This window comes from Pinus tabuliformis, chromosome Q (genome assembly GCF_031772625.1).
Source record: "Pinus tabuliformis cultivar Carrire ecotype Pingquan chromosome Q, CPIR1, whole genome shotgun sequence".
Lineage (NCBI taxonomy): Eukaryota > Viridiplantae > Streptophyta > Pinopsida > Pinales > Pinaceae > Pinus > Pinus tabuliformis.
In genome coordinates, this window is record NC_142296.1 from 249,796,008 (window position 1) to 249,868,096 (window position 72,089).

Here is a 72,089-nt window from a genome sequence, read left to right on the forward strand (position 1 = left end):
GATAACCTTGACCTTATCATATCATAATATACCATATTTTTTTTGAAAAATATTAAATTATAAATTATTTAAAAAAATAATATAGAAATTAATAGAAACTTGACTTATGTTATATTCATTTCAATATTACATATTTCTATAAATTACAAATTATTTAAACTTACCCATTTAAGAGAACAATATATAGATTAATAAAAATCTGACGTATATTGCATGTATTTCAACCTTACATATTTTTATGCTGCACTTATCTTAGAATAACATTTATTTTCATTTTTACGGTGGAATGATGAATTCGTTAATTTATTTGTATGTTGCCATTGTTTCAATAGGGAAAACTCAGTTTTAAATGGTGCATTGATTTCAAACCTGATTTGAAAATTAACCTTATCACAAAATTATTTTTAAACTAAGGATTTTGATTTCATCATGTGATAATGGAAAACAATTTTTTTTTAATATTAAATTATATATCGAAGAGAGGAGAGTGGAGGCTGCGGAGACGACTAGTTAGAGTAATGGTTTCAAGCTTCTCCAAGCGTTGAACTCCATGGAGGGGCGGAAAGGGGGGAGCTCCACTCCCTCCTACAGTCAGGCAGTAACTCGCTGAGGTAAGAAACCGATAGAAAATGCCAAAGGTCCTTCAGGAGAAGGGAAAAGGAATATTGAAGAGGAACAGGATTTGACCAATACAAGGGAGGACAATAGAACAATAGAAAATGAGGAACAAGAAAAGAAACAGGAAGCAGAAAACAAAACACAAAACGGTCCATGTAAACCTAAGGCTGACGTCACACCTAGAGTAGTTTTAAATTATCATGCTCTGCAGGCGCACAGGGACCACATGCGGACCTATGCTATCATTTGTAAATTCATGGTATTATGACCCACAAAAAAGGCACTACAAGCGTGGATTAAATACCACTGGAAACCGAAAGGAGGCATAGACCTACATCTTGGGTCAAAGGGTTTCTTCATTGTGGTCTTTACAATCATCGAGGACAAAGACAAGGTGTTTGAAGGAGGGCCCTACTTCTATGCAGCTACAGACCTCTACATGCGGCCTTGGATGATGAATTTTGTCCCAGAGCAAAAGACTTTCACTTTAGTCCCAGTCTAGGTAAGACTCTATTCCCTACCTCTAGATTACTGGAAAACTAAATCTTTATCTCCCATAGGAAATAAATTAGGGCATTTTGTCAAAGCATCTGAGGCCACCAGAAGGGGAAAATTCACTTCCTTCGCATGAATATGTTTGGAGACGGATCTCTCTAGAGCTCTACCGGATGAGGTCATCTTGGAAGTTTTTGACGAAGAATGGGTGCAAACAGTACATTATGAACATATTCCTTTTAGATTTCGTAGGTTCCATGAGCATGGGCACCTATTTAGAGACTGCCCTCTTAGTAAAATAGGAAAGAAAATTAAAGCTACCACAGTGAAAGACACTGAAGACTTTCAAAAAGTGGGATATAGAGGAAAGGGGGGCAAAAGGGGGCCAAAGAAACATCAAACAGAACGGTAATAGGCCAGTATGAATAGGTTTCAAGTACTAGAAGAAGAGGAAGAGACAACAAAGGTAGATCAGGTAATGCAAGGCAACCCAGGGCAGAAGGAGAAGGAAGAAAATAGTGGGCAAACACAGGATATTAATAAAAAGAAAGAGATTATGTTGAGCGATGGGGAACTGGAAATGGACCAAGAAATGACCCAGAGTGAGATGGAAATGGAGGATCATGAGCTACAGGATAATCTTGATAGAGAACACCTAGATCTGGAAGGGTTCTTGAAACAAGGGACCATGGGAGGGGTAGACTCACTACCTCAAGAAGAGTTTAATAGAGTTCAGTAGTTGTTCCTATGGAGAACTCAGGATAATGGGCTGGAAAGGCAAAGAAACAATGAAAGGCAGGGCAATGAAGGTGTGAGATCTATGAAAACCACACCAGGATTAGCTCCTAGAAATCCAAGAAGGAAAAGAGGCAGAAAAAAGCAGAATGAGTTATTGATGGAATGTGGAAAGCTAATGGTAGATTCAGGTAAGATGAAATATATAACCAGCTACTCCTTTACAAATCTTTCATAATGAAGTTCACATCTTGGAATATCAGAGGTCTAGGTAGCATAAGAAAACAAAGGATACTTAGTAATAGAATGAAACATGAAGCTTCAGATATGATATTTATCTAGGAAACTAAATGTTCCATTAAAAAAATAAAAGGAATACAGAGTAAATGGCTCAATAAATATGAGTTTCTAGAAGTTAAAGTAGATAAAACAGCAAGAGGTATACTTACTCTTTGGAACCGCCAAAAGATTGGCATAATAGATGTTGAGGCAACTAGGAATTATTTATCAGTGGTTATTCAGCCTATGGGAGATAGGGAGATTTATTTAATTACAAACGTTTATAGCCCCCAATGACCCGATGATAAACTCAGGCTTCTAGATTCTCTTGTGGAACTAAGAGATAGACACACAGGAGTACCATGGATTATGGGTGGGGACTTCAACATGATCAAATCATTGTTGGAAAAAAAGGGTGGGACCATAACTTTAAGCAAAGACTCTATAGCATTTCATAATTTTTTAGACAACATGAAGCTAATCGACACTGATATGAGTAATGGCCTCTTTACATGGAACAATAAGAGAGGAGGAGAGTCTCAAGTAGCCACTAAGTTAGAAAAATTCATAATCTCAGAGGACCTTATGCTCATAGACAGGGAAATGACAATGAAAATTCCCCCCTTTGGAGGCTCGGACCATTGGCCTGTACAACTTAATGTTTAGGGCATTGGCACCCCTAAGAACAAACCTTTTAGATTTGAGAATATCTGGCTCACCCACCCAAATTTTATCAGCAACATTGCAAAATGGTGGACAGAAGATCTGCATATTCAGGGTACGAGAATGTTTCTTCTACACAAAAGACTAAAACACATCAAGCTCAGACTCAAAGATTGGAATAAGAATGAATTTAGTAATATTTTTGAAGCGAAAAAAGTTGTTGAAGGTAAAATGTAGGAACTCAATCAAGCCCTGATCGTGGATGGATTTGATAGAGTTAGAAATGATCAAGTCACCAAACACCATCAAGACTGGGAGAACTTATGTAAACAAGAGGAGATATTTTGGAGACAAAAATCGAAAGTTCAATGGTTAAAAGAAGGGGAGAGAAACACTAGGTTTTTCCACAGATCCACCATGATGAACAGGTCTCATAACAGGATCTCATCGATTAAGGACTCTGGAGGACAACTACTCAATACCCATTAGGATATAGAAGCTGTGTTGGTTCAGCACTTTCGAAGTGTCACAGAGGAGACCATCTTAGACAGAGCTCATTATATCAGGGACTTAACAAAGCACATACCTAAACTAGTAACAAGAGAGGATAATTTCAATCTCAATAGGCAGGTGACTGAAGAGGAGGTTAGTGAGGTCATAAAAGAAATGCAGAATGGTAAAGTGCCAAGCCCTGATGGTTTCAATGTTGATTTCTTTAAATCTTGCTAGAACATTGTCAAGCAAGACATTCTCAATGTTGTGGAGGACTCTCGGATGAATAGAACCATTTTGAAGGTGCTTAATACATCCTTCATCTCTTTGATCCCCAAACATGACAATGCTCAGACTCCAGACATATTTAGACCGATAGCTTTGTGCAATGTGGTGTACAAGATAATATCCAAAGTTATTTCCAACAGACTCAAACCCCTTCTTCCCACTAGTTTCTGTGGAGCAAACAGGATATGTGGAGGGTAGACAAATTCTCAATAACATCATTCAAGCGCATGAGGTGGTTCATTCATTGTTAAGCAATAGGAAGGTGGGAATGATTATGCAATTGGACCTTGCCAAAGCTTATGACAAGTTGAATTGGACCTATATCAGCAAGGTCCTTCTAGCCTTTAGATATGACCATAACTAGGTAAGATGGGTTATGGCCCTGGTGACTTCATCTAGCTTTTCAATTCTGGTTAATGGTTCTCCATCCAAGAATTTTACTCCTACAAGGGGCCTCAGGCAGGGAGATTCGCTCTCTCCCTTTCTCCTTATCCTCATGATGGAAGGACTTGGTCGAACAATCAAGCATGCTAAAGAAGTGGCTAACATCAAGGGTCTCCAACTCTCCGAGACTGGACAGGCTTTGACCCATCAACAACTTGTTGATGACACCATGTTGCAAGGTATCCTCACGGTCAAAGAAGCACTAGCTTATAAACAAATCCTGAGTGACTTTACCATGGCTACGGGTACAGAGGTGAATCTCTCCAAATCTAAGATTTTCTTCTTTAACACTAATATTCCTATTCAGAGGAATATCTCGAGAAATCTAGGCTTTCAAAGAGATATCCTTCCTTCCAAATACTTGGGAGTTCCTCTAACTGATAAATATTTTCATAAGAGTATTTGGGAGCCGGTGATTAACAAGATGCAGGACAAAACCTAGAAATGGACTATCAGATCTTTGAACTTGGCAAGCCAGCTAGTGCTTACAAAGGTTGTACTTTAAGCAATCCCTGTCTTCATGCTTTTAGCCTACTAGCTCCAAAAGGAGTCTTGCAACAATTTAGAACCATTCAAAGAGACTTTCTTTAGGGTAAGGGGGACGAGAGAAAGAAATGGGCCTTGGTAGCTTGGGATAATATTTTCAAACCTAAAAACCATGGAGTTCTTGGACTAGATGATCTGGAAGTTCTAAGCAAAATTTTAGGCGCAAAATTATGGTGGCGTTGGGTAAAAGATCCAAAGGCTCAGTGGGCTCATATTTGGAAAGAAAAATACTCCAACAATTGGCAAGACAATGATCACATAAGGATGGTTGGAATCATAAAAGGATCCTACATTTAGAATAAAGCTTGCGAGAATAGAGGCTTAGTGTAAAAAAATAGCTTTTGGGAAATCAGAGAGGGAGATCTTGCTTTGTTTTGGGAGGATAAATGGTAACAAGAACCTACACTGCTAAGAGAGGACTTTGTGGACCTCAAGAATGAAACTAATACCAAAGGTTTACTTAGGGTAAAATATTTTTGGGACCAAACCAATAGTGAAGGAAAATGGTGAACCTGGAAGAATATGGGATACAGGGATGATAGCCCCTTCAAAGTAAAAGCTGATGCACTTCTAACAATGTTGGACCAAAGGAAAATTCTGGTATCAGAGGGGCATGACCAACTTAGATGGGGCAACAATAATGAAGGTACCTTCAATCTTAAGGAGGCAAAGAGCATAATCTTGGAGCTTGTTTCTAATGAACCTGACAAGGTTTGGCAAAACCTATGGAGGCATCAAGGATGGATGAAAATCAAACTTTTCATGTGGCTAGTACATCATAAGAAAATTCTGACATGGGAAAACATTTGGAAGAGGGGTGTTCTAGGACCATCTAGATGCCAGCTTTGTGAGTCTCAAGAGGAAACGATGGAGCACCTACTCAATAACTGCATTTTCACCTCCAGGTTGTGGGATTCTTTGGCCACAATTTTTCAGACAGACAAATAGGGACAAAGGAAGCATTATCAATACCCTTAATAACTGGAGAGGAAACTTCTATGATTATGAAATTCTTTGCACAGCTTGGGCTTTAAATCTAAGCTTCATCATATGGAATGTCTGGAAAGAAAGGAACTACAGAATCTTCAAAAATAAAAGAAGTTCCTCCCAAAGCATTATGGCGCAGATCTTAAGGCAGCTTGAGGAGATGGTGGGAACTTTAGTGCGAACTTCCCCAAAAAATCCACCTTCAGAAGAAGAAATGCAGATACTTCTTCAGCTCGGTATGTAGGGGCTTATACCACAGGGCATGGATAGGAAGGTGAAGAAACTAGTCAATAAGCCAGACTGCTAGCATCCTCCCCCTCAGGGTTTTTTGAAATGCAACATCGATGGGGCCTCAAAAGGCAAACCGGGTATTGCTAGTTATGCAGGGGTGTTGAGGGATGAAAATGGTTGCATCCTTTTTATTTTTCATTTCCATTTGGGAAGAGCTACAAACAATATGGAGGAACTAATGGCACTAGAGCAATGTTTGGATATCATGAAGCAAGACAATCTTTAGAATATAATAATTGAAGCAGATTCTAAGTTAATCATCAACTCAATCAAAAGAATCTATTGTGGTGCGAAGCCAGCAAAGGTATAAAGACACTGGAGGCTGCTTCAAGTCTTCCAAAGGATACAGTTTCACCTTTGGTGCTTGCGAACCATGAGTTTCACTCATGTGTGAAGGAAGGCAAACAAATTGGTGGACATTCTAGCCAATCAAGGGGTGCTCTGCACCAAAAGTAGTGTAAAGTTGAGATGGCAAGAGATGCCTCAGGATAGATTGAGGGAGCATTGTCTCAATCAGGTGGATGAGGATAGAACGGTATATCGAAATAGAGTTGGGCAACAGTCGCAGAGACGGGGTCTAGTTGATTCGGATTCAATATGAAGTGGTATTTCAGAAGTGAGGTTACAATTGGGATGCAGGTCTTTGTCTGCTTCCTCAACCCAGGTAAGCACAAACACAGGAGTCTAAGGTGGAGGTTTTTTGGTAGACAACGGTTCTTGGATGATCAGACAAAGGACATCAAGAATTGTAAGAAGATTTTCATCTTCCTTTGGTTCAAGCGCTGGAGGAGTAGGGGTGGTGTGATACCCGGCTTTCTCAACAGACTCAAAACCCCTGCTTTACTTCCCGTGGTGTCAATACCGCCCTAAGGTGGTTTCCAGTATATCACATGCCCTTAAAGCAAGGAGCGATTTCTCGGAGTTGGAAGCGATTCCACTCACCACGCAACACGTGGCCAAGGGTAGGGAGAGAATACCATCATCATCGCGTGGTAATTCTCAGAGCTTTTAGATCATGCGATATGATCCTTCACCGTTGGATTAGGTGAGGAAAATCAACGGTCAGGGAACATCGTGCATGGTGGTGGGTCCAGGTTTTGAAGTGCGTATAGCTGTGCGGTGGGTCACTAGGGGTTCGGGATGGCCACTCATGCATTGTTTATTTCGGATTTGAATTATTTTGGGTCTGTTGTTTGGGTATTTAGGACCTAGTTAGCATCTTTAATATTTTGGTGAGGTTTATACCTAGGGCTAATAGGTATAGACTGTGGGTGTTTGTATTTTATGTAATTTTATCCTTTTGACATTTTGAATAAGAAGGGACGACTCTTACAGTAGAAAAAAAATAATAATATTAAATTATATATTATGTATCTTTGAATTTAATTTAATTCTTCCATGAAACTTGGTAAAAATATCTGCAGCATTGTCACAAGTATTAAAATATTCAATATGGATTTCCTCTCACTAAACCTTCTCCCTAACAAAGTGAAACTGTGTATCAATATGCTTTGTGTTTTTATGAAACACTAGATTGTTTGCAAGTTTGATTGAGCTCTGGTTGTCACATTTGATAATTGTTGCATCTTTTTGTTCTTCTCCGACATCCCAGAGAAGTCTTCACAACCAAACTGCCTCACATGTTTCTACACACATTCCTTAATACTCTACTTCTGCTAAAAACAAGGATACAATGTTATGCTTCTTGCTTCTCCATGCAATGAACCTGGCCCAATGTTGAATGCATAACTTGTTATGGATCATCTGTCATCCAGATTTTCGGCCCAATCTAAATCTGAAAAACTTGTCAATCTAACATCAAATGAATCAGTATATTTAATACCAAAGTCTAAGGTTCCTTGAAGATACCACAAGACACCTTTCGCTGCAACCCAATGACTCTAAAGAGGCTTTGACACTAATTGGCTCAATACAATGACTACAAAATCCAAATTTGGCCTAGTTGTAGTCAAGTAAACTAAACTCCCAACCAGTTGTCTATACAATGTTGCATCGAACTCCTTAGGACCATCATTATTACGAAGTTTGGTATTCTTCTGTAAAGGCATTGAGGCAACTTTTCATTGATCCATTCTAAACTTTTTCAATAATCTCTTGACATACTTTCCTTGAGATAGAAAAGTCTGACCATAATCCCTCCAGACTTTAAGACCCAAACAATAGTGTAACTCTCCAATGTCTTTCATCTCAAAAACCTGTGACGTCTTCTCTTTGATTTCTGTAATGAGTTCATCAACATTTCCTGTAATGATAAGATCATCTACATATAAAGAAATCAAAACAATTTGTTTATTTTTCATCAAACACGGTATACATATTAGGGTCATTCTAATTGTGTTTAATTTAGCTACAGGGGTGAAGGTTTCCTCATAGTCCATGCCTTCTTTCTATGAGCACCCCTTTGTAACCAACCTAGCTTTATATTTATCTATGCTCCCATCTGCTTTAAATTTAGGCTTGTATAACCATTTGCAACTAATGGATTGTTTGCCTTCAGGTAGTTCAACTAGATCCCAGGTTTTTTTTTTTAAGTATTGACTCATAGTCCTTTTCCATGGCTGCCCTACATTCACTATATTGACTTACTTCTTTATAATTCTAGGGTTCAACAACATTTAGCATACTAGTTATAAGAGCATGATCCCTATATCTTGTTGGAAACTGAATTTTCCTACCTAATCTCCTAAGTGGTGGACTGGATTCAAATCTATTTTGATCATCCCTTGGTGGAACTGGCCTATTAACTGCATTTGTACCATCCATTTTTTCCTTTTTCTGTTGTTGTTGCTCATGGTTGTCCCTTGTTTCATCACTTCCATCTTCCACCAGAAAAGGCATGTGTCATTCTTCATTGCCTCTATCATGGTTTCGATCATCAACCTGCTCATGGAATACTACATCTCTACTTGAAAACACTTTGAGTAGAGGGACTAAACAATTTATAAGCTTTAAACTCTGTGCAGTACCCAACAAAAATGCATTTAATGGTCTTTGAATCCAGTTTCTTCCTATCCTCTTTTGGAACATGAGAAAAGTCTTTGGAGCCAAAAAAAATTATTTGATTAAATGTAGGCTTAAAACCTAATAAAGAATCGAATATACTGCAGTATTTATTCCTTCTTCCCAAAAACTATAAACAGGTTCTTACCTTTTAACATGCTTCGTGCACACTTCACAAGGGAAATTTTCTTCTTCTCTGCGACCCCATTCTATGGAGGAGTGTGGGGTGCTATGAACTGCTAAACTATCCCATGGTTCTCGCAATATTTGATGGAACCACCCTTCTTGTATTCTTCCCCTTGATCTGAGCGAAGAATTTTGATGAATTTCCCTGTCTGTTTTTCAATCATGCTTCTGAACTCTTTAAAATTCAAAAGTATGACTCTTCTTTTTGAGAAAATATACACAAGTAAATATCATGCAATCATCAAAAAATGATAAGAGATAATAGGCACCTCCTAATGACCTCGTCTGCATCAGCCCACATAAATCAGTTTGAACAAGATCTAGTATATATCTTTTCTTTCTATCTAAATTTACAAAAAAACTCATCTTTGTGTATATTCCTAAGAGCATATGCTTCACAATCAACATGAACATTCTTTAAAATAGGAAGACCATTGACCATACCTCGTTTTTGAAATAGTAGCAGGTCATTGAAATTGATATGACCAAATATTTTATGCCATAAGTCTTCTACAGTTATAACTGATGAAGTCAAGGCTTGGTGTGGTGCACTACTTGCATTCAGCTTATACATTTATCCCACTCAAATACCGATGCAATTGGCTTCATACAATCTAGCAAATATTTAATAACACAATAAGACTTAAAAAAATCTACCTTAAGATTTTGATATGTTTTTTTGCTAATGAAAGAGTCGGACCTTCAATTTCATTAATCGTCAACAAAAGAACATAAAATACAAGAGTTTCCGCATGGTCGTTGACCATGAAGAGAACACATCAAAACCTGAAAACTGGGATAAAAGAATAAGGCTTCCTTCCTACAACCAAACCATACAATTCTCTTAAGAAAGATGAGCGAGCAAGGAAACAGATCCAAAGAAACAACAGAGTTAAAATAATACGGATTCATTTCCTCCCATCTTCAAAACCCACTGCACAAAGGCTAGAGTAAAAAAGACCAAAGTAACCTGGGATATCCCTTTCCCACTAAAACCTTCCCGTCAAAACCTCACAATCCTTTGATCTCATCTAATGAAACTGTCCGTCCGATCCAACGGCACGGAACCAATTCACTTTGACAAGCAGTCTGCCAATTACCAAAGGGACCCACAGACTTACACGACTAATCCCAATCATTGAGTTGGCATGGATGATCCAACGGTTGAAATGAATATTGCAACCACCTACCTATGCACACTTTATCGTGTGATGAGGGTGGTATTCCACCCGCCTCCACCACCACGTGGCGCACGTTGTATGGTATCGCATCCAAACAGCCAAAGCCACTTACTACTTTTGCGTGCCGCAATCACGAGAAACAGCTTGGGACGTGGTATAGAGACAGCCCAGAAAACGTCGGGCTTCGCGACAACCAATGGACTCCGGCTTACAACCTGTTCCAGTTTCTGTCCTCCTTGACCCGTTCATAGTATTTAGGATGCGGAAGCCACCATCTACACTGTTGAAACTTCCAATGTAAGAATCCCCTGAAATGTCTTTAATCCATCCTCCCCACCCCGAGCGTCGAATCACCCAAATTAACCATACTAAAATGTGCGAAGAGGGTGGTTTTCCAATCCTTCCTCCTCCATGTGTGGGAAGATGTATGGGCTCGCTCCAAATCCTCTAAAACCACTTTCCCTTTCCATGCAATGTGATCAACAAAAAACCTTTTACGAAGTGGTTTTTCTCTCCATGACCCACAAACACCCTGATTCCAACTACCAATGAAAACCCCATCAAGATTGCTTGTCTTTCTAGCCTGAACTTGCATTCCCTGGAGATCAATGCTAACACTCTTACCTCTTCTCAGGTATCTATCACCCTTCGATGATCGACTCTTCTTCAAGGACCTGTAAGCTAGATTCTGAAAACACATGCAAAGGCTTCAACATTAAGGGCTTGCTTCCAGGACTCTATGTCTGAAGACTCTAATGTCTTCCTCCTGTTGTTCACTGCATATAGTTTTTAAACTACTTTGTCTCAACTCCTGCCATCTTATCATAACATTGACATCTGTATTGCTAACCCCCTGATTGGCTAACAGGTCAGCCAGCTTGTTGGCCTTTCTGCGAACATGTTGGAAGGTGACCGTGCGCAAGTTTTGTAGGTGATTCTGAATTCTCTGGAAAACCCTAATTAACTTCCAGTGCTTGGAGACTTTCTCCGGCGCTGATCCATTACTAATTATTTTCACTAAGTTAATGACTATCTCTGAATCTGCTTCCACAATCACATTGCAACAGTTCTCCTGGCTTAGAAACTCAAGGCATTGCTCCAAAGCCATGAGTTGAGCCAAACTATTGGTGGTTGTGCTGAGATGACAATGGAAAATGAAGATGATACTTCCTTTATCGTCCCTGAGTTCTCCCCCATACCCGGCCAACGCCGAATTTCCTTTAGCCGCCCCATGAATATTAAATTTTAGGTATCGAGCTGGGGGAGGCTGCCAGAAATCCTGTTCTCTGTCCCTTACTATAACCTTTCTGTTAAGACCCTAAAGAGAAATATCCTACAGCCCTAATTGTATGAGAATGTTTCTTTCCTGATCCGAGGGAGGATTAATATGGTGGCTGCAAACAGTGGAGCCTACAGTCTCCTTAAGTTGTTTCAGAATCTTCTCCAACAGTACGTGTGGGGGATTCTTCTCCTCCTTAAATATTCTTTTATTCCTCTCCTTCCATACATTCCATATGATAAAGCTTGGTGTAAGGGTCCAAGCTGAGTTGAGAATTTCATGTTCTAAGAAATTTCCCCTCCAGCTGATGAGGGTTTTGAAGATGCTTCCTCTGTCCCTGTCAGTTTGTTGAAAAATTTTAGCAAATATGTCCCATAACCAGGAGGTGAAATAGCAGTAATTAAGAAGATGTTCCATCGTTTCTTCCTGCTTTCCACACAGAGGGCATCTGGAAGGCCCTAGAACACCTCTCTTCCTAATGTTATCCCAAGTCAGTATTTTCCTGTGATAAACCAACCACATGAAGAGTTTGATTTTCATCCACCCCTGATGCCTCCAAAGTTTTTGCCAGATTTTATCCAGAGCCTGGGATTTAGCTCTAGTAGAATACCTTTGGCTTCTTTGAGATTAAAGGTGCCCTCTTGATTCTTGCCCCATCTTAGTTGGTCTTGCCCTTCAGAAACTAAGATTTTCCTCTGTTCCACCATTTTTTTTAGCTCCTCTGCTTTAATGTTCAAGAGTCTATTATTTCTGCACTCCATATTCTTCCAGATTCTCCATTTCCCCATTGGCTGGGTGTTATCCCAGAAGTCCATGACTTTAATTAAGCCTTGTGAGTCTGTCTCCTGTTTAAGCTCAAGGAAGTTCTCGTTTAACAGAATTGGTTCCTGTTGCCATTTATCTTCCCAAAAGAGAGCTTGATTCCCTTCTCTGATTTCCCAGAAACTATTTTCTTGAACTAATCTTCTATTTTCCCAGGCCTTGTTCCAAATATGTGAGCCCTTAATGTTCCCTGACATTCTAATAAGATCATTAGTTTACCAGGCTGTGGCATATTTTTCTTTCCAAATGCTAGCCCATGGAGTCTCTGGGCTATGAACCCAGCGCCACCAAAGTTTGGCCCCTAAAGCCTCGTTGAGTATTTCCTGGTCATCCAAGCGAAGTCCTCCATGGTGGTTGAAGGGAAAGTACCCCTAGAGTCCTTTGGGCTAAGACTCTACCAGACCGAAAATTGCTTATACAAAGAAACACACACACACAACCATCTTTTTTACTTTTAAGCAAATTCTAATGTTTAGGGTACATACCTAAGGTCCTACGTTCGAGAAGACCGTTAGGGTGCAAACCCTTCTTGGAGTTCCCTTCTTCTTTCTTTGACCTGCAAGACAAACAAATCAAAGAACACAACAGTACATGTATAGAAGTTTATATATAAATCATCTTTATGCTATAAAGTTAGTTATAAAAAATCTTTAAGTAACCACTTTCATAAGAATTCAACACAAGAATCTCATAAGCATAAAGAAAGATTATTCGGGAACAAAGACGTGTTTCTTTATATATAAAGGCAAATAAAGTACATATATCGGAAAGATATCACCTGAACACCTTCAGCAGGCTCCAAGCAAGCTTCCTCCGGATTCGTTCCAGCCTCCAGCCTCCAACAAGAGCTCCTTCCAAGTCTTACTCAATGATGATGTCAAGGATGAATGATCACCAATACACATGGAAACAAGGGTTTCCTATGCAAAATGGGGGAAGTGCAGAATGCACCAAGGACTTCAGACCTGGTCTAAGGGAAAAATCTCAGCATAATAATCTTGCTCTCCTTTCTCTCTCCTTGGCCTTCCCTTTGATGTCTTTTTATACCCTCTCCAAAGTAGTTTTTTAGTTAGGAGTTGGTTGGGAACAGTTGGGCCACGGGCACTAACAGGTGATCCAGCAGGTAAACCCGCGATCACCGCCCGAAAAAGAGGAAATTATATTTTTTTAAGTGTTTTAATAGATACACGCGGGTTGGGTATGACAGACCCGCGTATACACGCGTTTAACACAGGGCAAAGTCGCGTATAGGGAATAAAACACTGTTTTTTAAATTTTTGGACCAGGTCTGGAAGGAGGGGTTGCCCTAGGCCATAAGTGCAGCATCACAAACCATAAGAGTGAGATTTGGAGCTATAACAGATGCCCCCTAATGTATGAGATCAGAAGGGGAACATGATGGCCGAAATACATTAAGTAAGTACAAGGAAAGGAACTCTGCCGAAAAACCGAGGAGGACTTCACCAGAATTCAGCCTGCCAAGCCACCGAAAGGAGATCAGAAAGAAACACTGTCTGAGGCGGGCATACCCATGCTCAGGAAAAGTAAAGCATGTCCGCATATCAAGTACAAGTGGATCCACTAAGTATACAAGTATAAATGACTGTAAAATACATAATGGATCATCTGATCATAATGAGTAAGTACATGTCTGAATATCACATATAAAACTGTCAATGATGCTGAAAGATGCAACGGATCACTGAAATCAAAGACTGATCCCATAAGGTACCAACTGAACATGATGGAATAGGATGGTATTACACTGCAAACTCAGGTGCCAGCATATAGAATGTCGCCATGACTGACTGCAACATATAAGGTGGAGTGGTATCAACTAGCAGCAACAGGAGCAACTGTCAAGTGAACCAATGAATGCTGATACAACCTGAGGTCTTCACCGACCGCCGTGGTACATTTCTACACCATGGGAATAAATGATCTGAAGTCGACCATGTGAGAAATCGTTTGATTACCGGTCATTGATGTATACCGTTAACAAACGCGAGACTACTCACCGATAATGATAATGAGCGTCAAGGTACCCAGTACAATCTAACAAGTGTGAATAGATGAGCTGAAGTCGAACACCTGTAAGAATCTATCAATCAGGAGACAATGATGGTTTCCCACTGTCGATAGCGAGGAATCTGCCACTAATGACTGCAAACCCCAAGGTACTGCCAAATGGACTCTAGATCTTTGCCCCAGAGCAATGAGTCGGAGTCGATAGGGAAAGATCCGCTAGAAGGAAGGCATTAAGGCATCCTCCATCAATCTAGCGCGAGTGTAACCCGTAGGCCAATAATGTGGAAGGAATCGGACGAAAAAGATGTAGTAACCCAACCGAAGTACGTTTCCGGCGTACACAAGATGTGGCTAGCGCACGGCAGAAACCCTCTGAACCAACCAATAATGAAAGCTGACACAGAGGCGAGGTATCCACCAATAGGGTCAAATGGAAACCAAGGTACTGCACGAATCCCAATGTGTGATAATGTATGCTGATGTCGAACACAAGGGAAACCACTCAGTCAAAGACCCATGATACTGATCGATGCTAAGCACAAGGTGACCTATCAATAATGAAAATAGGGCCAGGGTGCAGTCTCTAGGTCTGCCCTCAGAGCAATGTGTCGTCGTCGATAAGGACAAGACCCGCCAGCAAGAAGTCAATGGGGACCTTCTCAAACCGGCACGAGTGAAGGACCAATATAACTGATGTGATGATAGACATGACACTGACAACCAGGGATGGCCGACTGAAAAATGAGTCAAGAGACACCGCAGAAAGGCCGACTCAGGCTAACTTCCCTTGAACAAAAGCACGACTCAATGTGACTATGTGACAGCATATAATGAATCTGTATAAGTTCGTCATGCAGGAGGCACGAACGAACCCTCCATATGATTGGAAGAGATAACCAATCGGGGGAGGACTGACTCGATAACAAGGTTATGGCTTACCTAAGTCAAACTAAATCCCACCCATGCGGAGGAGACTTTGTTTTGAGTGCTTTGTTCAAGGGCGACACGACTGACTCTAGCTGCCAACAATAAATGGAAATAATGTCCCTATTCCCGCTCTTTTTGGAATATTTAATTTTTTGTCTTTTTCTGATAAGCCGGAAAAAGAATAAAAGAATGCTATGGTACAGTGGAAAGAACGAGTGTCGGTGAAACAGATGATCTAGTTCCTGGGAAAGGAACGTTCCTATGCTCAATGCAGGGAGGTGAAAAACTGGTCAGTGACACTCAGAGGTATGTTCCTTCCACGGATCTGTGTATGTCAAGCTGCAGAGGTCAAGGGTATGCAAGGTTGATTTTGCAGACGCCATGGTCAAAAGTGGGCTTAAACACGAGTCCAAGTGAAGCCGGCTCTAGGCCAAAAGGTGCAAATGGTCAACATGCAATGCAGAAGTACAACTCAACACACATAGGAGCCTCTAGGGTATAAGGCCAGAACAAGGCGAGGAAGCAAAGAGGAATGAGTCTTCAACGCACAAGTCATGGCGGGACTACAGAGGACTCCCGAGCCTAGTGACAAAAGATCAGCATGAGTGCCAAGTGACAATCAGGTACTAACTAGGGCACCCATGATAAGGTAGGCTCTACCACACAAGTCATGATACTTCTAAGCAATGAGAAGGTTCCGCATCATAACTTGGTGGGGTCGATCCTAAGGCCAAAATGGAAAAGGAAACTGATAAATGCACAATGCAGGCGGAAAAACCTAACCTATATGCCAAGTTCGAGAACCAATACCTGTCAGAACGGACCAACCATAAACTTCCAGAGGAGAAATCTTCCAAGTTCTGTAAACATAAATAGGAACACTAGACACGAAGTTAATACATCCCACATATAAACTTCATATAAAATCTTTGTGTTATAAGATACAAAACTTGAAGATGCGTACCTCATATATACAATATGGTACAGGGAACCACGCAGCCTTGCGGCTTACGCATAATAGTTCTGCTGAACAAACCCCTTGCAGGGCTCAGGCCAAGGGCTCCTTTGGTAGTCATAACTCATGGCTTCAAAGAGTTCCTCCTGTGAAGGCAAAACAAGTTCTAAGAAATCATGAGAACTACAAGGATCAAAAGAGGGAATTAAAGGGTCCCATGTCCTTATAGGAAGAATCTCTCGGTCAACTGCCGGGACCAAGTCCCAAGAAGGAAAATAATAAGTCAAAGGATCCTTCTTAGAAGCGATTGAACATTGAGGACTCAATGCCACATAATTCACCTGTGGCGGGGTAGAGTCTACTTGAACACTTGGAACAAACCAAGGGGCATTCTGCAGTAAAGTCGAATTAGGGTGGTGATTGTCAGATGCAAGCTGATCAACAGTGACAATATTCCCATTATGAGGAAAGCACATTACTCGAAAGAGTGAAGACACCACAGCATTCATAGCATAGACATAATCACGCCCAAGTAGCATATTAAAGTCTAAAGGGCTATCAACCACCATCATATCGATTAAGACAGTCTTCCCACCTAAAGTGATAGGCACTTGAGGAAGAACACCCATAGATTCACCAGGCCTTCTATCATAGGCTAACAACTGACTCTGAGCTGTCAACAACTTGGGGAACCCAAAGCTTTCCAAGTCAAAGAGGATATAATACTTGTAGAGGATCCTTCATCCACCATACATCGATAGACATTTGTGGAATTAACTCTGACCTTTATTTGAAAAGGTACAGCGGAAGGAAGACGAGGCTCAACAAGACTATCCCAATCAAAGGAAACACTCTTAGAACTTGGAGGGGGAACATTCGAAGAAACCGGAATGCCCCCTATACTAGAAGACTCTGTACTAGAGATCAAACAGACTCTTTTGTTAGGCACTTCACCCCCCAAAAGAGGAGTGTAATCGGCCAGCGATTGCACTGGCTTTACCACATTTTCAACTGATGGTTGATGGGATTGATGAGAAACCATATCAAGTGTAGGAGTAGAAGTACTTTCAGACTCGGACCATATCCTTTGAACCTCTGGAATACCAGGGCATAAATGAGTAAGATGGTCTCCCTTGCATATCTTACAAGGGAACTTAGGTTTAAAACTTCTACGTCCAGGTTTCTTATCAACCTCCATTCCACCAACATAACTAGCAGTGGTTTGCGGAGAGTCCTGAACATGACTTGCAGAGGTTGGTGACTCATTGCTAGTATGACTCGCAGTGACTAGACTCGTGCCCCCAGCATGACTCGCAGCGGCTGAAGACTCATCTCCAACATGACTCGCAGAGGTTGAAGATGAAGTGCTAGTATGACTTGCAGTGACTAGACTTGTGCCCCCAGCATGACTTGCAGCGGCTGAAGACTCATCTCCAACATGACTTGCAGAGGTTGAAGATGAAGGGATAGAATTATTCTTCTTCTTTGACTTCCTTTTTCTCCTCTTTTTAGATCTCTTATTACAAGAAGGAGAAGAAGAAGGAATCCCAGATTTCTCTTTGAAAGAAGATGAACAATTAGCACCCATATGATGCCCCTGAAATAAAGCATTCATCTGAGAAGCTTCAAGAGCATTCGGAATATTCGGAGTGGACCACAGCCAAACGGGGAGTCCAACATTCAACCCAGGAATATTCAAAGTGGCCATCAAGGGAGTACCAACGTTTCCAAAGAAAGGAAAAGCACAAGGATCCCCTTTTGGAAGGGTACCTTGGTTGGTTTCCACAGGAATATTAGCCATATCTAACTGATCCAAAGACCCTTTCCCTTGCGGGAACATAGAAATAACTCTTCAAAGAATATGGATAAGCAATCAAAACCTTTGCCCTTGAGGAGGCAACTCCACAACTTCCGAAAGAACGACCAAAAGACTTTCAAGATCGGTAGAGCGGCAAGCCAGTCACTCAGAACACAAAGTCCAAATGTGACTAGACAAAAATACCTAAAGCCAACTATATACAAGGAGCAAAGAGCACTCATTATAAAGTCCCTAAAGAAACAGCCAGTCAAACAACTTCCAAGTATTTCCGCTCCGGGTGGTGAGGACCGGACACCAAAATACAAGAAAGTGGAGTCAAAGGGCCTTCCGAAGATAGTCTGGGATGATGAGGGCCCAGTCCTATCAGCGAAGGTATCAGAGGAAGTTATGCTGACCTCCTAACAACAGCCTGCGCCGGTGCAAGCCCCCAAGCTTCGCAAGGGTGCCCTCCAGAAGTACTGTCGAGAGAGATACAACGTCGACCTCAGGTGCCACGGGATTCCCCTCCGCAGCCACCTATGCAGATCCCTAGGAGAGGCAACTATGGGTACCAACTCGTCGCAGAAGCCAGGCGGAACAGTCGTGAGGTGAGTTCGGACAAGTAGGAGAGGGGGTATCTCTCTTCCCTGTCGTCACAGACCCTCGTGCTTAACTCCCAGATCCGGAGCTTTCCTGGTCTTCCTAACGCTATTGGATTTACTCTCTTTAATCAGACTCTTATGTTTGACGTTTTATGTGGCCTTGGAGAGTTAACTCTCCACTCGCCTAATCCAAGGCCCTAAAATCCTAAACTTGTTGGTGTAATAACTAAAACAAAAAGTTCTAGTGGATTTTAATTAAGCGCTTGATTTTATTAGGCTGTTCTTTAAGTCAAAGGTAACGGAAGTGAAACTTGTGGTGTTTTTAGGACGCAAAAAGAAACTATCCTAACTACATGCACATGCACTTTTTCGTTTCGATGAAGAGCAATTTCTATGAGGTTCAGATGTACTTCAAATTAAACAAAGTTTTTTGCTTTCTTTTCAAACTCCACACTCACAAAAGCTAACAAAACTATGCATGCTTAAAAGAGGATGCAAAGCTATGCTAATGCAAGAACTATATGTGAATGCAAGATTTTAAGACTACTCTGCAAACAAAGAAGGAAAGTTGCTGCTTTACCAAATTTTGTCTTGCCACTGAAATGCTTAGATAGAAGATGATTTGTTACTAATCATTTCGTCCAAACAATAAAAACAAGTTTTAAGATAAAAAACAAAGCACTTTCACTTCGCAAAAAAGGAAATCAAATGAGAAGCAAGTTTAAGAAAGCAAAAACTCAAAAACTTTCAAAAGATTTTCTTTCAATCAAACCAAAAAGTCTTTTTCAAAGGAAAGCTCTCAAAAATACTGACACTAATGATTGATAAACAAGCCACCAAACACTTTTGTGAATTGACACCTTTCAAATGATGAGAACTCAACAAAAATAAAATGTGTTCGAAAACGCTTTTGACAATCAAAAGCAGCAATGAAAGTCCAAAATATCAAAAGACAAGTTTCAAGAAACTGGTAACAAGCAAATTTCCCGAAACAAAGGAGTAAATGGTCATAAAAACGATTTCGTTAAGCAAACATAAATGTCATGAAAACAAAATGGACACAAAGATTTGAAGACAATCTTCCCACTCTGCCGAAACAGAGCAATCAAGATTCTTAAACAGAAACCTTGTGTGTCAAAAATCAATGACGCTTGCAATCAACGAAAAACAAGACTAGCACTCCTTATAACTAGAGAGAGTTCGAAACAAGATACCCCCTGTTAAACAGAGAACTGTCACTGGAAATTGACTATTTTAAACTGACCCAAACCACCAGACAGACATTCAGCAAAAGAAAAATTATAAATCTTGAAAGTTATGTGATATACGCGCCTGCAATTATTTGCAGAATGCGTGTATACGCGACTGTAACTAAGGAAACCTGCGTATACGCGGGTTTACTTAGTGCAACTTGCGTATATACGCTTCTGTAATCCAGAAAAAGTGCGTATATGAAGTGTTTCAAGAAAAATAAAAAACACAAACTGAAAAACTGGAAAAGCTTGGAGTTCAAGAAAATATCAGACAGTCAGAACCAACAAACAGAGGGACTGAGCCTTGATTGGCTTGAGGACTACCCAAACTAGGAACAACAAGAGTGTTGTCCCCAGCGGAGTCGCCAATTCTGGTTGAAGGGAAAGTACCCCTAGAGTCCTTTGGGCTAAGACTCTACCAGACTGAAAATTGCTTATACAAAGAAACACACACACACAGCCATCTTTTTTACTTTTAAGCAAATTCTAATGTTTAGGGTACATACCTAAGGTCCTACGTTCGAGAAGACCGTTAGGGTGCAAACCCTTCTTGGAGTTCCCTTCTTCTTTCTTTGACCTGCAAGACAAACAAATCAAAGAACACAACAGTACATGTATAGAAGTTTATATATAAATCATCTTTATGCTATAAAGTTAGTTATAAAAAATCTTTAAGTAACCACTTTCATAAGAATTCAACACAAGAATCTCATAAGCATAAAGAAAGATTATTCGGGAACAAAGACGTGTTTCTTTATATATAAAGGCAAATAAAGTACATATATCGGAAAGATATCACCTGAACACCTTCAGCAGGCTCCAAGCAAGCTTCCTCCCGGATTCGTTCCAGCCTCCAGCCTCCAACAAGAGCTCCTTCCAAGTCTTACTCAATGATGATGTCAAGGATGAATGATCACCAATACACATGGAAACAAGGGTTTCCTATGCAAAATGGGGGAAGTGCAGAATGCACCAAGGACTTCAGACCTGGTCTAAGGGAAAAATCTCAGCATAATAATCTTGCTCTCCTTTCTCTCTCCTTGGCCTTCCCTTTGATGTCTTTTTATACCCTCTCCAAAGTAGTTTTTTAGTTAGGAGTTGGTTGGGAACAGTTGGGCCACGGGCACTAATAGGTGATCCAGCAGGTAAACCCGCGATCACCGCCCGAAAAAGAGGAAATTATATTTTTTTAAGTGTTTTAATAGATACACGCGGGTTGGGTATGACAGACCCGCGTATACACGCGTTTAACACAGGGCAAAGTCGCGTATAGGGAATAAAACACTGTTTTTTAAATTTTTGGACCAGGTCTGGAAGGAGGGTTGCCCTAGGCCATAAGTGCAGCATCACAAACCATAAGAGTGAGATTTGGAGCTATAACACATGGTCCTTTGGTCTACATAGTTTCTTCCAAGACACTGAAGCCCATTTTTTTCTTATTTTCCTCCTTTCCCCAAAGGAAGTTTCTTTGAATATTTCTCAGTTGCTGAAGGACTCCTTTCAGAGCTGGGAGGGTAGATAACATGAAGATAGGGATGGCTTGTAGAACAGCCTTAGTGAGAACCAACCTGCTTGCCAGATTTAGAGATCTGAAGGTCCATTTGCTGACTTTGTCCTGCAACTTATTCATCAAGGGTTCCCAAATGCTTTTGAGCAATGGTTTATCTGTAAGAGGGATACCCAAATATTTTGAGGGAAGGGAATCCCTTTGAAAGCCTAGAATTCTAGAAATATTCCTTTGGATTGCCAAGTTGGTATTAAAGAAAAAGATTTTTGATTTGGAAAGATTTACTTCCATACGTGTGGCCATGGTAAAAGCATTCAGAATATGTTTATAAGCTGAAGCTTCTTTGACAGTAGGGATTCCTTGAAGCATTGTGTCATCAACAAATTGTTGATGAGTAAGAGCTTGACCATTCTCAGAAAGTAGAAGGCCTTTTATCTTACCTTCATCTTTAGCTTGCTTGATGGCCCTGCCAAGTCCTTCCATCATAAGAATGAAAAGAAAAGGAGAGAGTGGGTCTCCCTATCTGAGGCCTCTAGAAGGACTGAAAATCTCAGAGGGAGAGCCATTCACCAGAATAGAGAAGCTGGAGGAGGTGACAAGGGCCATTACCCATCTGATCCATTTATGATCAAAACCAAAGGCACTAAGAACCCTTTTCATATAGGTCCAGTTTACTTTGTCATAAGCTTTGGCTATATCTAATTGCATGATCATGAAGGCCTTCTTTTTGCTTTTTAGCGAGTGAACTACCTCATGAGCTTGAATGATGTTGTCTAAAATTTTTCTGCCTTCCACATATCTTGATTGTTCCCCTGAAACTAGGGTGGGAAGCAAAGGCTTAAGTCTATTTGCCACTACTTTGGATATAATTTTGTACACCACATTGTACAGAGTGATTGGTCTGAACTTATCCCGAATTTGAGCATCCTCTTGCTTGGGTATAAGGGAGATAAAGGAGGTATTCAGCGCTTTCAGGATGGTACTATTCACTCTGGAATCCTCCACCACATTCAAGATATCCTGTTTAACAATACTCCAGCATGCCTTGAAAGGTCCACATTGAACCCATCTGGGCCTGGTGCTTTTCCATTCTGCATTTCTTTGAGGGTATCGTCTATCTGTTTTTCAGAAACTGGTCTATTTAGATTGAAATTATCCTCTCTGGATACCATCTTTGGTATATTTCTGGTTACCTCCCGAATAGATTGTTCTCTGTACAAGTTATTTTCCTGAGTAATACTTCGAAAGTGTTGCACTAACTTCGCTTCAATATTCTCATGAGAAGTAAGAATATCCCCTTCTTTGTTTTTGATTGAAGATATTCTATTATGCATTCTATTTGCCATAATGGACCTGTGAAAAAACTTTGTATTACGCTCCCCTTCCTTCAGCCATTGGACTCTAGATTTTTGTTTCCAGAAGACTTCCTCCTATTTGCACAGATTATCCCACTCGTGCTGGTATTTCTCAACTTGATTGCTTTTGTCTTTATCAAAACCTTCCTTGATTAGAGCCTGGTTGAGTTCCTTAATTTTATTTTCAATTGATTTTTTCTCTGCAAAAATATTGCCAAATTCTTTTTTGTTCCAATCTTTTAGTTTGAGTTTGATATGCTTTAATCTTTTATGCAAAAGAAACATTCTTGTTCCCTGAATCTGTAAGTCTTCTGTCCACCAATTTTTGATATTTTTGAAGAAATCTGGGTGGGAGAGCCAGATATTTTCAAACCTGAATGGTCTATTTCTAAGAATGTCCATACCTTTGATCTCCATTTGAACCGGCCAGTGATCTGAGCCTCCAAAGGGGAGAACTTCAGCTGTTATTTTCTTATTTTCCAACATTAGATTCTCAGAAGTCAAAAATCTGTCTAACTTCGAGGCTACTTGAGAATCGCCACCTCTTTTATTATTCCAAGTAAAGAGGCCAGTATTCATTTTAGCCTCTACTAGGTTCATCTTGTCTATAAAGGTTTGAAATTCCAATGAGTCTTTACTGAGGATCCTCATTCCTCCTTTTTTCTCAGACAAAGATTTGATCATATTGAAATCCCCTCCCATGATCCAAGGTATTCCTATATGTCTGTCCCTGAGATCCTCCAGTGAATCTAGGAACTTGAGTTTATCATCTATTCTTTGAGGACTGTAAACATTGGTTACTAGATAGTGGTGCCTGTCTCCCTCTGGTTGGATGATAACTAATAAATAATTCCTGGTAGCCTCAGCATCTATAACATTTAATTTGTGTGGGTTCCAAAGAGTGAGGATTCCCCCCGCAGTATCCTCTGCTTTAACTTCTAGAAACTCGAATCTACTGAGCCATTTACTGTGGATTTGTCTGATTTTTTGAATGGAGCTTTTTGTTTCTTGGATAAAGATCATGTCCAACATTTCTTGTTTCATTCTATTGCTAAGTATTCTTTGCTTTCTTTTACTCCCTAGACCTCTAATATTCCAATAAATAAACATCATAATTAAAGATTTGTGAAGGAGTAGTTGGCAAGATCTTTCATCTTACCTGAATCTATCATTAGCTTGCCACACTCCATCAAGAGTTCATTCTGCTTTTTCCTACCTCTTTTTTTACCTGGGTTTCTTGTAGCTAGTCCCGAGATTGCTTTTAGCACCTTCACTCCTCTGTTTTCCTATTTATCTGAATTTTTCCCTTTTCCCAATGCATTAGATTGTGTTTTCCATAAAAACAACTGTTGGATTTTGTTAAGTTCTTCTTGGGGTACCGAATCCACTCCTCTCGTGGTTCCACGCATATTCTAGCAAATGAAGTATATTTCCCTCTTCTTGTGGCTTCAAAAATTTTGACAAATCATCCTAATTTATTGCCTATGGCCATTAACGATTCATTTTGCCAGTAATCAAGAGGTAAGGATTAAATTCTTACCCAGACCGGTACCGATGTAAAAGTTTCCCGCTTCGGGACCAAATTCATGATCCATGGCCTCATGTAGAGTCCAGCTGTCGCGAAGAAATAGGGTCCACCTTCAAAGACTTTGTCCATGTCTTCAATATTCGTGAATAGCACCGTAAAAAAACCCTTTGACCCAAGATGAAGGTCTATGCTCCCTTTAGGCTTCCAATGATATTTGATCCAACTCTGTAAAGCTTTTTCAGTGGGCCATATTTCCATGAACTTACAGATAATAGCATATGTCCACATGTGGTCCCTATATGCCTGGAAGGTAGGATCATTTAAAACAACTCTGGGAGTAATTTCAGCTTTAGGTTTGCAGGGTCCCTTTTGTTTCTTCTCTTTAGTTTCCTATTTTTTATCTTCTCCCTCTTTGTCCTTTGTGCCATTGATTCCCTCGGAATGGCCTCCTGCTATATCCTCTTCCATGATTTCTTTTCCTCCTCCCGATGTTCCTTTTGTAGATTCTAGAGGTTTCTTACCTCTGTTAGCCATGACTTCCTTGAAAGAAGGAGAAGCTCTCCCTCCTCTGCGACCCTCCATGGGGAGTGTCGTCTGCAACTCACTCGAACCCTAGCCGTGCGCAGTGTTTGTTTCTTTTGCCGTCTCCGTCGCACCTAAGATTTTGATATGTTATCATAGAGACAGAGATCAGATTATTTTTTATTCTGAGTACATACATTACATTTTGAATATGCCTAATATTTCCATCAGGCAATACGACAGGAGCATTACCATACCCTTTGATCTGGCACCCTCTATCATCACCAAGGTATATATTACCACCACTGCTAGTTTTTTTGAAATTTTCAAACCAATGTTTGTTACTTGTCATGTGAGTGGAAGCTCTTGAGTCCACAAACCAAGTTTTTGCTTCTTCATCCTCAGTAGAGAATGCAGAATCAGATACAAACAATTTGAGATTCTGATTCTGATCTTCATCAGCAAATTTCCCTGCATGCTACTTATTTCTATGTCGACCTTCATCAAGCTTCTTTTCATGGCATTTTTTAGCAATGTGACCAAGTCTACCACAATAGAAACATTTGGGTTCTGAATCACTTCTTTTTGAAGACATACCTTGAGGTGGGTTTCTTTGTGGTGTACCTCCGCCTTTCTGTCCTGCAATTTCCTTCCCTTTTAAGGCCTTCTTCTTCGCCATTAAATCAAGATCTCAACTTTGGGGTTTCAGATTCATCTGCCTTTCTTCCTCTTGCATCAAGATCCCTGTCAATTCTTCAAATTTGGGGGCTTTCTCTCTCGCATTCAATCTTGTGATAAACATCTGATAGTCATCAGTCATACCATTCATGGTAATCGTGACGAGATCAATGTTTGACACTATCTCCCCTATGTCATGCAAGTTATCTCTAAGCTCCTTGATTCGAGAGATGAATGCAACCACTAATTCATTCTCCTCCATTTTAATGGAGAGAATCTTGCTTTTCAGAAACAACAGGCGATTTGTGTTTTTGATCTCGTATAGGTCCTTGAGAGTTGTCCAGATGTCATTTGTTGATTTACATTCTCAGATGTGAGGGATAATACAATCTTTCACTAACAATTTTAACAACACTTTTTCTTTATTCTCCCTCTTTTCCGAGTCCTGGATTGTTGGTGTTGTTCCGGCTGTAGCTATGGTCGGCTTCAACTCATCACTTCTTGCAATCCCCCATGTGTTTTTCCCCTCAAGCAAGGTCCACAGCTTAAATTTCCAATTACAATAATTTGATCCGTCGAGTTTATTACTCTCATTCGAGTATGCTTTTACCATCCGGCTGTTTATAATGACTGATTGATTTGTAGATATACCTCAAAAGAAAACTTCAACCTCCAGCAATTAAAAAATGAGTTCAATCACTTGATCCCTTCTCTGTATCTAGATATATATCCTTTGATACCAGGAGAAGTGATCTAAAAAAATATGGGTGCTTTCCTTTAAAAAAAATATATAAAAACTTTTAAACTACACTCCCTTATAGATGGACACTCAAAACATGCCAATACTACGAATTTCATTCAAGCCCTAAAAATACACGATCCAAACAATAGACACTATTTTTTTCAACCCTGAGAAAAAGTAGAAATAATATTCGTGTAACTGTTCTTTCCACGCTCAGGCCAACGAACTACATCAATTGGCAAACCCACAAGAAGGACGTTTCTTCCACGAGACATGGATACAGCACGTAGACCTCTGGGAAAGTTGTTGTGTCTTCAACGCCGACTTCTCGATGACTTCAGCCTTCAGCCTTCCTACCACGTGCAAAGGTATGTTGTATCAAAGGTATGTTTCATTGAAGGAGGTTTTGAGGTTGCACCCACCGGCTCCTCTTATAGATGCCCCTTGCCAAATCGCAAGCTTCTTCGTACTGAAACACACCCAAATGATCGTTAATTTGTGGGCAATGGGACAAGATCCCAATGTATAGAGAAGGCCTCTTGAATTTAATCCAGACCAATTCTTACAGACGCTCCATCTCTAGACAGATGCCACACCTCCAATGACGGGAAAACAACCACTGCTGCCACCGCTTGACCTTCGGCTACACCGTTGACTCGACCTCTGCTGCACCGCTGGCTCGACCAGTTGCACACATGAGGAAAAAATTTTCACCTCAGTGATCTACACAACCTCCTACACTTGACCACACACTCGACAGATCAGCATAAGGAAGATCGAAAATCCTCCGCTCTAATCATGCCCCTTCACTCTAATCGGCCCCTTTGCTCTAATCACTCTGACTGCAATCCGCTGACTTCTCGGCACACACTACCGGCTAAAATGCTCAGAAATCACAACATCTGAGAAATCCAAGTAATCTGATCTCACTAGATCTACTAGTAGTTATGCCTATCTCGCTTCCACATGTCTCCATAGGTTGGTTCCCACCTTTGATAGCCCTCCACGACCATCACGCAGTCAACCGGCCAACTTTGTCCACGTCGCCTCAAAGCAACACCCTTTCTCTGGTCAAATCCGCGCTACTCAGAATCCGTTAGAGTAAAGGGTGGTAAGCACGACTTACAGCTATAAATCCAGCGTTGCTTCAATTATCCCCGGAAAAAAAAAAATCTCGTGCTATACTTCAACACTTTTTCTCCTCACCCCAGGTGTCACGCCCCTACACCTGCGGTAGTCTTCCAACCGCTTGTAGCAAGGTGCGGCACCACCGAACGCGTTCTTTTCACCAATAGTAACATTCATGGACTACACCTACTTTCACATTAACATACTTAGCTTGTGTTTCGCAACTAAGTAAAAGCAATTATCCTTTATACTTAATGAAGCCCATACTCATTCATTATCATCATGCAATTAAACCGAGAACAACAATTGCAACAAGTATAAAGGGGAGGGGCAACTCCCCGTAGTGTGAGTCTGCCCGACAATTTTATTATATCAGTTTTTCAATAATACAATCATCAAGTATACTTGGCAAAACTCCAAGTCTATACTTAGAATATTTTACAACCAAGGCATAGAACAACCTTTTACAATCATGTGCACCCTTGCACAAAGAGAAGTGCTCACCCAAGCCACTTATACCTCTCTACCAAGTCCTGCACAAATCTGCATCCAAACTGAACCCCGACACGCTTGCCTACACCTCACTTGGCACAAGAATACACCAAAACTGCACCTTGATAGAGCGCATGAGATATGCACAGCTCTATCTCTTCGTTGCGCTGTTTTACCCCTCACTTGTGCGTAGAAGTGATGATCCAATTCGTTGGTTTGAAATGAGCCTCATGCTCACATACTTATACCATATTCTACGTGGGATTACATGTGGTGTGTAGCCCTGTGGCCGACCCCCAAAACCACTATCGTATGCCCACAAGCCATCATTCACAAGTCGGCTTTCATACATCTTTCAACATCGCATATATGTATATGCTCAACGCTTAGTCGCATAAGTGTTCTCCACAACGTCGCATTATGTCCACGGCTTCGTCGCACTTTCGTTACATTTCCACTGCAGCTCCATCACATCGTGCACCCGTGCGCCACGCGGCTGCGTGCCTACCTGCGCGCCCTCGTGCACGACCTCGCCCGGCGCCCGTCGCACCCGCAACTCGAAGGCCTTACATCCTCCTCCACCTGAAATCATTGTCATCCTCGACAACATACCATCCCGGTAGCCATCCACCAAGATCATCACTCATCTGTGATGTGAACTCCTCTTCGCAAGGCAAGCATCCTTGCAACATATGTAGAGACTCTTCTCCACTATGTCCGGCTTAATGACCAACTGCCACCAAGCTCACCATACCAAGGTATGTACCTCCACGGTATGCTCTCCATAAGATATCATCTCAATCCATATGTCATCATGTGAACCTCTGTCATGATACTCCAGCATAATGCTAACATATCTCTGTACACTTCCGGACCTCATGTCTGAACTAGTTGGGTAGCTAATCCAACCATCACGCTCAATCCATGAGAGTGAACATCCTCATGCCATCATCAGCTATTCCTCAAACATCTGCCACATCCTTGACTCCTCAAGAATCCATCTCCATAATCCATGCTTAGGTCCATGGAAACTCCATCCATCTCATCTGCAACATGTCATGATGCTTGATGCCAAGCCATCCCTGCGCCATCAATCATACCTGCTCAAACATGTCTAAGGACTCATTGCCATGAGCAGCTAACAATGAGCCCCATCTTCTTCATCCATCTAAGAATATGTAGAGGGAGTAGAGCCTGAAGGCTCTCCCTCACTAATCAACTCGATCCACCTATCAGGATCCTCAATCTCCATCCTTTGTAGATAAGCAACCCGGTCTTCCTTTTGGACATCCGGCCTCACATATACCTCCTCATCATCATCATCATCCTCCACCAGCTCTAGCCTTCTTTTCAAATCCAAGATGCTATCTGAAAGTGATCTAATGACCAATGACTGCTCCACAAGCTTTGTCTCAATAGTGGACAACCGCTTGTTCACCTTCTCCTTATCCTCCATTTGCATCACTCCCAATTTACAATCAGGTCTTGTCACACTAATGGTTGGAACACCAATGGGTACATCTTCCCTTCCATCATAAATGTAGAGCTTCTTCAAATGTGGAACGATCATAGCATCAAATTTTTTCATGAACTCCATCCCCAATGCAGCTTCATAGTCATCAATCCGCACTATAGTGAAGTCCACCTTCCCGGTTCATTCACCAAGTGTAGTGTCCACCCTCTCAGCTATACCAAGAACCTAAATAGGAGGAGAATTCAATGTCTTCATTTGTGCCTTTGCTGGTACAAACTTCAGCCCAATTCTTCTCGCAGTATCTTCGCCCATGAAGTTGTGAGAAGCCCCACTATCCACCATAGTGAGCACATCAGCACCTCCAACCTTCATTCGAACATACTCCAACTTGTTCCTTTCAAGATCCCTTCTAGAGGCCACTTCAGTAGTAGCAGAAGCACCAAGTATCTGCATCATCCCCACAGAAGCATCTTCATTCTTTCCATCAGACCGTGCAATAGCGGCCAACTTCGGTTTAGAGGGACAATTCTTCACCATGTGTGGTCCTGCACATATCCAACACTTCAATGGTTTCTTCGTCTTCGAACCATCATCTGATTTCGAAGCATCATCCTTATTCTTTTCTTTCAGCTTGTCGGACTTCTTTTTCTCATCAGAAGTCTCATCATAATGATCCACCAACCTATCAACTGCAGCAAAAGCCTCCTCAAGTGTTCTAATCTTCTGCCTCTTCACCTCATTGCATGCCGAAGGCTTCAACCCAATAATGAAGTTGAACACGTTGTCCCTCTCTGCCATGTCGAGAAGTTCCAGAGCTGCACTTGCAAACTCTCGCTGATATGCTTGTAGGCTCCCGGTCTGCTTTATGTACTTAATCTTTGTCCTTGCTTCCCACGTTTCATCCTGAGGACTGAAATGGGTCTGCAAAGCCTTCTTCATGTCATCCCACGAAGTGATGTCATCAGCACTGCCATTGACAATCTGATCCACCCTCCTTCACCACCACATCTTAGCATCCTTTGTTAAGAACTGAGCAGCCACCTTGACTTGTGTCTCACCATCAGGAAGACTCAACCGTTCCAAGTACTGCTCTATGTCCCATAGAAAGTTGCCAAGAGTCTTTGCATTCCTTGTGCCATCATAAGATTCTGGTTCCTTGACCTTCACATGAGGCACTCCTCCACCTAAGTTATGCCTCACGGCCTTCTTCAACACCGCGATCTCATCCTTGGCTTCATCAAGAGATTTATTTACCCTGTCAAGAGATTCCTTCAAGTTCGCGATCTCTGCAAGACCCTGATCCCTTGCTTCTTCAACCTCCTTGACCCTTATCTCGAGTTGTGTACACATAAGATCAGTGTACTCATGCTTCATTCAGAGCTCATCAAGTTCTTCTCTTAGCTTTGAGCTGGCCTCTTGCTCCTTAGTGAGCAAGTCCTCCCTCATTTCCCAAGAAGACTCCATGGCTTCCATCCTCTGCAGTATTCTTTCCATAAGTGATAAAGTCCCGGCTTCATGGCTAGACCCAACATGAGACCCGGCTACCATCTCTAACAGCTTCTTCTTCCTTTGCGATCTAGTCTCCACCATCCAACAGCTTCACCGAACTGAAGCTCTAATACCACCTGTCACGCCCCTACACCTGCGGTAGTCTTCCAACCGCTTGTAGCAAGGTGCGGCACCACCGAATGCGTTCCTTTCACCAATACTAACATTCGTGGACTACGCCTACTTTCACATTAACATACTTAGCTTCTGTTTCGCAACTAAGTAAAAGCAATTATCCTTTATACTTAATGAAGCCCATACTCATTCATTATCATCATGCAATTAAATTGAGAACAACAATTGCAACAAGTATAAAGGGGAGGGGCAACTCCCCGTAGTGTTAGTCTGCCCGACAATTTTATTATATCAGTTTCTCAATAATACAATCATCAAGTATACTTGGCAAAACTCCAAGTCTATACTTAGAATATTTTACAACCAAGGCATAGAACAACCTTTTACAATCATATGCACCCTTGCACAAAGAGAAGTGCTCACCTGAGCCACTTATACCTCTCTACCAAGTCCTGCACAAATCTACATCCAAATTGAACCCCGGCACGCTTGCCTACACCTCACCCGGCACAAGAATACACCAAAACTACACCTTGATAGAGCGCATGAGATATGCGCAGCTCTATCTCTTCCTTGCGTTGTTTTACCCCTCACTTGTGCGTAGAAGTGATGATCCAATTCGTTGGTTTGAAATGAGCCTCATGCTCACATACTTATACCATATTCTATGTGGGATTACATGGGGTGTGCAGCCCCATGGTCGACCCCCAAAACCACTATCGTATGCCCACAAGCCATCATTCACAAGTCGGCTTTCATACATCTTTCAACATCACATATATGTATATGCTCAACACTTAGTCGCATAAGTGTTCTCCACAACGTCGCATTATGTCCACGGCTTCGTCGCACTTTCGTCACATTTCCACCGCAGCTCCGTCGCATCGTGCGCCCACCCGCACGCCCGCGTGCCTAGCCGCGCGCCCTCGTGCACGACCTCGCCCGGCGCCCGTTGCATCCGCAACTCGAAGGCCTTACACCAGGCCTCCTACGTATCACTAAGGGCCACAATCTTGTCACTTAGAAACTCACCCAATCTCGAAAGCACTCTTGGTTTGACTCACTCAGCTCTAATACCATGTTAAAATTGGAAGAAAAAAGATATATTCATCAAACTAAGTAGCTCACAGGTGAGGAGCTTCACCTGGAGACTGCCTTTGGTAGAACGCTCTACATCACATCATTTAACATCATGAATATATATAGTTTACAAGCAAATAGGAGAGTTAGAAAAAACTCCTCAAATGTAGGAACTAAATCCTAATTTAAGGCTTACACATAACAAATGAACGAACTCTCTCCAAGAATACATTCCTCCTTTAATTTCAACACATCCAAGTGGTGTTTCATGGGTAAGGAAATTATCCATTTATTTGTGCAGCTAGGTGAATTTGGCTTTAATTTTTTATTTTTTATTTTATTTTCTTATTTTCTTATTTTTTTTTTATGGGAGGGAGGGAGCACGGTTTAACGTCAAATGAATATGCACAAGCTTGTCACATGTTCCTACTCACTGGTTGGGTTGGATCTACAATTGGAACTAGAAGGTTTAGCACTCTTGCCGTGGGGTTTCTGAGCATGTGAAACATAGGTTAATGTGGAATCCCAAAGTTTGGGTTTGGAGGAGAATTGTAAATGTGTTGGAGTTTTAGAACGTAGTTGGGGATATCAACAGTTCCTCCAAAGGGCTCGATCATGAATGGCATCTTCAGACCTTTCGAGGCAACTAGGTAAGCGTTTGTCTTTATGTGACTATAAAATTTCCCTTGTATTTATTGCTTGGATTAAGATTGAGTTTTTGGGTGTTGTTCTTGTCTGGGGAGTGTTTTTTTCTGGGTCGACTTGCAGCCCTTGGAAGGTGGTTGTTGTCCATCAATTCCTCCCACTAAGAATTTTGCAGAAGAGCCCTCAGTGAGGGTTAACATCAATTGGATTGGAGTTTAGCGTTTTGGTCGCGGAGATGGTCACACCATCTCTTGTGTGTTTATGCCTTCCCCTGCTGCTTGGAGTGGCCAAAGACTTGGGATTAGGTTGAGCATTCTCTCCTTTTGGGAGTTTTGGTGGCTTGGCATGGTGGGGGACATGCTGAGACAATGCAGGCAAGATAGACGTGGTGTAGGCCCTCAAGGCCAATCTAGAGGGAGAGAAGACCACAAGATGGATATGGAAGAAGATGCCATTGGTGAATTTGGCATGGTGGGCGAAGTTTCTTTGGCTCGTGCCTAGTTGTTCGACGATTTCGAATAACCGCCCACACTGGCTTCCATTGTTGAGTAGTTGAGGGACATCTGAGCGAGCTTAAAGATCATCCGCTAGCAGAGATATGATGACCGTAATGAAGCCATAAGATGGATATGGAAGAAGATGCCATTGGTGAATTTGGAATGGTGGGCGAAGTTTCCTATGCTCGTGCCTAGTTGTTCGGCCATTTCGAATAACCGCCCACACTAGCTTCCATTGTTGAGCAGTTGAGGGATATCTAAGTGAGCTTAAAGATCATCCACTAGCAGAGATATGATGACCATAATGAAACAATTGCCTACGTAAACGATGTCCAGTTCAATACCGAAGATATTGTGGACCGGTTAATTTTCATTCGGAGAAGCCAACGCTACTCCAGCGAAAGGATGGACGAGATAGAAGCTCGACTGACACATATTGACTTCCACATCCATGAATATTGTGGCTCTCCAAGCGGTCCTAGTGATGTTAATGAACCACCCTCTCCTCCTTGATATGGTATTTGTTGATTGTTTCTTAATCTTACTAGTTTTTGGGGCTTTCTGGCTTTTCTGGCTCTAGAACTCGTGTAAAAAACTTTAGTTTCTAGTATTTTTTTGCATTGTTCTCCTGGCTAACAAATCCGGCTAGAGTGAAGCCAGGAGAGAAAGGAGAACCTGGATTGTAATCTTCCTCTTTTTCATGAATTAATGAAATTGTGTTGGCCTATAAAAAAATATCATGTTACACATTTAGGAGATGCAACAAAATAGTTATGTTATGGGTAAGATATTTTATAGTGTTTATGGTCTTATAATAAATAATAATCTAAATTATGAGTTTAACATGTTATTTGTGGGAATTTAACTTGGGAGAAGAGGATGACAATAATTCCCCACTATCACTCAAGATAAACCCAAAAAAACATTGAATGGAAGAATTTGTCAACCTTATCACAAACATAGTTGAAAAAAAAAAAAACTCTCAAATTATCAATATTATTTTCACATTTGGTCTAATTTTCAAAATAATCTTTTTATTACGAAGAACATGTATTTTGAGCATATAAACAAAATGATTAAAAAATTGAAAGAATCTCCTGCCATTTTAAGATCTAATAAATTGTGTTGTTTCACTGGATATTAATAATCATCATTACATATATAATTTTACAATTTTTTTATCTAATTAATTTTCAATACAACATATTTTATTTTTATAAATATTTAAAATATTATCAAATAGATTTATCAACAACCTTACCAACCAACGTATCTCTTAGTAAAATCACTCACTTATCCAATGAGAATAAAGCATTTCTTTTTTAATAAATAGTTTTATTAATATATAACGATTTATTAAATATGAACAAAGAAATTATTATCTTTATTATAATTATTTTTATTAGTTTATAATAATTTAAAATTTTGAGTCATAATTTTTAATTTTAATTAATTAATTAATTTTTTGTTTGTTTGTCACTTAATTTGAGTATGAGATGAGTAACACGTTTTTAATTTATAGTTTAAATAGTCATGAAGGAAGAGGATTTTAGATCTCAAAATCACTATGAGATCGCATTCAGTGTTGCTCCTTAGTATGGCTAGAGTTTTGCTCATGACATTTTAAACCGATGATCTTTTCATCATGAGATGTCTTAACAAAATACCATATTATCATCTCTTCTATGTCCCATAAGATTAATTAATTTATTTAAAAACCATAATTTAATTTTATATAATAAAATTCTACAAACATTCCTATAAACCTATTTCATATGTAAAATTTTCAAAACTCTAGAAAAAAAAAACACCATCAAATGATCAACTCTTTAATCGCTAGCTTAGAAAAAAACATCAAATTTCACATATGTAAAACCAAACCTCTCTATCAAATGATCAACCCTTTAATCACTATCTTAGAAAAAACATACAATTTCTCATGTGTATGAGAAGTTACTTTTCAATCATTTACTTTTATGGAGTCGAGAGACTCATTCTATAGGGCAGTATGATGTGTAACTCTCTCTATCCATCATCAAAGTTGAATTTTTTCTCACGTTGCCCAAAACAGAAGATTTAAAAAATCTATAAAAAATAACTACACAAAACATTTAAATAATGTCTACTTATAAAAAAATTGCACGTGAAGAAATTGAATCCCTCTCAGCTCATGTTAGATCTGTATTTAAGATGATCCATATTGGTTAGTGAATAATATTTATTAAAATGAAAATTCCATCCAAGTATTCCAATCAAGGATCTTTTTAAAATTCTAACTATATTTTAAATGGTTCTTTGTCTTAAATCGAACTACATGGTACTAATATTTTTTTTATTTTTTGGTGCATTTTAGAATACAAACAATTAATATTATAAGGATGATGGTATTAAATTATATATAAGTTAGTGGATAAAATTTATATTGCAATGAAAAAGTGTTATATATTAGTGTTTATAAGTGAATGGTTTGTCACTGAGAAAACTAGATTACTTAAATTTCAAAATTAACTTTGTTCATCTGAATTATTCAAAATTGAAATAGAAACCAAAACAAATTTGTATACTAATTTCATCATAACTAGCGTTTCAAAGTTTACGCTCGCCATGTTCTACTAAAAAACTCAAAATAAAACTAGACAAATTGTCAAAATTACACAACATGACTGATCATTCAGAAGGTGAGTCCAATTACATGGTTATAGTTGGGATGATGTCATCCTTTAAGTCCATAAACTCTTGGTTTTCCAGTGCACAAGGCATATTTTTCACCTTCATATCTAATTTCTTCATCTTCCTTTGGGTCTCATCCAACTAGAGAATAATTTCGTATTAGTCCTTTGACTACTCTACCATAATTGATACTATTATATTTTTAATATACATGTATATGTCAATAAACTGTTGTTGTAGCAGCTACAACCACCATCCAAAATTTTGCCTTAGCTTCGTTTCGAAGCCTCCCTACCAATCATCCTCAGTACCATGTCTTGCATTGTCAAGTACATGAGCTTCAGTGGTTTTCTAGCTGCATGATAGCCTCTGTTGGATAGCTTGTTGCATTCCCCTCACAGGTTACTTCCCCAGACTTGGTCTAGTTGCTAGTTGGGCATCTCCCTCAAGAAATTGCGTAATTCTAGAGGGGAACTAGCCTTCCCTCCAGAAATTGTGCAATCCTATCTGGTGGCCTGCTGGGCTCAGAAATTACGCAATCCTGCTAGTTAGCCTTCCGAGAGAAAATTGTGCAGTCTGACCCAGAAGGACTACTGAGCCTAGAAATTGCACAATTCTAAGCAGCAGTCAGCTACTCAGCCTAGAAATTGCGCAATCCCTCTGGGAAGCCATCCCAACTCCCTCTTAGAAATGTGCAAATTTCTCCCTCAGGAAAGTAGGCTATTGCATGTGCCATCAGGTTGACTAGTTCCACCCGAGACTGAGAAAACTTGACTCGCATGCATGGGCTTCCTTTTCTCGAAATAGCAAAAAGTAACATGCAAAATCATCCCTATATTTTAGGGAGATATTTTTAGCAGCTGGAGGTTACATGCAAAGATCGTTTTAGAATCCTTCCACTAAGTGTCACCTTTTCCTAGATTTGTAGCATGTCATGAGCATCAAACTTATTTATTCAACGCTTCTGTTATCACTATAAAAATTCCTTTTAAAAAGAATTTGGATGACCTACACGGTTTCACAATTTTTGTGTCAGTCATGGTCAAGTCATGGTCAAGTTATTTTTATGTTCTGTTTAGAGTCTAAGTCATAAAGTCAGAGTCTCATTTCCATTATCAAATAAAGGTCAACAACCTGGTTTTACCCATTATGGATCCCACATCATTCCAAAAGTGTCATGTGTTTGGTCATTTTAATATTTGAACGCGCTACGAAACTGTTTAGGAGTTTTCGTAGTGCAAAACTCTGAAAATACACTACATGCGCTACGAAATTGGGGATTCGTAGTTAGGAGTTTTCGTAGAGCTAAACCACGAATTTACACTAGATGTGCTACGAAATCGGGGATTCGTGCCAAATCTTGTCTAGCTGTCAAATCCACCAGAATCTGTTAATGTTGCATCATCAGGTGTCAATCCATGAACCTTACTTATCACATGAAGCCATTCACGTTCATCATTAGATTTGTTAGGAGTCATTTGTCCACACTCATTTCAAATTTAAAAGAAAAAGGGTAAGGCTGAATTGGTCTTGGTCATTTTCGTGTCATTTCCATGCATGAGAAACATTTGATGATTTCCTTGAGGTCGAGTTAGAAAGCCCAGGGTGAGCATAGACTAGAATTCTTCCGTAACTCTTCATCCACTTCAAGCGAGGCAGTTCTTCATCCAATTCAAGAGAGGCAGCTTTCAAACTAAACAGGGTAGTTTCTTCCAGGTTTCCTTTACATGGATTTCAAAGAAGAAATGTCTACAAAGAAGAAGAATCATAGATCAGGCCAGTGTTTGAGAACTGAGCCTAAAGGCTTATATGCTCTCACAAAGGATAAATAAGTTGAAGAAGCCTTCAAAAAAGTAGGCTGCTAGAGGTTTTTTGAAAAAATACAAGGAGGTCACAACCAAGTAAGCAAGGAATTTGCTCTCAATTTCACAAGTTTGAATACAAAGGTTGGAGTATTAGAATTACCAGTTTCTCCTGAGGTTATATCTTTAGTCACAAAGATTCCTAGAGGTCAGGAGAGATGGTTTAAGAATTTCAAATTTGAGATGGCACCCTACAAGATATTCTTGAAGCCAGATTTTATAGACTCCGATTTAACTAAAGCAATGCCCAGCAGTTATGTCAAAGATTCATTTGCCAAATTACTCTCATGCATACAAAGGTATTTTACCCATGAAGGAAGATACCACAAGCTGTATTCTTACCATTTCAAGCTCTTATTGCATTTCACTGGAATAATATCTCTAGACCTACCTTTTTATCTGTTTCGAAGCTTAGGCAAGATGTCTGATAAAATACAGTTGAAGAAAGAAGCTTGTGAAACATCATTGTTCCATCATGGCTTAATCAAATTAATTTTCTTGCATGAACTTCAGAAGGTAGATAGGTATGCTTTTCTATTTATGTCTGGTTTTAGTGCTGAAATGGGACTTAGCCCTAGGGCTAAGGAAATATCATCACCAATAGCTAGTCACCAAGAAGAAGCTAGGTCAAGCAGGTTTGTGAAACTAAAAGCTAGAAAGAAAGTTAAGGAACCAATGACACCACTGATTACTCAAGATACCCCTCAACAGTCACAGAAGAAGAAGGTTCAAATCAAGGTACCAGCACAAGAACAGTCCATTGGTGAAACAGTCCAGAGAAGAGTAACTAGAAGCCAATTAGCCAAGGAAAAGGGTAAGACAGTGGTTACTGATGAAAGCACAACTTCAAAGGGTAGTTTGAATGATCTTGTCCAGGCCATTGACATAGAAGAGTCTCCTCTAGTCCAAGCAGACTTAAATGAAGCAGGTGAAAGCAGGTCAAGAAAGATGAAATCTTCCAAAAAGTTATAGTTTGATGATCAGGTTTCAGAATTTGTTTTTAAGCCCAGAAGGCCTGTGACTAGGCGGTCCAAAAAGTTACAGGAGGTAGAACTGGAGGTGATTCAGACAGCGAAGATATCATAGTTCCATGAAGAGCCTGTGGTTCCGGTAGTGCAATCATCACCAATGCATGAAGATGACAAAAATAAGGCAGTTGGTACTCAAGAAGAAGAATGTAGCTCTGATGAGGTCAAGAAGAAATTGAAGCTTGCCAATCTTGAGAATGCTCAAATTAATAAAAGGGCAAGGAAACATGCAGTTGAAAAAGCCAATTTCAAAAGAGTAAAAGCCATGTGGGAGGAAGGAAAACTTCCAAGATCTGAAGTAGTTGGCAGTCATGCTCAATATTTCCCCTAGACTATCCCTACAATAAAGGAGGCAAGATATATCAAAATGACCAATGGTAGATTAAGAACTAATATTAGGGTGATGAAAAGACAAATTGAAGACCTGGAGATTCAACTGAACAAGTCTGGAGGACAGCCTCAACACAAAAGAACCGGACAATAAGTGATGGAGCCTTAATACAATTTTGATTAGGACATTACTTTTTGAAGTTGTTTATGGATGGATAATGTCAAGTATATATGTGGCCTATTGGCATAAGGTGAATCTGTGAAGAGATCCCAAGAAAGACAATTTCTGAAAAAAAACTATGTATTTTGATTCACTTAGCAATTTCGTAGTGTGCTACAAAGATGTTGTAGCTGCAGTTTTGTTTTTGGATTAATCTTCAAAGGAAAAAGGGGTTATTTTTGGAAAAGATGTTGCTGCAGAGATGTAAGAAGATCATTTGAGAATGTTTACATCCTAAGTAAAGATGAACTCAAGGAATGCAAGATATATGCAAGAACTAAGCCTTGCGCTACGAAAATAATAGTGCATTTCGTAGCTCATCCAGTTTGTCTTCCTTCAGGCAACTTCAAGGAGTTTTGTTTTGGCACAAATGTAAGAGCAGGGTCCTATGACTAATTCAATATGTGTCGTGTGACTAAAGAGATAGTGTGATCAGCAGAAACTTCGAAGAATATCCTTGAAGACCAAAGCAGCATTGCAGGGGACAGTTGGCTAGTTTTCAAGACAGTCAAAGAAGAGGTGATTTGAAGGCCAACATGGAGATTATAGTCATCACCAAAGTCGAAGTTAAGGAAGAGGAACAACTATCAAAGATCAATTTATTCCAAAGTCTAGGTTGTTGCCAGCATAATAAGGAGTTGTACTCCTAATTGTATTAGGACTCTAGGACTGTTAGTTAACTACCACTTGTAATTAATAGTTTGTTTAAAGTATGAATAGGTGTCAAGTCAAGTAAATTCGAATTTCCCTCATGTTGGAGGAAGGAATCCAAAATTGTAATGAACACTATAAAGAGCAAGAAGTGTAATGCACCAAGGGTTGGAGATTTTTAAAGAAACATGCATATTATGTTATTGTAGAAGACTATATGTTTGATGTTAATACAGAAGTTTGGCTTTACTACTCAGGATTCAGAGAGGGTTTTATGTGTTTGATTTTTCTCATGGCTTTCCTCATTTGCTTACTTGCAGTGGTATGAACACATGTTACTTAGAAATCATTGATAATGCTCTAACTTCCTTCATGTGTTTATAAACTGTGTTTCCTATACTATGTCTCTGTTTTGGTGATAGATTAAAACTCTCTATTCCCTGACTTCCATGTAAGCTAATCTGTTTTTGTAGTAAAAACATACTTTGACTCCATAGCCCAATGGATTTTTATTGATTGTGTTCAACCATTTATATTTTTCATTTGTTTTTTCCATAGATTTAGCCATCTAATCTTTAAACTAAAATCTTTAACCTAGTGAGAGAGCCCTCTCAGGTTGAGGAGGCTAAGCCTCAGCCAAAAGTTTGGTTTGAAATAGTTACTCAAAGTCTTCCTGATCAGTAGCCTATCAGGGTCTAGTTTTGTGATAACATTTTGGTGTGTTTGTCGGGAGTCGAAGATTTCTCATTCCCAAAATCAAGAAGCTAAACTTCTGAAGGTAGCAGGAGCCCAGATAACTTTTTGAGGCTGCAATCTACCTTGATGACTCCATACATTTTCAAATTTTTAAAGGTGGCTTCGAGAAGGAGATATACACTGAGCAATCCTAACCCCAATCCACCTACTCCTGTGGACAATCCAAACACTATTTCAAGAGGCAATCGAAGATTTTCAGAAATACAAGGTACTCCATCTTATTCAAAATCTTTTCTCTCTGAATTCTCAAGAAGTCCTGAAGACAAAATAGTTGATGATAAAATTCATGAAGTGTTGTTTAGATCAGAAAATGAAGAAGAACTCATTGGTATTATCTTAGATCTGCAAAAGAGAGGAATTGATACCTCAGCCCTAGTATCACAAGAAGACAAGGAAGAATTTTGGGAAGTGGTTACCTCTGAGCTACTGTTAGAAAGGGAAGCCTTAGATAAACTAAAAGAACTTGATCCTTTTGAAGTCTTGTTAAAATCTAAAGCTGGTTTACCTCTTCCAAATTGGAGTACATTTGTCACTGGTTTGCAGAGCCCAAGTAGTCCTCTTCGTATTAGTTCCTCATCTTCTATTTCTGCTATTCCTAGTGGCTTTTAGAAACCAAGTAGTCCTCCTCATATCAGTTCTTCATCCTTCATCCCTTTTATCCATGTAACTACTGTTCCTCCTTTAATCATGGATGTACCTGCTATGTATGCTCCACTTGCACTCCCTGCTGTTTTGCATGATCTTCCTAGCAAATATGCTGCAAGAATTCCAACATGGGGTGGTGATGAAGAAATTACAGCAGAAGAACATGTAGACAAATTTAATGACTTTTCTGACAGAGAGGAAGTTGATGATGAGGATGTGAAGCTAAGACTATTTGCACAGACCTTTATTGGTGAAGTTAGAAAATGGTTTAAAGCTCTTACAGGAGGAAGCATTCATAATTGGGTAGAATTTGAAGATAGTTTTCTAAGGAAATGGTGAAATAGAACTAATACAGTTCAAGCACTCACTGAGTACAACAATCTTAGAAGGGCACCTGATGAAACCATTCAAAATTTCTCAAAAGAATTCAACAAAGTGTTTAACTCAATCCTAGCTCACTTGAAACCTCCAAAAGCCTTAGCACAAATGAGATATGCTGAAGCATTTGATTCTAATTTTTCTCTTTTGCTAAGAGAGAGAGAGAGTCTGCCACACTTGCTGATATGCAGAATGACACAATAAATGTAGAAGTAAACATGGTAGCTACCAAAAAATCAAAGATGGGAAAAGCTAAATTGAAAGAAGAAGAGAAACCTTCCTCTTCAACTCCTGAAGATAAGTTAGATTCAATGATGAAGACCATGGAGAAGTTGATGGATAGGTTAGCTCTTGGAAACACCTCTGCTTCCCCTGTGCAATAGGAGACCTCAAAACCAACAAAGACCAAGAAAAAATAGGAATTAGTAGCTTGATCCTCCAGTGAGACCTCCTTTTCAGTAGAATTTGGTTGATGAAGAAGATGATCCTAAGATTCCTGAAGAATCTATCCATTGTCTTGATGAAGAGATGTCAGGAATTTTCTTGACTAAAGAAGAACATGATGAGTCTGGTTTGACCAAGCAAGGAGAAGAGCCTTTAGATTATTTAAAAGGGTATCAACATGCTATCTTTGAAATGCAAAAACAATACAATCTTAGAAACAGAAATGTACCAATTATTGCAAACAAAACATAGCCCAAGAAAGATGTTTCAAAGGCTGTTGAAAGCAAAAAGGATACCCCAAAGGTTGCTGAAGGTAAAAATGATTCTCCACTTGGTAAAAAGGACAATCAACCTCCACCTTCTATCAAAGAAGCTGAAAAAACTGTTTCTGCTTTCAACCTTGAGAATGAAATTGCAAAATTGAAAATTATATCAATCCCTTTTAGTGGGATTCTCAAGGTAGGTAAATACAGAAGCAAGATTGTAGAGATGTTAAATTCACAACTAGGAGCTGCTGATATCTTAAATGTGCAAGAAGATAATCCTACTATATACTTGGGTCCAAGGTTAGAAGATGATCAAAATGAAGTGTTTCCTCCTTTCTATGTAAGCATTAGTATTCATGATATGACCTTACATAATGCTATGTTGGATTCAGGGGCTTCTCATAATCTCATGCCCAAAGTAATTATGGAGAGGTTAGGTTTACAGGTAATAAGACCATATAAGATTTATTCTCTTTTGATTCAAAAGAGTCCAATGTATTGGTTTAATCAAAGATGTTGTTGTTGGTCTAACACAAATCCCAGAAAAGATAATTATTATGGACATTGCTATGGCTGACATTCCACCAAAGTTTTGGATGTTGCTATCAAGATCATGGGCAACAAAAATCAAAGGCACAATGTAGATGGACCTCACCTATGCCACCATCCCTGTTTTTGGTGAGCGAAGGAGATTGTATCAAGAGACCAGAATGGCTTATATGGTAAGTAGCAAAGTCAAACCTCAAAATTTTCCTATTTATTCATTTGATACTGAACTTGGATCTGCTATTCTTTTTAATGAGTCAGTTGATAGTGGACCAGAAGAGATGGAAATAGAAAATCAGCACTCAGAAAATCAGCAAGAAGATGAGAAAGAGATGAAGGGATGGTGGTCTTTGCACTTTGATGGATCAGCAGGAAAAGAAGGAGTAGGAGCTAGAATTTGGATCACAAGTCCAAGTGAAGAAAGTAAGTTTTAGTCTTACAAACTGAACTTTGATTGCACAAATAATATGGCTGAATACAAATCTCTGATTTTGGGCCTAGAAATTTTGGTAAGAATGAAGGCTCAGAATATTTCCATCTTTGGAGATTCTGAATTGGTCATTAGACAAGTTGAGGGTGTCTATCAAACAAAGGATGTAAGAATGAGAGCATACAAAAATCTAGTTTTAGATATGTTGGAAAAGTTTCAAGCATATTCTTTCACTATCAAAACTAGAGACCAAAACTCCATTGCTGATTCTCTTGCTCTTTTGGCAAGTTTGTTTGTCATTCCTATTCATTCTTCTTAAAAATATGAGGTTGAAGTTCGTCATAGACCAGCTATACCAGATAACATCACCAATTGGCAAGTCTTTGAAGATGATCAGCAGGTAAAGAATTTTATTAAATTGAAGGAAGAATTTGAAAATACTCAAGTAGATCAACAAAACATGCTTGTTGAGTCTAAAGAAAATTCTAAAGTTTTACAATTAAAAAATAATTCAATACCAAAGGGACTAATTCCTCTTGTGAAGTTGTTCGATCAGAATGATGTGTTTAAATCACCAAAGATCCAAGCTGATGAAGAGGAAATAGAAAGCTACAATCTAGGTACTTTAGCTTTACCAAAGATGATTGAAATTTCGAAGTTTCTTTCAACTGAAATTAGAGTCAAGTATGTTCAGATGATGATAAGGTTTGTTGATGTTTTTTCTTGGAGTTATGTTGACTTAAAGCAGTATGATCCTTCCATTATTCAGCATACTATTCCTATTAAAGAGAATGAGAAACCTTTCAAACAAAAGTTAAGAAGAATTAATGCGGTTCTCATGCCATTGATTGAAAAGGAGATTAAGAAACTCTTTGATGATAAAATCATTGTCCCAATCAGATTCTCAAATTGGCTTGCAAATTTGGTTCTAGTTAGAAAGAAGAGTGGAGAAATTAGAATTTGTATTGATTTCAGAAATTTGAATAAGGCTTCATTAAAAGACAACTATCCTCTTCCCAAGATGGATTCAATTCTGCAAAATATTGTTGGTTCACAAAGAATGTCTATGCTTGATGGTTTCTCAGGGTGCAATCAAATTCTTGTGCATCCGGATGATCAGGAGAAGAAAACCTTCACAACACCATGGTGCACATTCATGTACGCCAAGATGCCTTTTGGTCTCATGAATGTGGGAGCCACCTTTCAAAGAGTAATGGATATTTCTTTTGCTAAAGAAAAGGATAAATCAGTGGTTGTTTATCTTGATGGCATCATAGTCTTTTCAAAGAATGAAGAAGATCATTTGAAGCACGTTGAGAAAATTCTACTGAAATGTAGAAGGTTTGGTATCTCTCTTAATCCTACTAAAAGTATCTTTGCTTTAACATCCGGCAAGTTACTTGGTCATATCATTTTTGAAGAAGGAATTAGGATTGATCCTAATAGAGTTAATGCAATTCAAAAGGTAGATCTACCAAGAAGTAGGAAAGAGATTCAATCTTTTCTTGGAAAGGTGAATTTTGTTAGGCACTTCATTCCTAATTTTGTTGAGATTGTTAAGGATATAACAAGGATGTTAAAGAAAGGAGTGGACTTTAAGTGGATAGCTGAAGCAAAGAAATCTTTTGAAGAAATCAAGAAGGCACTTACACAAGCACCAGTACTCATCAATCCATATTTTTCCAAGGAATTTCTTATTTTTACATTTGCTTCTGAGAATACAATTGTTGGAGTTTTGCTATAAAAAGGAAAGCAAGGTACTGAACAACCTATTTCTTTCTTTAGTAGGACAATAGAAAATTCTGAACTGAAATACAATATTCTACAAAAGCAAGCTTATGCCTTGGTGAAAGCTATAAAACATTTCAGAATCTATGTTTTGCATTCTCATATTGTGGCATATGTTCCAAGTGTTGTAATAAAAGATATTCTAACTCAAGCAGATCCTAATGGTAAGAGGGGAAAGTGGATAGCCAAATTGCTAGAGTATGATATAGACATCAAACCAACCAAATTGGTGAAGGGTCAAGGCTTGGCAAAGCTAATGACTCAGTCAAATCTGGACTGTCTTGACATAAATCTAAATGCAAAAATCTCAGAAATTTCTGAAAATGAGGAAGAATTGGTCCAAATTAATGAGAAATTCTTGGTTTCAGAATGGTATAAGGATGTGGCTTTTGTTCTATAGCATAATAAAGCTCCTACCAATCTAACGAAGTCCAAAGCAAGGTTTGTTAAGCTGAAGTCTTTGAGATATTTTGTATATGATCAACATATGTTTTGGAAAGATACAGGAGGAATTTTGCTGAATTGTCTCCTTGAAGAAGAAGCTGATAAAGTTATTGAAGAATTTCATAAAGGAGATTGTGGAGGACATCACTATTGGAAGGCTATAGCAACCAAGATCCTAAGAGCTGGGTATTTTTGGCCAACAATGTTTAAGTATATCTACAAGAAGATCATTGCATGTCATGAGCGCCAAATTTTTGAAGGAAGAAGGAAGCTTGTGCCTTTGTCTTTGATCCATATTTAAGTAGAAGCTCCTTTTCAGCAGTGGGGGCAGACTTTATTGGAGAGATACAACCTTGTTGATCAGGGCAGCATCGCTAGATTCTTACAACAACATATTACTTCACCAAATGGATAGAGGCGATTCCAACTAGGAAAGCTAATGATTCAGTAATTATTTCTTTTCTAGAAAATAATATATTGTCTAGATTTGGCTTCCCAATGAAGATTATAACAGATATTTCTCAAGCTTTCAAGTCCAAGAAAATGATTATTTTTTGTCACCAATATCACATTACTCTTGTACATTCTACTGCTTACTATCTACAAGGCCATGGTCTTGCTGAATCATAAAACAAGAGCATTGTTGCAGGAAAACAAGAAAGCTTGGCACTTAAAGTTGAAGTATGCCTTATGGGATGATAGGATTTGTACAAAGATATCAATTGGGACTTCGCCATACGAATTAGTTTACGGTGCTGAAGTTATATTTCCAACATCACTTGGAGTACCGGTAATGAAACTAATTCAAGGACTTGAAGAAGAACCAAATTCCATTGAGAGGAGAATCAACCAGATGATAGCCTTACAGGAGAAGAGGAGTGAAGTCTATGATAGTCATCAACATGCTTAGAATATAATTAAGAGTACATTTGATAAAAATACCAAAGAAGACAGTTTTCAGATTCAAGACAAAGTGCTGAAATGGGAGGCCAGAACTGAAGAAAAAGGCAAGCACGGTAAGTTTGAGAATTTAAGGGTCCTTTTCAGATTGTTGGTTTTCATGGGAACAACACTTATATAATGCAGGAAATTGATGGAGGATCATATGCTGGAGGGCCTATTAATGGTAGGTTCCTAAAGCATTATCATTGTTGAAATATTACCAATCTCTCATAACATTGTATATATCCATTTTTGTCAATTTTTGCCAATAATGACAAGCTGAAACATACCTATTAAGCTCGAGGTGAAGGCCCAAAAAGTTTGAAGAGGATGCTTTTCAAGTGGAGCCACTGCTATCACTGTAAAAATTCCTTTAAAAAAAAGGTTGGATGACCTACATGGTTTCTCAATTTTTGTGTCAATCATGGTCAAGTTATTTTTATGTTCTATTTAGAGTCTAAGTCATAGACTCAGAGTCTCATTTCCATTGTCAAATAAAGGTCAACAACCTAGTTTTACCCATTATGGATCCCACATCATTCCAAAAGTGTCATGTATTTGGTCATTTTAATATTTGAATGCACTACAAAGCTGTCTAGGAGTTTTTATAGCACAAAACTCTAAAAACACACTACATGCACTATGAAATTGGGGATTCGTAGTTAGGATTTTTCATAGCCCAAAACCCCGAATTTGCACTGGATGCACTACAAAATCGGGGATTCGTGCCAAATCTTGTCTAGCTGTCAAATCCACCAGAATCCATTAATGTTGCATCATCAGGTGTCAGTCCATGAACCTTACTTATCACATGCAACCATTCACATTCATCATTAGATTCATTTGGAGTCTTTTGTCGTACTCATTTCAAATTTAAAAAAAAACGGTAAGGGTGAATTGGTCCTAGTCATTTTCGTGTCATTTCCATGCATGAGAAACATTTTATGCTTTCCTTAAGGTCAAGTTAGCAAGCCCAAGGTGAGCATAGACCAGAATTCTTCTGCAGCTCTTCATCCATATCAAGCGAGGCAGCTCTTCATCCAATTTAAGCGAGGCAACTTTCAAACTAAACAGGGCAGTTTCTTTTAGGTTTCCTTTACAGGGATTTCAAAGAATAAATGTCTGAAGAGAAGAAGAATAATAGATCAGGCCGGTGTTTGAAAATTGAGCCTGAAGGCTTAGATGCTCTCAGAAAGGATAAAGAAGTTGAAGAAACCTTCAAAAAAGTAGGCTGCTGGAGGTTCTATAAAAAACTACAAGGAGGTCACAGCCAAGTAAGCAAGGAATTCGCTCTTAATTTCACAGGTTTGAATACAAAGGTTGGAGTATTAGAATTACCAGTTTCTCCTGAGGTCATATCTTTAGTCACAGAGATTCCTAGAGGTCAGGAGAGATGGTTTAAGAATTTCAAATTTGAGATGGTACCCTGCAAGATATTCCTGAAGCTAGAATTTATAGACTCAGATTTAACTAAAGCAGTGCCTAGGAGTTATGTCAAAGACTCATTTGCCAACTTACTCTCATGCATACAAAGGTATTTTACCTACGAAGGAAGATACCACAAGGTGTATTCTTACCATTTCAAGCTCTTATTGCATTTCACTGGAATAATATCTCTAGACCTACCTTTCTATCTGTTTCAAAGCTTAGGCAAGATGTCTGATAAAATATAGTTGAAGAAAGAAGCTTGTGAAACATCATTGTTCCATCATGGCTTAATCAAATTAATTGTCTTGCATGAACTTCAGAAGGTAGATAGGTCTGCTTTTCTATTTATGTCTGGTTTTAGAGCTGAAACAGGACTTAGCCCTAGGGCTAAGGAAATATCATCACCAACAACTAGTCACCAAGAAGAAGCTAGGTCAAGCAGGTTTGTGAAACTAAAAGCTAGAAAGAAAGTTAAGGAACCAATGACACCACTGATTGCTCAAGATACCCCTCAACAGTCACAGAAGAAGAAGGTTCAAATCAAGGTACCAGCACAAGAATAGTCCATTGGTGAAACAGTCCAGAGAAGAGTAACTAGAAGCCAATTAGCCAAGGAAAAGGGTAAGACAGTGGTTACTGATGAAAGCCCAACTTCAAAGGGTAGTTTGAATGATCTTCTCCAGGCCATTGACATAGAAGAGTCTCCTCTGGTCCAAGCAGACTTAATTGAAGCAGGCGAAAGCAGGTCAAAAAAGATGAAATCTTCCAAAAAGTTACAGTTTGATGATTAGGTTTCAGAATTTTTTTTTAAGCCTAGAAGGCCTATGACTAGGCGATCCAAAAAGTTACAGGAGGTAGAACTGGAGGTGAGTCAGATAGCGGAGATATCAGAATTCCATGAAGAGCCTGTGGTTCTGGTAGTGCAATCATCACCAATGCATGAAGATGACAGAAATAAGGCAGTTGGTACTCAAGAAGAAGAATGTAGCTTTGAGGAGGTCAAGAAGAAATTGAAGCTTGCCAATCTTGAGATTGCTCAACTTAAGAAAAGGGAAAGGAAGCATGCAGTTGAAAAAGCCAATTTCAAATGATTAAAAGCCATGTGGGAGGAAGGAATAGTTCCAAGATCTGAAGTACTTGGCAATCATGCTCAATATTTCACCTGGACTGTCCCTACGATAAAGGAGGCAAGATATATCAAAATGATCAATGGTAGATTGAGAACTAATATCAGGGTGATGAAAAGACAAATTGAAGACCTAGAGATTCAACTGAACAAGTTTGGAGGACAGCCTCAGCACAAATGAACTGGACAGTAAGTGATGGAGCCTTAACACAATTTTGATTAGGACATTACTTTTTGAGGTTGTTTATGGATGGATAATGTCAAATATATATGTGGCCTATTAGCATAAGGTGAAGCTGTGAAGAGAACCCAAGAAAGACAATTTTTGAGAAAAAACTGTGTATATTTATTCACACAGTAGTTTCGTAGTGCGCTATGAAATTGCTGTAGGTGACATGCAATGCAGAACAATTTCATAGTGTGCTATGAAACTGTTGTAGCTGTAGTTTTGTTTTTGGATTAATCTTCAAAGGAAATAGGGGCTATTTTTGGAAAAGATGTTGCTCCAGAGATGTAAGAAGATAATTTGAGAATGTTTAGATAGTAAGGAAAGATGAACTCAAGGAATGCAAGATATATTCAAGAACTAAGCCTTGCGCTAAGAAAATAACATTACATTTCGTAGCCCATCCAGTTTGTCTTCCTTCAGGTAACTTCGAGGAGTTTTGTTTTGGCAAAAATGTAAGAGCAGGGTCCTTTAATTCAATATGTGTCATGTGACTAAAGAGATAGTGCAATCAGTAGAAAATTCAAAGAATATCCTTGAATACCAAAGCAGCATTGCAGGGGACAATTGCCTAGTTTTCAGGACAATCAAAGGAGAGGTGATTTGAAGGCCAGCATGGAGATTATAGTCATAACCAAAGTCAAAGTTAAGGAAGAGGAACAACTTTCAAAGATCGAATTTATTCCAAAGTCTAGGTTGTTGCCAACGTAATAAGGATTTGTCCTCCTAATTGTATTAGGACTCTAGGACTGTTAGTTAACTACCACTTGTAATTAATAGTTTGTTTAAAGTATGAATAGGTGTCAAGTCAAGTAAATTCGAATTTCCTTCATTTTGGAGGAAGGAATCCAAGATTGTAATGAACTCTATAAAGAGAAAGAGGTGTAATGCACCAAGGGTTGGAAATGTTCAAAGAAATAGGAATATTATGTTATTGTAGAAGACAGTATGTTTGGTGTTAATATATAAGTTTGGCTTTACTACTCCAGATTCAGAGAGGGTTTTATGTGTTTGATTTTTCTCATAGCTTTCCTAATTTTTTCACTTGTAGTGGTATGAACACATGTTACTTAGAATCCATTGATAATGCTCCAACTTCCTTCATGTGTTTATAAATTGTGTTTCCTATATTATGTCTCTGTTTTGCTGATAGATTAAAACTCTCTATGCCCTGACTTCCATGTAAGCTAATATGCTATTGTACTAACAACATAATTTAACTCCATAGCCCAATGGATGGTTATTTATTGTGTTCAACCATTTGTACTTTTCACTTCTTTTTTTTCCATAGAGTTAGCCATCTAATCTTTAAACTAAAATATTTAACCTAGTGAGAGAGCCCTCTTAGGTTGAGGAGGCTAAGCCTCAGCCAAAAGTTTGGTTTGAAATAGTTACTCAAAGTCTTCCTGATTAGCAGCGTATCAGGGTCTGGTTTTGTGATAAAAGCTGCATATATCACTTCTTCACATCGATCTTGGAGCTATGACATCCCACAATACATCTGGGAGTGTTTGACACATCGAGCTCAGTTATTTACAGGTAAGTCCGCTTGACTTGTCTTTTGCAACATTTTTGTTGCTTTTTGTGTTTTTGCTTGTGTGAGTGTTGTTTGCTTGATTTCTGTGAACTCTTGCTGTCAGTTCCATGTGTATTAGCTTGTACTAGCACAATTTCAGTTTTCGTTAACATCTCACTATTGTCGCATGCATGACACTGTTTTGCACGAACGGTCACCGCTTCAGCGACTCGCTTCACACACATGCATGTCATTCTATTTTTTGAATATTGCATTCACTGTTCACATGCATGATCATTCACTCCTTCTTAGACTTAGTACCGCCATGCATTCACATTCACATTTGCTTTCGGTTTCCCATTGGAGGGTCTGCGCAAACTCGGCCCAGACTCTGCCTCACCAAGACAACATTGCACAATCCTAAGAGGGAAGGCTTTTCCTTTTGCCCAAAATATGCACATTTCTACCTAGTGACTATCCTCCAATCTTACATTGTGCAATTCTGAGAGGCAGTGATTGTTGGCCCAGAAAATTGTGTAATGCAATCACTGGGCCTGCAACCCTTGCTAGTTGAAATTTCACATTGTGCAATTCCAGTAGCCAATAGGGTAGTCTAGATTGTGCCTTGTACAATTCTAGCAGCCAGCCAACCTCCCAGTATCCCAGACTTCCTTTTGTGTCGTTTCGACATCCAGTCTCCTGGTCTCCTGGAAAAAAATTGTTCAATCCTTTCTAGTCAATCCCTAGGTGATCAGGAGCTTAGGACCAAGTGTCATAAAATGGTAAAAAATGAAAGTGATCAAAACTGGTTTGAACCTAAACGACTAGATAGAGCTCGTCTTCCTGATTCCGATTCCGCAAACAGTTCGGAAAACGGTCGCCATACGAGAAAGTTATGCCAAAAAGAAGAATCGTCCAATAACATTGAAATTTTGATTTTTTTCAAAAAAAATTCAAAATAGAATATTCTTTGGAATATTCCGTTCTGGGCTGGCCAATAGCAAGCTTCCACGTGGCAGGCTCGGAGGCTACCACGTGGCCCAGATGACGTCAGCAAGCATGTTGGGGTGCATGTTTAAAATTTTTGGTGGCAACGGAGAGATTTGAACCCATGACCTACCATGTAACAATTCCATGTCTTACCATTAGACCATGTGGTTAAATCTTGTAAGCAATGGTGGAGAAACCTTTGATAAAGTTTAAACTGGATTTTGGCGGGCCCGAAGGGGGCCAGCCCCCATACACGTGACCAACATGTGCAAAACCGTGGGCCTAAACCCTTAACCGCCGGGTATTAAACCATTCAATGGTTATGATAAACACGTGGTCACATATCCCATTAAGCGCGGGTTAACAAACAGTTCCCACTCCCCGTTTTCCACGCTATTCAATGCATAACTGCTGACTATTCACATGTGCCATTAAAACAATCTGTTAACCGGCAGTCTGTCTGGTGGAGAATTTGGCAGAGCACTCCAAAAATGGCGGAATTGCCAAATTTAGAGGGGTTATCTGGCAGTTAGCCAATTTTAACTGGAGTTTTTCTAGGGGCAGACTGGAGAAACTTTAATGAGCCATAACTTAGGCTAGGAAAGTCCTTTTTGGACAATTTTTTTTTTGATTTTGGGTCTCTTCGACCTTCTGAAGCCATTGGCATAGGTTTCATAGACATCTGAGGTCATTTGTAGGTGATGTTGCTTCGTGGCAGTTCCAGGAGCCACTAGGGCCAAATCAGTTTGGGAGCTGCATTGGGAATTGTGCAGCCATTGAATGTGGAACGAAGGTCATTCCTAAAGGTTTTCAGCATTCTGAATCTATTTCTATAGCTTGTTTTATCTATTGAGGCATTCTTCTCACTGTTTAGCTTCAGGGAAGCTTTCAGGGCCACGAGGGCCATTTCAGTGCTTGAGCTGTTTGGGGCTATGTTCATCCATTTTTGGTGATTCAAAAGCCTATGTCTACTATTTTCGACCTTCTGAGTCTAATGGTAGAGGTTTCAAAACCAATTGAGGTCATCTTCATCTCAAAATTCTCCATGCAAGTTTAAAGGGCCACTAGGGCCAATTGGGGAAAGTATTGTATCAGGTACAATTTCACTATTTAGTGTTTGGGAAAGGGCATGTTTAGATAATTCCTATCTTCTGATTCTGTATTTACAGTTAGATCTGTCTTTTGAGACACTCATATTCTTGTATTAGCCTTTGTATCATTTTTAATACAAGAGGACAAGCCTAGTTGGAGAGGCTTGGTCTAGCATATGTAGCCCAGAAGGGGTGAACTGCTTTATCATTTTGATGTCTTTATTTGCTAAAGATGCTATGCTAAACAAAACTGATATAAAGTGTTAAACAACAAATATACATAACTTGCATACACACATAATCACCTATTCAGCTGCAAAAATTTATTTGTCTTATTCCACAAGACATCAAACTTCAAGTATGTGTATGTCGAAGACTTCTAAGTGTTTACTTCATTATTTCTTTAGGGAGAGCCTGTAGAGGGCCAAGTAGCCTCTGGAACTCATCCTCTCTTTAGAGCTGGCATGTCCGGTGAATGCCCCTACAGTCTATCTCTGTATAAGAAATAAGAAGTTTTCACATTTTCAGAGGTCACTTGGAGTGTATAGCTCACATTTGAAATTATGGGAAATGGATACCTTGCACCCTTAAACAAGTACATTCCATTTTCAGATCAAGATGGTATCAGAGCACTAGGTTTTCTTGACTGACATCACTAGCTTGATTGTGTAGCTTGAAAGGTGTCTTAAACAGTGTTGAAGATTGACTGCTTTATTATTCTGCAAACTACTTGTTGTTTGAGTTTTCTAAAGCTCTTTTGTTCATTTTTATAATGACAACTTCCATAAGTGAGTTCTCAAAATCATCCTCCTTCACAAGATTTTTTGATGAAGGCTTGAAGCAAGAATTTTTCATCATGATGAATATGGTAAGAGGAAGTTGAAGGATAAAATGCATGCATGAGAATGATATGCATGAGCATAGGGATCATGATGATTTCCTTGTATTTTAAACATGTATGTGTGATTAACTTGAACGGTTGATTACTTTGTTTTTAACCATGCATGTAATGTAATATTGACTTGGAAAAAGTTAATTTCATCTTCAAGATTGTAAAGAGGAGAAATGATGAAGTGTTTCATCTTTGTAAAATCCTTCTCATTTGGGAGGCAGCTCTTCTTCTGGAGTGGAGGTGCAATGGATGGGCATCGTGATAGTTGATAAGGCATGACATTTTGGCATCAGTATGCTCTTTTGGCTGAACGAAAGAGGATATTTCTACTCCTCAAGTGCTGTATAGTTCAGATCAGAGATTCAGTAAGCTTTTGGGGACCAAAAACCTTCTGATTTGGGAGGTGTGATCATGAGCTCAAGACCAAGTGTCGTAAAATGGTCAAAAATGAAATTGCTCAGAACTGGTTTGAACCTAAACGACTAGATAGAGCTCGTCTTCCTGATTTAGGTTCCGCAAACGGTTCAGAAAACGGTCGCCGTATGAGAAAGTTATGCCAAAAAGAAGAATGGTCCAATAACATTAAAATTTTGATTTTTTTCAAAAAAAATTCAAAATAGAATATTCTTTGGAATATTCTGTTCTGGGCTGGCCAATAGCAAGCTGCCACGTGGCAGGCTCGAAGGCCGCCACATGGCCCAGATGATGTCAGCAAGCATGTTGGGGCACGTGTTTAAAATTTTTGGTGGCAGCGGAGAGGTTTGAACCCACGACCTACCACGTAACAATTCCACGTCTTACCGTTAGACCATATGGTTAAATCTTGTAAGTAGTGGCGGAGAAACCTTTGATAAAGTGTAAACTGTATTTTGGCGGGCCTGAAGGGGGCCAGGCCCCATACACGTGACCAACATGCCCAAAACCATGGGTCTAAATCCTTAACCGCTGGGTATTAAACCGTTCAACGGTTATGATAAACACGTGGTCACATATCCCATTAAGCGCGGGTTAACAAACAGTTCCCACTCCCCATTTTGCACGCTATTCAATGCATAACCGCCGACTGTTCATTGTGCGATTAAAATAATCCGTTATCCGAGCGCTCCAAAAATGGCGGAATTGCCAAATTTAGTGGGGTTATCTGGCAGTTAGCGAGTTTTAACTGGAGTTTTTCTAGGGGCAGACTGGAGAAACTTTAATGAGCCATAACTTTGGCTAGGAAAGTCCTTTTTGGACGAATTTTTTTTTTGATTTTGGGTCTCCTCGACCTTTTGAAGCCATTGGCATAGGTTTCACAGCCATCTGAGGTCGTTTTCAGGTCATGTTTCTTCGTGGAAGTTCCAAGAGCCACTAGGGCCAAATCAATTTGGGAGATGCATTGGGAATTGTGCAGCCATTGAATGTGGAACGAAGGTCATTCCTGAAGGTTTTCAGCATTCTGAATCTATTTCTACAGCTCATTTTTCCTGTTGAGGCATTCTTCTCACTGTTTAGCTTCAGGAAGCTTTCAGGGCCATGAGGGCCATTTCAGTGCTTGAGCTGTTTGGGGCTGTGTTCATCCATTTTTGGTGATTCAAAAGCCTACGTCTGCTATTTTCGACCTTCTGAGTCTAATGGAAGAGGTTTAAGAACCAAATGAGGTCATCTTCGTCTCAAAATTTTCCATGCAAGTTTAAAGGGCCACTAGGGCCAATTGGGGAAAGTACTGTATCAGGTACAATTTCACTATTTAGTGTTTGGGAAAGGGTATGTTTAGCTAATTCCTATCTTTTGATTCTTTATTTACAGCCAGATATGTCTTTTGAGACACTCATATTCTTGTATTAGCCTTTGTAGCATTTTTAATACAAGAGGACAAGCCTAGTTGGAGAGGTTTGGTCCAGCAGATGTAGCCCAGAAGGGGTGAACTGCTTTATCATTTTGATGTCTTTATTTGCTGAAGATGCTATGGTAAACAAAACTGATATAAAGTGTTAAACAACAAATATACATAACTTGCATACACACATAATCACCTATTCAGCTGTAGAAAGTTATTTGTCTTATTTCGCAAGACATCAAACTTCAAGTATGTGTATGTCAAAGACTTCTAAGTGTTTACTTCATTATTTCTTTAGGCAGAGCCTGTAGAGGGCCAGGTAGCCTCTGGAACTCATCCTCTCTTTAGAGGTGACATGTCCGGTGAATGGCCCTACAGTCTATCTCTGTATAAGAAATAAGAAGTTTTCACATTTTCATAGGTCACTTGGAGTGTATAGCTCACATTTGAAATTATGGGAAATGGATACCTTGCACCCTTAAACAAGTACATTCCATTTTCAGATCACTAGGTATGTTGCATGTCATCCATCAAGTTTCATTTGGTCTTAGCTGACAGATTTGTTGCCATTCATGTCGTAATGTCTCGAGATCTAGCAAGTGTTTGCTTGCCTCCTAGGAGTTCACGATCAATGGCCTGCAAGAGAGTAGGATCAAAGGACACTTATGGAAGTGCAATTGTAGTAGCAGTTGAGTGAGTGTCTACAAGTTTTCCGATCTACAAAGACACCAAACTTATTGTAGACAAGGACATCAAGGTGAAATGGCAAGAGGTCAATGATGCATTTACAGGCACTTTGCAGGCAGATTTGAGGAAGACCTCGAAAACCACCAAGTCTATGTGAACATTCACAAGTCTAGCTTGTACTAGATTGCATTCAGGTATCCCGTGTTCCCATGCACAAACATGATACATTGGATCATCTCGTGCACTGATCCCAAGACGATGACATTGAGCAGTATCAGCGGGACGAAGATTGCTACCTTCAGGGCATAGGATTATGAACAGATGTACCATATGTCAAATCCAGTGATCACCATGGAGACACCCTTCATCATACCCAGAATCAATGGCAACTCCAGGGATATCTTGAAGAACTTGGTAAAGGAGTCAACCAAATTCAGGATGACACCCAACTAGGTTTACAAGATGAAGATACTCCAGAAGGTGTATCAATACTTGGTCATTTTTGCATGTCGCTTGTATGGCCAAGATAGCACGGAAACCTTCCCGCAGAGTTGGGTGAGCGCATTGGACCAACTAGCCAGTGAATGCAAATCATGCAACTAGTCTTACATGTTGGTTCACAGGCTGAAGGAACAGGTAACAAGAGCTCGACAACTACCCAAAGGTTAGCAAACAAAAATCTACATGTCCACTTTAATCTTGGATGCAATCTGTGCCCATGAGGAGTTCCTGGGCTTGAAGTGGGCATGGACATTAGTGGAGACCTTTGAGAACACTTAGTGTAAGATGTTTTCCAACTGTAGCTTTAGAGGAGTTATCACACAACTGTTAGATCATTTTGTCACCCCGGTGTACAAGATGATATTTGAACAGGATCCACCTTGCATGTCGAAGGCAGAAATGGAGGCACTGATTGATATAGCAGATTGGTATGCCTCACTGTCCGACATGTTCATACAGATGTACAACGTAGAGAAGCCTCCACATGTTCTATTGAAGTTTTCCATGGAAAAGTTTGTCATGCAAGAGGTATCATACCACATCTCAGCAGGATTTTTAGCTAGGATGCACCGAAAGAAGAAGGCACCTTGGCCCACTCTTTCATTGCGGATTGGGTTATACGAGATACAGAATTTCAAGCATGCAGATTTGAAGCAGAGGAGATCAAGAAATATCCATTCAACACCCAAAGTTACAATCTGTATGACCCACATTGTTTTGTAAAAGATCATTTCACGAGAGGATTGATGGAGATATTGTTATAGCTTCTCCAGGCCCAATGAACCGGTCGACATTGTTGTGGAATGGTTAGTGAAGTAGCATGAAGCATCATCCAGGAGAGCACTAGGAGTAGCAGTAGCAGAGGTAAACATACCAGTGTGCGACAAAGGCAAGAGGAAGATTGTCGATAGCGCGGAGGCAAAACAAAGCTACAAGTTCTGAGCATACCCACTTGTGCAAAAAGCAAATTTGGTCATACAGGTGAAGAGGAAACATCACAATAGGAGGAACGCGCAAAGGAAGAGAGAAAAATGCAAAATGGAGGAAATAGAGAAGGAGTTGCATGATTTGAAGGAGAAACTCTAGAAGGAACATGAGTTGTGAAGACAGGAGAAGGAAACACAACATGAACATGTATAGTAGGGGGTGAAATATGTACAAATAGCTTAAAATGTGCCTGTACAAGTACTCGACTCATCTGAATAGTTGGCACCAAGCAAACAGGGTGAGCACTCACAGGAGTAGGACTTTGCTCAAGAGATTGAACAAGAACTTGCACAAATGGATACAAATATGGAGCAACAGGAGTTAGAGAAATACATCAACCTCATGCCTCACCATCAAGAAGTCGACCCACCAGCTTCACTAGATTCAGAAGAGAAGCAAGTCCCAAGTGACCAAGGAGACATTGAGATCCTTAGAGACAATCAGGAGGGAGAGCTGCACAACATCTCATTCAATGAGTTCCAACATAGAGTTGTGCAATCTCGCAGAGTGTCAACTCCAGATGATCAAACATCTCCTACACAGTTTGAGGAACGAGTGATCGTGTCTAATGTGTGAAAGAATCTAGCACCATTAGCTGATGCTACCAGAGCATATGCAAAAGCAACTAGCTCGAGTGTGTGCTTCTTTATAGCTAAGAACAAGTGAATGGTAAAGGAGTTACAGATGGCCAAGCAGGGAGGAGAATTGGTGACAGCATCCGCCCGAGCCAAGTTGAAGAAGGAAATATTGGATGAAGTATTGTCCTTTGAAATATTCATGCAAGCATTGTATTTAATGTTTGGTACTGTTCATAAGGTAGTTGTCCATCTCAACCTCTGGCAGCAGCGATGTGCGAGGAGAGCATGTATCTTGTCAAACATGCATGCTGTTGTCGATTACATACAAACATGGACAATGAGATACAAGAGAGCCCCATTACACTCGCCCAAGATGATGAAGCTCGGAGCAGTTGAGCTGAAGGCATGCATCTAGAGTCAATTCCGGAACTATGAAGATCTCCCCAACTCATCACTAGTTCGCAAGCTTCCCATGCACGCATATTAAGGAGCATGGATGTTGTTGTGTGCGCACATGCGATCCCATCTATTGGGACACTCACCGAGACAAAGACAAAGGCACAGGTATGATTGGACCTTGATTCGTACTTTGACGAGTTGATGCACATAGCCACTAGCCCATACTTGGTGATTAGTGCAGACACCATGCATCAGTGTGTCATTGGTCCGACCACACTCAAGACAATGATGCACATGTTATTAGATGATTTGGATAGAGGAGATCCAGCAGTGTACCCGGATGTTAGGAAGGCAAGAGTTCATTTCTAGAAAGATGTCACCTTAGCATACATGGACACCATCACAGAATACCAAGCTTGGCATCAGATCGCTACTGTCGACCACCGTGAAGATGTCGAAGAGTTGGTCTTCCCACAATTGTCCGAGTCACAGTGATGTCTTGCATGGATTGCTCAAGCCTATTTTTTCTCACATGGGTACATGTGCAAATTGTATGTAATGTCTTGTCAAGTGTAAGTTCAAGTGTCGATAGTTGGATGTAACAGTCATAGAGTAGATGAAGAGGCATGAGGAGAGATGAACAGTCACAAAGGGGAATGTCGAGGGCCACCCCATTGTAAAGGCTTTTGTTCAGCCAAGCTTTCGATAGGAGTATCTTAGAGAGAGATAGGACTGTATTGTAATGATCCTTGGCTTCTCCACTGTGCAGAGCTAGTATATCTCTTTGGAGGAGCAAGTGGCAATGATTGTAATGTTCCACTGTCAAAACTAGTGGTTGTTCATGGTTGTGTTATATGACTAGAAATTACACTTCTTAATATAACAGAGCCAACACATTTCATGCATATGTCGTATTGTATTTAAGCTATCTTGTTTGCTCTAAATAATATATGTATCTGCTTGCTTATGCATGCATGTGTAGCTACTTTCTATATATGTATGTATGAATCTTACTGAAATGTTACGTTGGTTTAACCATCACTTTGGATTGCTCGCTTACTTGCCTTCCATGTTGTGATTCATCGTTTCTCGTGCATTCCCTTTTTAACTACATGCTTTCATAGGTTTCCAAGGGGAATGCTCACCTCACACTCTGTTTGTTAGAACCGCTCATGCACCTTCCTTGACTTACTGCATTTGTCACACCCCTGCTACCAACAAGGACATCTTACTTCCCTATGTGTGAAGACGTGGTCAAGGTGATATAGTACGACCCACCGCTGGGAATCATACACCAAACGATCTGAGGCCTAGTTGGGACTTCTTACCGGGGAGATCCCTTGACATGTTGGCAGGTCCAGCACCATCAACATATCTGGCACTAGAAGGAGGGCCAGATGACAAGCTGTGTCCCCTCATCCTGTTTTGAACCTTTGCACATCTATCGTGGATTCTGTCACACTCACCCCTCCATGATGTTTTTTGCATGCCGAACCTAGCCAGTGAAGGCAAAGCATGCAACTGGTCTGACATGTTGGCTCATAGGCTGAAGGAACATGTAACAAGAGCTCGACAGCCACCCAAAGGTCAACAATCATAAATCTACATGTTCACGTACATCTTGGATGCAATCTGTCCCCGTCAGGAGTTCTCGGGCTTGAAGTGGGCATGGACATCAATGGATACCTCTGGAACACTTATCATGGGATGTTGTCTGAATGTAGCTTCAAAGGAGTTATCACACAGCTGTCATATCATTTTATCACCCTAGTGTACAAGATGATATTTGAACAGGATCCACCTTGCATGTCGAAGGTAGCAATGGAGGCATTGATCGACATAGTAGATGGGTATGCCTCGTTGTCTAGAACCTTCATACGGATGTACAACACAGAGAAGCCTCCACATGTTCTACTGAAGTTTGCATTGGACAAGCTCGTCATGCAAGAGGTATCATACCACATCTTGGCACGATTGTCAGCTAGGTTGCAATGGAAGAAGAAGGCTCCTTGGCCAGCTCTTTCGTTGTGGATTGGGTTATATGAGATATAGAATTTCAAGCATGTGGATGTCGAAGTAGAGGAGATCAAGAAATATCCATTCGATGCTTGAAGGTACAATCTGTATGACCTGCATTGTTTCGTAAAAGATCATTGCACGAGAGTACAGTTTTAGTGGATCTGTGGGGTGTGTCACTGGGCAGAGGAGGACCCATGGAGATAATGTTACAGCTTCTCCTGGTCCAATGAACCAATTGGAATCATTGTGGAATGGTTAGTGAAGCAGCATCACCAGCAACAATAGCTGAGGTAAACATACCAGTGTACGACAAAGGAAAGAGGAAGATTGTCGATAGCGCGGAGGTAGAACAAAGCTACAAGTTTCAAGTAGACCCACTTGTGCATAAAGCAACTTTGGAAATAGAGGTGAAGAGGCAACAAAATGATAGGAGGAACGAACAAAGGTAGAGAGAAAAATAGAGAATGAGTTGCATGACTTAAAGGAGAAACTCCAGAAGGAATAGGAGCTGTGCAGACAGGAGAAGGAAGCGCAACAGGAACACATACAATAGGGGGCACAACCTATACAGACAGATGGAACTGTGCATGTACAAGTAGTTGACTCCTCTCAACTGCTGGCACCAAGCAGATAGGGTGAGCACTCACACGAGCAAGACTTTGCTCAAGAGATTGAACAAGAACTTGTGCAGATAGATATGGATATGGAGCAATGAGAGTTAGAGCAAGACATTGACCTCATGCCTCACCACTGAGAGTCAAACCACCAGCTTCACTAGATCCGGAAGCAGAGCAAGTCCCAAGCGACCAAGGAGACACTAAGATCCTTAGAGATAATCCGGAGGGAGAGATGAAGAACATCTCATTTGATGAGTCCCAACATAGAGTTGTGCAATCTCGCAGAGTGTCGACTCCGAATGATCACACATATCCTACGCAATTTGAGGAACGAGTGATCGTGTCTGACATGCACAAGAATCCAACAGCATTGGCCGATGCTACAATAGCATAAGCCGAAGCTACTAGCTCAAGTGTGTGCTTCTTGATAGTTAAGAACGATTGAATGAAAAAGGAGTTATAGACGTCGAAGCACAGAGGAGAATTGGTTACAGCATTCGCCCGAGTAGAGTTGAAGAAGGTAATATTGGATGAAGTATTATCCCTTGTCAGAATCATGCAGGAATTGTATTCCAAGTTTGGTACCGTGCATAAGTAAGTTTTCCATCTCAACGGCTGGCAACAACGTGTGCGAGGTGAGCATGTATTTTGTTGAATGTGCATGCTGCGTTTGATTACATGAAAACATGGAGAATGAGATACAAGGGAGCCCCGTTACACTTGCCCAAGATGATGAAGCCTAGAGTGGTCGAACTGAAGGCATGCATCTAGAGTCATATCCGGAACTATGAAGATCTTCCACATCTCATCACTAGTTTGTAGGCTTGCCATGCATGAGTATTCAGGAGCATGGATGTTTTTTTGTGCACACACATGATCCCATCTATTGGCACACTCACCCAGATAAACACAAAGGGACATGTCGGACTGGAGCTTGACTCGTACTTTGACAAGTTGATGCACATAGCCACCAACCCAGACATGGTGATCAGTGCAGACACCATGCATGAGTATGTCTTTGGTCTAGCCACACTCAAGACAATGATGTGCATGTTATCAGACGATTTGGACAGAGGAGCTTGAGTAGTGTACTCAGATGCTACAGAGGAAACAATTCATTTCCAGAAAGATGTCACCTTAGAGTACACAGACACCATCGCAGACTACCAAGCTTGGCATCAGTTTGCTATTGTCAACCACCATGAATATGTCGAAGAACTAGTTTTCCCATAGTTGTCTGAGTCATAGTGATGTCTTGCATGCCTTATTGAAGCCTATTTTTTCTCACATGGGTACATGTGCAAATTGTATGTAATTCCTTGTCAAGTGTAAGTTCAAGTGTCGATAGTTGGATGTAACAATCATAGTGTAGATGAGCAGTCACAAAGGGGAATGTCAAGGGCCACCCCACCCTTTTCTATATATAGTCCCTCATAACTCATTGTAAAGGCTTTTTGTCAGCTAAGCTTCCGATAGGAGTATCTTAGAGAGAGCATGGACAATATTGTAACAAGCCTCGACTTCTCCACTATGCAAATCTAGTATATCTCTTTGGAGGAGCAGGCAACATTGACTGTAATGTTATGCTATCGGAACTAGTGGTTGGTCATGGTTGTATTGTATGGCTGGAACTTACACTTCTTAATATAACAGAGACAACACATTGCATGCATATGTCGTATTATATTTCAGCTATCTTGTTTACTCTAAATGATATATGTATATGTTTACTTACGCATCCATGTGTAGCTATTTTCTATTATGTATGTATGAATCTTACTGAAATGTTCTATTTGTTTAACCATCACTTTGGATTGCTAGCTTACTTGCCTTCCATGTTGTCATGCATCTTTTCTTGTGCATTCCCTTTTTAACTACATGCTTTCATAGGTTTCCAAGGGGCACACTCACCTCACACTCCATGTGTTAGAACCGCTCATGCACCTTCCTTGACTTACTGTACATATCAAACCCTTTCTACCAACGGGGACATCTTACTTGCCTCTGTGCCAAACTGCAGTCAAGGCGATACCGTATGACCCACTTTTGGGACTCCTACACCAAACGGCCTAAGGTCTAGTTGGGACTTCTTACTGGGGATATCCCTTGACATATCCTCATTGTCCTTCTGTCAGGGACCATTTCCCAACTTGATGATCTGAAAATGAATATCTTAGATTAATTTTAAGGTATTACAGACTCATGTGCATGGATTCGCCTATATTACTTAGTGCAATGGATCGATAAGGTTGCAAATAACATAGACAATGAGTAGTTAGAGAAACAAAATAGACAAACACACATAACACAACAAGTTTAATATGGAGTTCACCCAAAACTCTTGGGATACATCTGCTGGTCCAGCCTTCAGTGGTGACCTCTCTATTATGTCTTCAAGAGCAGAGTTTTACAAAATGTGAGCTCAAATTGAGTCTCAACACAACAGATACAAACAGTAGGAATTTGCTTGAATCCCTCAAGCCTCTATGAGTACACAGACTCTCCCTCTCACTCTCTGTCTCTGTCTTTTCTTTGTCTCAGCACTGCTTGCCTCTGTCTTCTATCTTCTATGGCTTTTAAGCCAATCGGCACTGTCTGTTCGTTTCCTCTTCTGGGCTGTCTAACTTTCGGCCTGTCTGCTCAAATTCTCTCTTAGCACTAAGAAATCATTATTAAATGTATTTGGGTATGGTGGCCACCTGTTTTGTAACAGAATGGACCATCAGCACCTTTGAAACACTAAGAATAGTTTTTCTCTATTTACACAAAGAAATACACTAAAACACAGGAAAATCTGCCAATCTTCTATTTATCGGACCTGAAATATCATTAAATCCGCCCTAGACTCCTATCGGGTCTACCTTTATATTTCTATCACATGTCCATCGTTGATTTGGATGATCATGATCCAATAGTTGAGATTCATTTTGGGTGGGTATGGCATACAGAGATTACTCGCCCGAAAAAGCGGTTTTCTCAAGCCACGTGTCAGCCAGTGGATGGGATTGGATGGAGCCCGTCTAATACCACTTATCGCCTAAGTCCCGCCCGAACTCCCGCTCATTATGGAACTCAAATACATTAAACTACATGTATAAACCCTTTCAGGTTCATTTTATTTCTTTATTCGCATTTCCTTTGTTTTTCATTTATTTAATGAAAATGCGAAATACATTGAAAAAACCCATTTACCGGACTTGAAATATTATCAAATTTCATCCATAATCCTATTGGGTTCGGCTATCACAGTCGCATATGTATTGGCCCCACTCCTTTGTGTTGCTACGATGTGATATTGCGATGCAATATGTTGCAATCACATATTTCATAGTCCCCAAGTCATTGGTAAGCATTCCTTGTATTTTGCTGATGCGATATTACAGGTTAACCTGGGTCGTCGATTTGCTCACTTGATATATGGTCCTCATTGACTCACGTTGATTGCGATCACAACTTTCATATGGTAGCCTCTGATATCCTCCGCTTGCCATCTCCGATTGTGATATGTTGATCGGATCCGGACTGTTGATCAGCCAAATCTGACGGCTCCTGTGCATCATTGTCCAAGCCCTTGATAACTCTGTTTTTGGCCATTTCTTCTTGTTTTTCCTTTGCAATAGTGTTTTTCGACCTTTTGTAAATGTTTTTCTTTGCGATAGTTTTTAATCTTATGAAGACTTAAAGGGTTTTAGGATGCATTTTGGATCACGCCTTCTCACTGAAAAAGATTTTCGACCACCAAAAGTTGGTTTTTAAGCATTGATCAAGTGAGGATACAACTTCCTCACTTGCCCAATCTCTATCCATCATGCACTGCTTGGTTTTGAACCTTTGAGTATGATTCTCAAGTACTCAACATCCCCTCTACACATAGTTCTCACTTTCCTGTCCAGAACTGTGTCTTCCTGCAACTCATTGAGATATTCAGGCAACAGATCATCAACAGAAGGCAACTAAATTTGCTCTTCGAGACCTTCAATCAATGAAGGTTCATATAGTCTCAAGTTCTCTATATTAATGACTGAATAGATATGCATATAAGCTGGCAAATCAAGGCGAAAAGCATTTTCACCCATTTTCTCAAGTATCTTGAAAGGCCCATACCTTATTGGCTTCAACTTCTTACCTTCACCTTGCATTCTGTCTTTGCTGATGTACAGCCAAACTTGATCACCAACTTGGAAGCTATGCTCAATTCGATGCTTGTCATGCCTTGCCTTGTACTTGGCCTAGCTTCTTTCCAGTTGTTCCTGCACTACCTGGTGAATTTGTTGAATCTGTTCAATGAACTTGGTTGCTTTTTCCACATCACTGTGTCCATCAACTGCTATGTCTTTACTAAAGACAAAATCCAAGGGAGATTTTGGTGTAAAACCAAAACAAGTCTCAAAAGGAGATCTCTGAGTAGAAGAGTGCTTAACACAGTTGTAAGCATGTTGCACATAACACAAATGTTCATCCCAAAGCTTGGGATGCTTGTTGCAATAGCCTCTGAGCAACTGGATCACTATACTATTGACCACCTATGTTTGGCCATTTGTTTGTGGATGAAAGGTTGTGCTCTTCTTCAGTCTGGTGTCCATCAATTCCCACAGTGTTATAGGCATATTTGGGCACTGCAACCCCAATTACATATGTCCATAAACCAAGGGCTTCTAAACCCCTAAAAGTGTTGTTTCATACCCTAAAGGAACAAGGTCATATGATTACATCATCTCCCAGAAGTTCTCCATGAAAAACTACTCAAAACTGGTCAAAACTGGACCATACAGACTGCTCCAAGCATAGGGTGCGATGCCTCACCTATTACACACGGGGGGTGTGATGCATACTAGAAAGCCCTTCTGTAGGGTGCGATGAGAGAGAGCAGACAAATGGCGGAAGTAGTTTGCTAGGTGGAAACCCAGAGAATCTTCTAGAAATTGCTCATACGACACTTGCCTCTCTGAATTCGCCCAAAGATGAGTAAGAGATCTAAAATCTCCAAGTGGAACCAAGAACTATCAGTGAAATGACACTAATCAAAATCCCAGAAGCTGACTCACTCTCCTGTAAACATCTATATATGTATCCATCATCCTAGAGATCCAGAGGCTGGAATTTTGTAATTTGCAAGGAAGTGCTGTTGATTTCTCTTTGAAGACATTGTTGGGTGATCTTGCTTTGTATGAGGTGAAGAGGGATTTCACGCTGGGAGGATGATGCGAGACCAGATAGCTTGGTTGTAATCCTCTCTTCTACTACTTCTATCAATAAAGCTATTTGAGTTTTCCTCCATATGCTTGTATATCTCTGAATCTTGTTTGTGTATGCATTTATATGGTTAATGTACATCTGATCCTACATTATTTATGGTTATAGATCTCTATGCTTTGATGGTATTTTGCTGCCTTAACTCTACAGGTGTTCTTTGAAGTGAGACAAGTGAAAATGAAGTGGCGAAAGCTCTATCAAAGGGGAGAGGAAACAAGCAAGGAGACTAGCAAAAGACTGAGGTTGGTGCTCTCTGCTTCTTTCTCATCTATCTCTCATAAAGGAAAACACAAGTGACTTTAGTTTGTTTGTTTTTAAGATAGCTACCTGTCTTAGTAGGACTAGCAACTATGAATGGACACTAGTTTTCCTAATAACAAAATGGAAACTCTGCTGGGAAGCGAATAGTTTGTTTTTTTTGTTACTGTTGTTTGCTTTATAAACCATAGATGAAGCCTGAAGTTAAGGCAGCTAGCCTTCGAACTGCTTTTGCTATGCAACTGCAAAGTAGATCAATGCTGCTTCAGTCAATCTCTGGGTTGGTTTATGAACTGAACATCTATCTTGCAAACATCCTAAGTGCCTTGGCGGTAGCTCAAATAAACTCATTAGATCAGCCCCTATACTTTGTGTTTACTGACAATCATTAGCTCAACCTAAATCCCTGAACTTAGCTACAAACTGTGAGTGAAAACCAAGCATAGTCTCATCCCTGGACCATCGCACTGTCTCTTCTTGGCAACCTAGATGCATCGCACCTCCCGTGTGTTGCAGGTGAGATGCATCCCTGTTTCCCTGTGTTACAGGTGCGATGATTGAATGAGATTGTTTCTGCCTCCAGATTTTGGTTTTTTCTTCATTGTCTTCAGCTTTATTCAGTAGTTTTGCTGTCTATGATAAGTATATCTCTGTTGAAACCATCTTCCTTTGCATTATTCAGCCTCCATCAGAGGGAATTATGAATTTTTTTTTTATGTATTTTTCATCATTTACAATTCTCCTTTGCAAATAGTAGCTTAATTGAACTGTCGTATTTTGATTTGAAAGTCTCACAAGTGTCGTTTTCAGTCAAGAAAAAGAGTGTCACAAAGAATTCCTCTTTTAGGTAGTCGATTACACTTTTGCCATTGTATTTGATTTGAATCATTAATATTTCAAGTGTCGAAAGCAATTTTAAATTTGAAATCACAAAGTGTCGTCTTGGCTTTACTTTCATTTTTTAGAAAAAGAAAATTGTTAGTACTGTCGCTTTGAAAGAAGATATTTCAAATCTATACTTAGTTTTCTTTTTGTCATTCTCAAATTAAGGAAATTGAAAAAAAATACATGCATGTGCATTTTCATTAAGACTGCATGCTCAAATTGATTTAGGAAAAGTGCATCTAGTGTGTGCTCTCTGCTCTATGTTGAAAGAATTTCATTTCTCTTTCCTTAGTAGCTAGGATTTTCATTGCAAAAAGAAAGTGGATGATTGTTTAACATCTTAGATTGCATATTTATGAATTGTATATCTACATCACACAGTGAAACTTAAAGGCAAACTTCTTAAGAAAGATCAACTGTAAAATAAACTTCAATGAACATAAAAACGCTTTGGAACTTAATGCACAACATTTAGAAGTCTAGGCTAGAGACGTATTCTAGTGTCGTAAAGCTTGGTAACTATCGCTTTCATCGTAGGTTGGGTGATTCCTCCTGTTTGAGACAACAACTACCAGTACGGACTTGTGCTCCCATGTACCATCGAGTATATATTGGGAGACCATAATAGGCTACATCCTTTATCCTTAGGAAGTCGTGTCTGCCGCCCTATTGATCGCAATGCACTGAACACAACATTCGGGAAGATTGATTTCCGTACTGTAAAAAGTATTTTGTAGTTTTGCGATTGGTTTGGTAATCCCTCTGTCTAGATTTCCAGATTAGTCACTTTCATTCCGTTTCAGACTCCTTAAAAGAAAAGGTCCATCTGAGCACTTGTCACTTTAGGCTCATTAAAAATCGAAGGTGACTAGAGTCATCTTTAGCTTTTTCTTGACTCTTAAAAATTTTAAAAAGCAAGTTGTGTCAAAGCATCACAAAATTCATTTAATTTGGAATAACATTTTCCCCTTTTTATTTTGAGTTGATCAAGTAATCCGCAATCGTGGAAGAAAGTCAATCAAAACCCCATTGTTCGTGGAGACTAACGAGTCAACCGTCTTTGACTCCAGAAACAAAACCATTCTAAGCCAAGCGATCTCATTTAACTGGGTCAAAGTCTCCTGGTTTGTTTAAAAATTGTGTTTCAACATCCTCAGGAACTCCAGTTACTCCAACTATTTATGGTATCCCTGCCTCTACAGAAGAAGTTCCATAGTTACAAGAGGACACTAGAACTGATCCTACTGTAACGGTAAACACATATATTCCTGAACTAGCTCCATCTAGGACTGATTTGGAAGGTGTTGACCCTCCAACATCTGTCACTGCAGAGTGTGTACCTTCTTTGGCACTAGAAATATTTTATAGACCTGACCGTCTGCCTCTTGGAACTAGGATCCACCTATATCATTCTATTTCATAAGATAGTCAACCTTCATCGCAAGTTCCTGTAGAATCATTAGGAAGTCTTTTGGATAGACTCAATATGTCTGAACAACCATCAACATCCAGGACTATGTCATCTGATACAGCAGTAGCAGAACTTCCTACCACTACTCCGAAAATGTTTGCTGGTGTACCATCTGTCCCAACTAGCTCTCAACCGCTAGATGGAGTCCAGCCAGGGACTATTTCGACAGTATGGTCTGTTCCCGTTTATTCATCTGGAATAATATCTGGAATTTCCTATGTTGAGTCTCAGCAAATTCATCCTCCACAACAATATCAATTTGTGCGGTCCAGTCTACAAGGACCAATTTTTCCTTTGAACACTGGATTGCCACCATATGGGGGGTAGTATGCCTTTTCATTGTTACCTCCAGGAGAACAACCATATGAGAGTTCACAACATAATTTGGGTCAAGCTGGAATTGCATCCAGTGGTTGGGTGCCAACACTGCCTCAACAGCCAAGAGTTGTATATTCAATGCAACCAAATCTACCTGTGTGGAATATTCCCACTACACCAGCTATTGTAATGGTGTCGCAAGTACAAGCATTGCCTGTTGTATGTCAACCTCAAGTCTCCCAGGTCGTAATACAATAGCCTCTTGTCTCAATGACTCAACCACAATGGCCGATTAGTGGTTCCTTAACTGAAGCGACTTAGGCTCAAATGGGTACTATCACCCCTCATCTTGGTCAAACATCCAGTATTGGACAAAATAAAATGGCTTCACAACCATGGCTGGCGCAATATGAACAACCGCAATTCCAGCAAGCTTACTAAGGACCTGAGCAACAAAGCTTTGTGGGTAATGGGCAACTGTATATTCAAAACAATCACCATCAATCATATCATAATGGTTATGCCCATCAACCTTATCAAAGTTATCAGCATCAAATACATTATGCTGGTATGCAAAGACCCACTACTCCGGCGATCCCATCTTATCCTAGGTATGCTTCCCAAACCTGAATCAACAGTTGCCTTTCATCGCAACGTTGGAATTACCAGATCTGAATCAGCTAACAAATGATCCAATTGCTTATGCCCCTTAGTGGCTAGCGATTCCTCATAAACTTCTATTAGATATTCCTAAATTCAATGGAAATCCGGGTGAAGATCCATTGAATCATGTGATGACCTTTCATCTATGGTGTTCGTCCAACACTCTCAATGATGATTCGATTAGACTTCGCCTCTTTCAGCGAATGTTAACTGGTCCTGCAGCAAAATGGTACATCGAATTGCCTAGAGCTTCATTCGATAAATTCAGCACCATTGCCACAACCTTTTTAACCCATTTTCAGTTACCCATAAGGTACAAAACCGGAACGGAGCTTCTTACCAATTTTAAGTAGACGACAGCCACTCACATATCTGATCACATTCATGAGTGGCAACATCGTCATTGAATGGTAAAAACATATGTCCCTGATCAACTACTAGCTGAATGGTTTATTAAGTCATTATTACCTTCTATTACAGAAGATGTTGCTAAGGGGGGAGTTGTCACTGAAGAGCAAGTCATTGCTCATGCACAATATCTAGACTTGATTTATACTCAGTCTGGCATGCTCTACGACAAAATCCCTAATACTCCTAGACCAGAGTTTTTCATTGCTCCTCCTCCTAAATCAAACAAGGACTCTCATGCCGATGATGGTGTGATAGGCACAACCAGCACGAAAACAGCAAAGGCTACAACTAAGAAGGACCGTACAGTTTCTTGTCAAAATGAAAATGATGAACTTATTGCCTTGGAGGTTAATGCTGTGTCAACCGACAAAGGCAAAGAACCAAAACAACCAGAGAGCAAGAAGAAAGGGAAAAGCAAAAAGAAGAAACAGGATGATTCATCTCCTAAAAAATCTTCTGAAAACCCTTCTGGGCAAAGAAAACCTCCTGGACCATGTCAGATATGTGATGAGGACCATTGGATGAAAGATTGTTCTTATAAAGCTGAGACTAAGAAGTTCTTTAAGAGTTCAAAAACCTCAGCGGTATTGACTGATCCGTTTCCAAACCCAGAAACCAATTTGGTTGCTAGCGACAATGCTTCCCCTTCCTAAGTGCTTATGTTGTCCATTTCGAAACAAAAAAATGATGCTTTGATATCGACAAGGAACAAAGATTATGGGAATCCACAGCTATTGAACAACAAGGCTCCAGATCAACCTAGTAGTTTGACAACAACTTCAATTGAAGTTGTGCCACCCATCATTCTTGAGCTAACAATAAAGCCGCCAAAGGGAGTAGTACACAAATCGAGATTTAATCCTCGTGCCTGAGCATCACAGAATTATAATATAGTAGAGGATCTAGCCCAATCGCCATCTGCTATGTCAACACTTGAAGTACTACAAAATTTCCCCTCCCAAAAGCAGGCTCTATTATCAGTAATAGGTGGGATTTACCCAACAGATTCCAATCTTGTGGCCTTTAATCATAAAGGATTTCAACCTTAGTTACCAGCTCACCTCACTTTCCTCATCTAAGTGAAAGCCCTCAGCAAAACTGTTCATCGAACAATTATTGATGAGGGGGCATCTACCTGCATTATGTCAATGAGTTGCTGGAAAACTTTAGGATCACCACCCTTGTCAAGATCATCAACGACATTAAAAGCATTCGATGGATGAACATACACCCCGTATGGGATCTTAAGTAACTTACAAGTTGAACTGGGGGGCAAGACAATAGAAATTGACATTGAAGTTATCGATGGAAACCTTGATTACAATATCTTACTAGGAAGGCCCTGGATTTATGCCATGGTTGCTGTTGTATCAACTTACTTTAGAAAGATTGC